Source organism: Salvelinus alpinus, chromosome 1 (genome assembly GCF_045679555.1).
Source record: "Salvelinus alpinus chromosome 1, SLU_Salpinus.1, whole genome shotgun sequence".
NCBI lineage: Eukaryota > Metazoa > Chordata > Actinopteri > Salmoniformes > Salmonidae > Salvelinus > Salvelinus alpinus.
Window position 1 is genome coordinate 96,882,758 of NC_092086.1, and position 72,089 is coordinate 96,954,846.

Sequence of the window (72,089 nt, forward strand, 5' to 3'; positions counted from 1 at the left end):
TATACAATGCTGCTATTGCAAATAACTCTGTAACTGTACAGGTACCCAAAATGTGTTTTGAAGAATGTTTTATTTTTGAAGGATTTAACTGGAGTAAAACCATTGACTTTGTAATTATAATGGTTGTCCCATGCTATATTATTATAACACTTTATTTCAAAATATTTGTGGCCGCCAGATCACAGGCCAGAAAGATATTTTCAAAAGAGGCTGCCACCAAGTCTGGTGTTAAAATTGTACAGGCAAATACGTCTGAGAGAAAAGCAGCAAAAACTCTATCTATTGTAGTTTTCACCTATCTCACTTGTTGGATTTCTATTTTTTTTCTACATTTTTTTTTTCTACAATCATTAACTTACTTACTCTTGCTGCCATTTCTTAATTCCTTAATTAATCCAATCATTTATGCTTTCTTTTATCCATGGTTCAAAGCGATAGCTAAACATATTTTAACTCTAATGTTAAGGCGTTTATAGTTCCTACATTTTTATTCAAAAGTTTGACAAACATAAATTTGATATTGTTATTTTCAAACTATACTGTTGTTGTAATTGTTTATTTCATAATACACTTACATGACTTATCTCAGTAAGCTGTTGTTATCATAGATACATTTGGTGTTGATTCAGAATGTGGTGTTGATACAGCATGATTTGGCTGTATTGGATTGTAATGACTTGTTAATTGCCGAAGGCATAAGCTTGTTATAAAGACATTTTTGTCATTTTGGGTTGTACATTCCAAAGACCAAAGTCTGTGTTTGTTCCATGTTATTTAATGATAAATAGTATGTAAGTATTCTAAAAGTAAAGTACATTTTGAGGACGTCATGAATCAGTCCAGATGTTATTTAACACCACCCTCTAGTGGCTCCATGGCGACACAATGTCTTTAACAAGTGTAGTAAAGTTTAAATGTACAATACTGCTTGATATCATATACTGTCCAGGTCTATATCAATGGTGTATTTTGTAAGAATTTGATGTTAAAATGTAACAATGTGAAAAAATGACAAATAATAATGCTCCAAAAGAGAGATTTGCACAATCACAGGACTTTTTGCAAAGTCGTTAGACTTACAACATAGATGTTTGTTGTGGTAAGGGTCTGGGTGCATGTACGTTGAGTAATTGATTGATTAAATCTTATGTTACACAAAGATATAACAAAAATCTAAACTAACCAAATCATTGAATTTGTGCACCCGTTACTGAAATGGTTGTTCCAGTTTAAATGGCTTAGGTAGTTTCCTCCCACTGTTATTAACCCTGGCAGTCATTATAAATGCAGGTTGTGAGTGAATGAAACATTTAAACTGTTGGATAGCCTAAGGCTGGCTAGAATCCAATACGAATTACACATCACTTTGTAAATCAGCATAATCTGATTTAGTTAGTCTTGCAAAATTCTGGTACATTTCCAAGGTCTTACAGAAATCCTCATTGGACGATTTTTTCGGGAAAGTTGGGGGAATTTTTCAACCCTACTTGCAGGCCTGATGTGGCCTGTAAACTATGAATTCCAGGCCATTGTATAAGGCCTTATGATATATGTAAGGGTTCAATTATAATGATAATATTCCCCTAGGCACTCTGAAGGAATTCAACAACCATGTCTCTGTCACTAACAAATACAGTCATGGGTGGTAACTCTACAATTCAATCGAAAAGTCAAGGCACACTGTGAAATTATTTGGAGAAGTGGCTTAGTGTTGGTGTTGAATTGAATTTAAGTATACCTTACTCAAAGAAAATGCATTTGTATTACTCATATGGTACTACTGCTCACTTCAGCTATTTAAGAATATTAACTTATTATTATAATTTTTTTAAATAATCAGTTTCCTCAAAATGTTTGAGTAGCCATAACTTATCCGGTTTTACTGTGCAGTCAAAAACTATGAGGTTGGAATAATACTGTGAAATTGTGATAATGCCCTTTTAGTTTAAGAGTTGTTTGAAAATAATGAAAAAAAGACAGCTTGTTTTGGTGGAATGGAGCTCTGGCCTGCCTGGTGACAACACCAGTCAATAAATTAGTTAATAGACCAATAAAATAGAGAGTTCCAAACCTCTCTGCCAATAACAGTTTGTTTTCAGTTTCCCCCTCCCCACTCAGACAACACACAGACAGTCCTAGCTAAATTTGTGCTTGAGAAATTGCTTTTTTGTTTATTTTAATGTAAAACAATCACAGTAAGGCACTTATTTTGAGGTGTTATAAAACAGCTATGAATGTGCTTATACCACAGGATGAGTTGAAAGGATCACAAAACTTTACCAATCTAAGGATCTCCAAGAAACATGGGCGAATGGGAGCACAGATGTATTTAGGATTTTTTTAGACAATTAACTGGTCTGAGTTGTACAAATTGGATCATGTCCAGATATAAAATTAACAACAATATGCATGTATGCTGATGACGTTCTGTTATTCCTTAAAGACCCAGGCTCAAGCGTACCTAGATTGATGGATGTTCTACAAACATTTGGAACATATTCAGGGTATGTGCTTAACGTACACAAGACCCAAGCCCTAGTATATAATTATACCCCACAGGAAGAGCTGAAGAGTAGGTATAACTTCACCTGGACCTCTTCATCCATTAAATATCTTGGAGTATACCTACCAAAAGATACACCCAAACTTTAATGCATGAATTACGATCACATCAACAAGAAAATATATGATGACCTAGACAGGTGGAACTCACTTCCCTTAGATCTTAGTAGTAGAATTGAAACAATCAAAATGAACATCCTGCCGAGGTTACTGTATTTGTTCCAATCACTGCCCATAGAAATCCCACCTAAACAGTTTAGGGAATGGGATAAACGGATATCAAGGTTTATCTGGAACAGTAAGAGACCAAGAACTAGATATACAACATTACAATTACCAAAAAACTGTGGGGGTATGGCCTTACCAAACCTAAAAGATTATTATGTGTCAGCCCAATGAGACCTCTGGTGTGTTGGTGCAATTCAGAATATGAATCCAAATGTAAAGACATCGAGACTACTTTGACAGAGATACCCATACAGTCAGTTTTGGGAAATAAGGACATGGTAAAAGAAATATACAATAGACAAAATCAGTGGATTAATTTCTCTCTGAAGACATGGTTTAGGGTAGTTAAGCAAAATAATTTAGACAGAGAGATCAAACTGCTGAGTTGGCCCGCATACGACCCCAGCTTCATCCCTGCAACTCAGGACAGCAGATTTAAACAATGGACGCAGAAAGGCATCACATCATTCAGTACAATTATAAGGAATGGGAACCTAGATAACTTCCAGGACCTAAGTAAAAAACATGGCTTGGATAAACAAGATTTTTACAGATACCTACAAGTCCGACACAATTTCTTAAGGGAGATAAAAGTGACTGACCCTCGAGCACCTCCAAAATTAATCCAAGTATGCACTAACGCATACAACTTGGGGAGTAACAAAAAAACGATTTCAAATCTCTACTTGGGTATTCAATCCTCAAAGAAACATTCTACAAACTATATTAAAAAGAAATGGGAGGAGGAACTTAACATTGAAATAACTGATGAAACATGGTTGAACATATTAGAGACTCAACAAAGCTCCACCAACTCAAGATCATGGAGAGAATTCTGCTGGAAGAATGTTATACGTTACTTCATAACACCTAAACTGAAATCAAAACAGACTGGCTCACCACACCCTTGTTGGAGAGAATGCGGTCTATTGAGGGCGGACCACTCTCATATCTTTTGGTCCTGCCCCGCAACCGAAACTTACTGGGGAGAAATAAGATCTAACATTGGAAAAATAATGGGATTTGACATAGAACAAACATTCATTTCTTTGTACTTGGGTGAAATACCTGATAACTTACACAATAGAGAAAAGTACCTCTTGAAGGTTCTACTGGCAGCCAGTAAAAAGGCTATCACTAGGAAATGGCTACAAAAAGACCCTCCCACAGTGACACAATGGATAGACATTGTAGAAGAAATACACCACATGGAGCGTATGACATTTGCTTTAAGAACTCAACAGGAGAGAGGTCAGGAATACTGGGAGAAATGGGTTTCATACTTGGAAAAGGTCTAATTCAAAGATGCTAATGTAACTAATATGATGATATGATGATGAGGTATGAAGTGCACTGTAACTGCCAGATCTTTTTTGTTCTTATATTTTACTTTATTTGTACTTTCTTTGTGTTCCTACAATAAAAACAAAGTATAAAAAAAATAATAATAAAAAATTAACAACAAAAAAACACAAAAATGTTCAAACAAAATGGAAGAAAGTATAATTTTACAACAAAACTAAGGTTTCTGGGGCACAACAGGATTAGGTACAGCTGTGAAAAAGCAATGTGTGCAGACTACGGTAACAGCGTGCTATATTATTATTATGATGTTTTTTTGATTGGTAGTTGGTCAGGTAACTAAGTAGTTGATGTTGCAATTGCAACATGTAGCTCTCCAGGAACAGGTTTGGAGAGCCTTGCTTTATACAGTCCAAACAATGTGTTTTGATGACAGTATACTTGACAATACTGCCACTAGCTAGCTAGCCATTCACACCTTTAGTGACGTAACATGGAGGATATGAACCCGGTTTGAGGGCAGACACTGGTTTTGAAGTTTGCAGGCAGGGCTATCTCATCACGTGATAATGACCGACTCATGTCCGCTATATTTACCCCCCCTTTGACCTCCTCCCCCATGAGAGAGTGCCCAACGTGGGGTGCCATTGTAATAGGTGGGATATGAACCGGGTCTCCCATGTGAGCAACCAACATCTTTAGACCCTAAGACCAAGAGGAAATTCCCCCTTGGACTGAGGGCAGACACTGGTTTTGAAGTTCGCAGGCGAGGCTACCTCATCACGTGATCATGAACGGCTCATGTCTGCTACATAGGCATGACATGAGCTCACTGTGCACACATCACTGTGCACCCATGGCATAGCCAGCTAGCTACAGGAGGAATTCAGAATTATAAAACTTACTTTGCAGCACATCATTCACTGGCTGGTGTGTACATACCACAGCAAGCCTGTGCGCAGATGACACGACAGCTTCTGGATGACAAAATTACAGAGGAGGAAAGGAAATACCTGAATTCTGCATTCATCATTTCTAGGGGTTTTCAACCACACAAGTCTGAGCTACGATCTGCCCAGATTAAAAAAACGGGCAAAATGCCCCACAAGAGAATGGGAAAATCTGGACCATTGTTACAGCATCATTAAAGGGGCATACCACGCCCCTCTTGGGAACTATGAGTATGTGATGATCCAACTCATTCCCTCATACAGACAGGAACGAAAAACCTGCAAGCCTGTCAAACATACAGTGAAGAAATGGACCAGTGAGGCCTTTGGGGAGTTAAACCTCTTGAGCTGGCAAAAATGAATAGGCTGTTTAAACAAAACAAAAAGTCTGACATATGTTTGACATATGGCTGGATTCAGTTTGCTGCTTCCAATCCGATGGATGTAAGCGGTAGTATACCAGCTTGTTTCATAAGCTTGACTTCCGTGTAATGCAGAGTGAACTGTACCATTGAATGCGTCTCGAGCGAGGGAATCCCGCTACACGTCTTAAAAGGTCAAATGCAAGAACATTTTCAATAAAGATGTGTGTGTTTGTCTTAGATGGACACAAGTTGTACCAAAATAAGTGCCTGGCTCTTGGGAGCTGTCCGTGTCCGACAGCGGGGGTAAACACTACAGTGAAAGTCATGAAACTAGTGCCTTGTTTTTTATTTTACAATTGCTCTACATAACTTCATAATAAGACAAATAACCCTGAACCCTCTGTTTGAAACAATAGTTTTACTTTATTTTTAACTTTTATTTTTTAAAACCTCTAACGAGTCACCCTCCCGGATCCTCCTCATCAAAAAAGCTGACTAGCATAGCCTAGCCTAACGGGACAGGGATATCATATAATATAATTTCATGAAATCACAAGTCCAATACAGCAAATGAAAGATAAACATCTTGTGAATCCAGCCATCATTTCTGATTTTTAAAATGTTTTACAGCGAAAACACAATATATATTTACATTAGCTCACCACAATAGCCAAACACACAACGCCATGTTTTCACCATGTTTCCACCGCAAAGGTAGCTTTCACAAAACCCACAAATAGAGATAAAATTAATCACTAACCTTGAACAACTTCATCAGATGACAGTCTTATAACATCATGTTATACAATACATGTATGTTTTGTTCAAAAATGTGCATATTTGAGGTATAAATCGTAGTTTTACATTGCAGCCACCATCACAAATAGCACCAAAACAGCCAGAATAATTACAGAGAGCAACGTGAAATACATAAATACTCATCATAAAACATTTATGAAAAATACATGGTGTACAGCAAATGAAAGATTAACATCTTGTGAATCCAGCCAATATTTCCGATTTTTTAAGTGTTTTACAGCGAAAACACAATATATATTTATATTAGCTCACCACAATAGCCAAACACACAATGCCATTTATTCACCGCCAACATAGCTTTCACAAAACCCAGAAATAGAGATAAAATTAATCACTAACCTTGGGACAACTTCATCAGATGACAGTCTTATAACATCATGTTATACAATACATTTATGTTTTTTTTCGAAAATGTGCATATTTAGAGCTACAAATCCTGGTTTTACATTGTGAATAAGTAGCCATGATGCACCAAATTGTCCGGAGCAATTTTGGACAGTCACGTAATCTAACCAAAAAACTCATCATAAACTTTACTGAAAAATACATGTTGTGCAGCAAATGAAAGATACACTGGTTCTTAATGCAACCGCTGTGTTAGATTAAAAAAAATAACTTTAGTACAACATACAGCATGCAATATTGTGAGACAGCGCTCACCTATTCTCCGCCTTGTTGGATCCAACATATTCCACAAAAATACGAAATAACATCATAAATATTCTCTTACTTTTGATGATCTTCCATCAGAATCTTGTGCAAGGAGTCCTAGTTCCAGAATAAATCGTTGTTTTGTTTTAGAATGTCCATTTCTTCTGTCGAATTAGCAACTTTGGCTAGCCATGTGGAGCGCACATGTCCAAGAACTGTTAGCGCATGGAACGAAAAATTCCAAAAGTCCCAATAAACGTCGAATAAACTGGTCAAACTCGGTTGAAAATCCAACTTTATGATGTTTTTCTCATATGTATCCAATAAAATCAGAGCCGGAGCATTTCGTCGTGGATACCTAACGCATTTCAGTAGACAATGTGAGGTTCCCTGGTGCGCAGTTGAATCCTGCCAAAAGAGCGGACCTGTCACTCCAAAAGCTCTCATTCGGTCTCACATCAAGCTAGACACCCCATTCAACATTCTACTGCCTGTTGACATCTAGTGGAAGGCGTATGAAGTGCATACAGATCCATAAATATAAGCCAGTTGAATAGGCAGGCCCTGACACAGAGCCCCATTTTCAGAATTTTCACTTCCTGTTTGGAAGTTTGCTGCCAAATGAGTTCTGTTTTACTCACAGATATAATTCAAACAGTTTTAGAAACTTCAGAGTGTTTTCTATCCAATAGTAATAATAATATGCATATTGTATGATCTAGAACAGAGTACGAGGCCATTTAATTTGGGCATGATTTTTTCCCAAAGTGAAAACTGTATCCCCTATTAAGTTAATGGATTCAAAGGGTGAACAGCCAGATGAAAAAACAATAACAGATGAGTGTGATGTATTTGAGCCTCTGCTGTGACAATTCAGTAAGTATCACACAAATATGGACCAGTCCACTATATTCTACAGTTCTCCACCTTTACGTGGATATAAAGGTTTACTAGCCTAATCTTCATGGCCCTCATTATACTGTCTTTTAGCAGGGCATAGCAATTACAGTTTAGTTGAAAATTCCTACAAGGATGTCAGCCACAAGGTTTTAGAGGACTGCCTGGACTCCAACGATTAGGGCATTTTCAAAGAAGACAATAACAATATACATGACTACACAGACAGGGAAACATCTTACATCAGTGTCTGCGAGGAAAACTGCATTCCAACCAGCACTTTTGTCACATTCAACAATCATAAATCCTGGTTCAATGCAGAGGTGAGAGGCCCTCACTCTGCCAAGTAAGGGGCACATAGGAGCGGGAACAATGACCAATACATGGTGGCAAAACACCTACTGAACAAACAGAATGGAAGCCAAACGACAATATAAGGAGCTGCTAGAAAAACAATTCTCCACCAACAACTACTCATCTGTACGGAAGGGACTTCAGAAGATCACAAATTACAAACAAGACCCCCCATGCATCTGACGACCCAATTCAATAATATATTTAAAAAAAACATTTATTTTTTTTACAGTGGTGTAAAGTACTTAAGTAAAAATACTTTAAAGTACTACTAAAGTAGTTTTTTTGGGGTATCTGTATTTTACTATTTATTCATTACATTCCTAAAGAAAAGTATGTACTTTTTACTCCATACATTTTCCCTGACACTCAAAGGTACTTGTTACATTTTGACAGGAAAATGGTCCAATTCAAACACTTATCAAGAGAACATCCCTTGTCATCTCTACTGCCTCTGATCTGGCGGACTCACTAAACAAAAATGCTTCGGTTGTAAATTATGTCTGAGTGTTGGTGTGTGCCCCTGGCTATCCGACAATAACAAAAAACAAGAAAATGGTGCCGTTTGGTTTTCGGTAATATAGGGAATTTGAAAATATTTACACTTTTACTTCAGTATATTTGTGCAATTGCATTTACTTTTGATACTTAAGTATATTTAAAACCAAATATATAATTGATTTGACTCAAGTAGTATTTTACCGGGTGACTTTCAATTTTAGGTGAGTCCTTTTTATCAAGGTATTTTTACTTTTACCCAAGTATGGCAATTGAGTACTTTTTCCAACACTGTTTATTTATTTAACCCTTATTTAACAAGACAAGTCAGTTAAGAGCAAATTCTTATTTACAATGACGGCCTAACCCGGCCAAAGACTAACACGGACGATGCTGGGCCAGTGACGCCTCTAGCACTGAGACGCAGTGCCCAAATATACACTACCATTCAGAAGTTTGGGGTCACTTAGAAATGTCCTTGTTTTTGAAAGAAAATCACATTCTTTGTCCATTAAAATAAGATCAAATTGATCAGAAATACAGTGTAGACATTGTTAATGTTGTAAATGACTATTGTAGCTGGAAATGGCTGATTTTTAATGGAATATCTACATAGGTGTACAGAGGCCAATTATCAGCAACCATCTCTCCTGTGTTCCAATGGCAAGTTGTGTTACCTAATCAAATTTTATCATTTTAAAAGGCTAATTGATCATTAGAAAACCCTTTTGCAATGATGTTAGCACAGCTGAAAACTGTTGTCCTGATTAAAGAAGCAATAAAACTGGCCTTCTTTAGACCAGTTGAGTATCTGGAGCATCAGCCATTTGTAATTACAAATTACAAACTTCAGAAGCTTTTTCAAACCTCAAATACAAGTTTTACATTTCCTAACACTGTATGCTTTGGTGGTGTTTGTGTGTGCAGAGATACTCTGAGGAGGGGGAGGGTATGTTTGTCACTCAGGGATAAATAGAGAGGCAGAGCTCAGAGTTTGTCAGAAGGCTGACCTGACAGTCACACACAGGACTAAGCAAGAGCAGGACCTCAGCATTTTTATCCTTTATTACAAATGGAGGACCACGAAGATGCTCAATACTGTTTTCCAGGACATAACTCTTCTTGCAGAAAGGTTTTGCTATCAACATCGATTTACATAACACTGTACATATTCTTCTTATCGATTGCAGCGGTTACAGTCTTTTTGAACGTACTGGTGGTCATCTCTATCTCTCACTTCAAGCAGCTCCACACTCCAACCAACCTGCTCATCCTCTCTCTGGCTCTGGCAGATGTCCTGGTGGGACTGATTGTGATACCAGTAGGGACCGTAGCAATAATGGAATCATGCTGGTTTTTGGGGAAATATTTCTGTGTGTTTTATGCTTACATCAGTTATTTAATTCTATCCATATCTCTCGGCAATTTGGTATTGATATCCATTGACCGCTATGTTGCTGTGTGTGATCCCTTATTTTACCACTCTAAAATAACAATAACAAGAATTACATGTTGTATAGCCATTATATGGTTTTGTTGTATCATATACAATGCTGCTTTTATAAAAATGACTGTAAATGTAGAAGTACCCAGAACGTGTTTTGAAGAATGTTTTATTGTTGAAGTACGTGACTTGGGTAGCATCATTGATTTTGTAATTACAATGATTGTCCCGTGCTCTATTATTATAACACTTTATTTGAAAATATTTTTGGTCGCCAGATCACAGGCCAGAAAGGTATTTTCAAAAGAGGCTGCCACCCAGTCTGGTGTTAAAACTGTACAGGTGAATAAGAATGAGAGAAAAGCAGCAAAAACTCTATCTATTGTAGTTTTCACCTATCTCACTTGTTGGATTCCAATTTTTTTTATCCAGTTTTTTTCTCACCAATCATCAGTTTACTTAAGCTTTCTGCCATTTCTTAATTCCTTAACTAATCCAATAATTTATGCTTTCTTTTATCCATGGTTCAAAGTGACAGCTAAACATATTTTAACTCTAAAATTAAGGCATTCATAATTCTGTTTTTATTCCTAAATTTGACAAACAGATTTGATATTGTTATTTGAAACTATACTGTTGTTGAAATTGCATATTTCATGTAACAATACACTGACATGACTTTTCTCCAGTTTTTGTTGTCATCATAGACACGTTTGGTGTTGATTCAGATTGTGTTGTTGATACAGAATGATTTGACAGGATTGGACAGGAATGAGTTGTTAATTGGGGAAGGCATAAACTTGTTATAAAGACATAGTAATTTTGGGTTGTACATTCCAAAGACTAAAGTCTGTGGTGGTTCCATGTTATTTAATGATACATAGTATGTCAGTACTGTAAAAGTTATGTACATTTTCAGGACTTCATTAATCATTCTAAATGTTGTTTAACACCACCATCTAGTGGCTCATTGGATACACAATGTCTTCAACAAGTGTAGTGAAGTTGAAATGCAAAGATAACTGCCTAAGGAAATATTAATGACATATTAATAGGCATCTTAATAGGCCGTTTGGACACCACTAACCAGAACAACTTCAATTCACCTTGGCACTCTTGTAGAATCTGGAACTCTATACCTCATTTACTGGAGTGTTTCCATTATTTTGTCAGTTACCTGTACAATACTGCATGATATAAGATAACGTCCAGGTCTAACTCAATGGTGTCTTGTGTAAGAATGTGATGGTAAAATGTAACTACATGCAAATATGACATAAATAATAATGCCCCAAAATAAAGATTTACACAATGACAGGATTTTGTGCAAGGTATGTTAAATGTCACAGTACAGTAGTTAGACTTGCATTATAAATGTTCCTAGTGCCAAGGGTTTGGGAGCTACTGTTGAAGCTGTTGAGGAGGGCTAACTTGATTAAATGGGTTATAGTGAATTATTCAAAATATATATATATTTTTTGGTGTGAAATGTTATTTTATAAGGTAATCACTGAAATGCTTTTCATATAATTGATTGATATAACTGAACTGAACTGGAAATCACATTTCTTAGACTTTTTTTTGTAATAGGATGATTGGTTCAGAGTACAGTGTGCTTGTTCTGATGTCTGACAAATAGTATTTGTCCCCATGATATAACTGAATCAAAGTCTCCCTTAACTTGAAGAAGTATGTTTCATAATTCAGTTCAGTTAGACATTTTTACAAATCTATTCAATGTTCCTACAAACTAGCCAACTGACATGTGCCTTGAAGTAATATCTCCTGAGGCTTTGGATCATGTTCTAAACTGTGCACTAACATCACCCAGAACAGCTAATGGTCCAGCACAGTAACCTTCTTTCCCACGTAAAATAGCCTTTGAGTGACTAATACACCACCCAAAACACTTTTCCCAGATTAAAATGTTCAGAATTTGAGAAAATGTACATTTTCTCTCATCTCTTGCACTTGTTGGATTCCAATTTTTTTTATCCAGTTTTTTTCTCACCAATCATCAGTTTACTTAAGCTTTCTGCCATTTCTTAATTCCTTAACTAATCCAATAATTTATGCTTTCTTTTATCCATGGTTCAAAGTGACAGCTAAACATATTTTAACTCTAAAATTAAGGCATTCATAATTCTGTTTTTATTCCTAAATTTGACAAACAGATTTGATATTGTTATTTGAAACTATACTGTTGTTGTAATTGCATATTTCATGTAACAATACACTGACATGACTTTTCTCCAGTTTTTGTTGTCATCATAGACACGTTTGGTGTTGATTCAGATTGTGTTGTTGATACAGAATGATTTGACAGGATTGGACAGGAATGAGTTGTTAATTGGGGAAGGCATAAACTTGTTATAAAGACATAGTAATTTTGGGTTGTACATTCCAAAGACTAAAGTCTGTGGTGGTTCCATGTTATTTAATGATACATAGTATGTCAGTACTGTAAAAGTTATGTACATTTTCAGGACTTCATGAATCATTCTAAATGTTGTTTAACACCACCATCTAGTGGCTCATTGGATACACAATGTCTTCAACAAGTGTAGTGAAGTTGAAATGCAAAGATAACTGCCTAAGGAAATATTAATGACATATTAATAGGCATCTTAATAGGCCGTTTGGACACCACTAACCAGAACAACTTCAATTCACCTTGGCACTCTTGTAGAATCTGGAACTCTATACCTCATTTACTGGAGTGTTTCCATTATTTTGTCAGTTACCTGTACAATACTGCATGATATAAGATAACGTCCAGGTCTAACTCAATGGTGTCTTGTGTAAGAATGTGATGGTAAAATGTAACTACATGCAAATATGACATAAATAATAATGCCCCAAAATAAAGATTTACACAATGACAGGATTTTGTGCAAGGTATGTTAAATGTCACAGTACAGTAGTTAGACTTGCATTATAAATGTTCCTAGTGCCAAGGGTTTGGGAGCTACTGTTGAAGCTGTTGAGGAGGGCTAACTTGATTAAATGGGTTATAGTGAATTATTCAAAATATATATATATTTTTTGGTGTGAAATGTTATTTTATATGGTAATCACTGAAATGCTTTTCATATAATTGATTGATATAACTGAACTGAACTGGAAATCACATTTCTTACTCTTTTTTTTGTAATGGGGTGATTGGTTCAGAGTACAGTGTGCTTGTTCTGATGTCTGACAAATAGTATTTGTCCCCATGATATAACTGAATCAAAGTCTCCCTTAACTTGAAGAAGTATGTTTCATAAATCAGTTCAGTTAGACATTTTTACAAATCTATTCAATGTTCCTACAAATTGGCCAACTGACATGTGCCTTGAAGTAATATCTCCTGAGGCTTTGGATTATGTTCCAAACTGTGCACTAACATCACCCAGAACAGTTAATGGTCCTGCACAGTAACCTTATTTCCCACGTAAAATAGCCTTTGAGTGACACCCAAAACACTTTTCCCAGATTAGAATGTTCAGAATTTGAGAAAATGTAAATTTTCTCTCATCTCTTAACTATCATTAATGCTGAATGACAGGCTAGATGGGCTCAGCAACATCCAATCCTGTCATAAATCTATTGACCTCTATGTTGCTGTTGTTGATCCGTTATTGTACTACTCTAAAATAACAATAAGAAGAAGAATTTGTTGTATATCCATTACCTGGTGTTGTTGTATCATATACAATGCTGTTATGATAAATGGCTCCCTAAATAAGCAAACGTTATGCTGTAGGTGTTATGAAGAACGTTTTATGGTTATAGGATTGTGCAGTGTTTAATTTGTAAATTGGGAGGTGCCGGAACAAAAGGTGAGCCCGACAGGGGGGTGACCTGGGGGGCTCTGAAGTACCAGAACGAATGAAAACAAATCATCTTTATAATAAAACATTGCATGCATTACCATCGATTTTGAGTACTGGCATACAGCAGTAGAGTCGAGGGCTTGGATAAATTGCACAAATGGGGGATCAGTTTTGTAGCCTAGGGGTCTGTGGAAAATGTCACGTTTTATAAACACATTTCAAATTCTACATCATTTTAGAATACTTTTTAACACCTCACAAATGATCTAAATGACAGGCTACTTTGACAATGACAAACTGAGAATCTGAGATCAATAAAAATGACCTTGTCTTGAATCCATCAATTGCCTAGGCCTAGGTGTGTGGAGACACACATAATGTACAATATGAGGAGGAAATTATAGTCCTAAAAAGCTTTTGAGATTCACTGACTCATGCGCAAACTCATTCACCAGCGATGGGCAATGCGCTCATGCCAAAAGCTTATCTCTCTCTTGTTTTACTTTGTAAAACAATGCTTTTCGCTCAATAGCCTGATTTGGAAGTTAATAACTTTGTAGCCTACAGACAGATTAGTATTCTCTTTTCAAGAGGATCCAGTTGCTTTCCAATATTGCAAAAGGCCTGTTTTGGCTGCATGCTGTTCACTGACAGATTTGCCGCGCGTTCCCGACAGCTAGTATAATAAATAAAAAAAGCTCTTGAGCCTCTGTGGCTAAATTAAAGACCACTTGCCGGTGTAGTATTGGGAATGATTGAAATTATTTCTGAACAGGAAGCAGAAATTATACAGTACAACTGTCAAATGTAGCCTATTTCAATTCATCAAGGAATTCTGTAAAGATTCTGTAAGGAAATACGTGATGAAGTGCAACACTAGAGAGATGAGAGTTGCAGTTTCATGTCTATCAGAGCAAAGAGGGAGAGAGATGATATAAAGTGAATCTCATTCCAGTTACAGTGCATTCGGAAAGTATTCGGACCGCTTGACTTTTTCAACATTTTGCTATGTCACAGCCTTATCCTAAAAATGTACTAAATTATTTTTTCCTCATCAATCTACACACAATACCCCATAATAGCAAAGCAAAAATAGGTTTTTTAAAACTTTTGTAAAAAAAAAAAAAAATTACATAAGCATTCAGACCCTTGATTCAGTACTTTGTTGAAGCACCTTTGGCAGCGATTACAGCCTCGAGTCAGCATGGGTATGAAGCTACAAGCTTGGTGGGATTTTCACATTCTTCTTGCAGATCCTCTCAAGCTCTGTCAGGTTGGATGGGGAGTGTCGCTGCACAGCTATTTTCAGGTCTCTCCAGAGATGTTCGATCGGGTTCCAGTCCGGGCTCTGGCTGGGCCACTCAAGGACATTCAGAGACTAGTCCCGAAGCCACTCCTTTGTTGTTTTGTCTGTGTGCTTAGGGTCGTTCTCCTGTTGGAGGGTGAACCTTCGCCCCCGTCTGAGGTCCTGAGTGCTTTGGAGCAGGTTTTCATCAAGGATCTCTCTGTACTTTGCTCCGTTTACCTTTCCCTCGATCCTGACTAGTCTCCCAGTCCCTGACACTGAAAAACATCCCCACAGCATGATGCTACCACCACCATGCTTCACCAAAGGGATGGTGCCAGGTTTCCTCCAGGCGTGACGCTTGGCATTCAGGCCAATGAGTTCAATCTTGGTTTCATCAGATCAGATCATTTTGTTTTTCATGGTCTGAGAGTCCTTTAGGTGCCTTTTGGCAATCTCCAAGCGGGCTGCCAAGTGCCGTTTACTGAGGAGCTGCTTCCGTCTGGCCACTCTACCATAAAGGTTTGATTGGTGGAGTGCTGCAGAGATGGTTGTCCTTCTGGAAGGTTCTCCCATCTCCACAGAGGAACTCTAGAGCTCTGTCAGAGTGACCATCGGGTTCTTGGTCACCTCCCTGACCAAGGCCCTTCTCCCTCGATTGCTCAGTTTTGCCAGGCAGCCAGCTCTAGGAAGAGTATTGGTGTTTCCAAACTTATTCCATTTAAGAATGATGGAGGCCACTGTGTTCTTGGGGACCTTCAATGCTGCAGAAATGTTTTGGTACCCTTCCCCAGATCTGTGCCTCGACACAATGCTGTCTCGGCACACTAGGACAATTCCTTCGAACTCATGGCTTGGTTTTTGCTCTGACATGCACTGTCAACTGTTGAACTTTATATAGACAGGTGTGTGCCTTTCCAAATCATATCCAATCAATTGAATTTACCACAGGTGGACTCCAATCAAGTTGTAGAAACATCTGAAGGATGATCAATGGAAACAGGATGCACCTGAGCTAAAATTCAAGCAAACCTTATTTAAAAATAAGAAATGTAATTCTTTGGAAAATTTCTAAAAACCTGCTTTTGCTTTGTCATTATTGGGTATTGTGTGTAGAATGATGAGGAAAAACATTTATTTAATCCATTTTAGAATAAGGCTGTAACGTAACAAAATGTAAAAAAATTCAAGGGGTCTGAATACACTGTATGTGAGAGATATAGACCCGCTACTCTCTCACACCACAATAATGGCAACGTGTTAGTCTATATAGGCTACAATGTTGCGCAAACCATGAACCTGATCCTGCCCAACACAAATCAAATCAAATCGTTGAACTATGATTGCTTTATTTGTTGTAGAATTTTTCCATTGTAAACAGTGACAATTATTTTTCATGCCTGTGAGGTACCGGATCCTGGTAAATGGGTTTATGAACGAAACGGTCCAAAACTGAGAGGTGCCAACTCCTGTCCAGACATGTAAGGTATTTAAGTACTGGAAAAGTAAAGTACATTTTGAGGACTTCATGAATCATTTCATATATTGTTTAACGTCACCCCTTTTGTGGCCCAATGGGGACACAACGCTTTTAACAAATGTAGAAAAACTTCTCAATTATATCAGATAACCTCTAGGTCTAACTCAATGGTGTAGTGCAAGAAGTTGAGTGTAAAGTGTAAGAATATGAAATTATGGGAAACACTTTATAATAACGTTTAGTTATAAACCATTTATAAGGTATTTACAGACATTTCGTTAACATTTATGACTCATGAGTCCCACATTCGTAAATGTTACTAAAATTATATATATATCTATTATGTATTTATGATTCATAAAATTACCTGGAATATATAAATGGAAGAATAAGCACACAACACAGAGATAATACTGTAAAATTGAGGTTGGAATAGTACTGTTACGGCTGTCCTCGCTGACAGAAGGTGTGGACCAAAACGCAGAGTGGTTAGTGTTCATACTTTTAATGAAAGTCAACAAAACACTTCAAAATACAAAAACAACCAACGTGACAAAACCGAAACCGTCCTGTGTGGCAACAAAACCTCCATAGGAACAAACACCCACAAAACACAAGTGAAACCCTGGCTGCCTAAGTATGTTTCTCAATCAGGGACAACGATTGACAGCTGTCTCTGATTGAGAATCATACCAGGCCGAACACAAAATCCCAACATAGAAAATCAACCATAGACAACCCACCCAACTCACGCCCTGACCAACTAAAATAAATACAAAACAAAGGAAAACAGGTCAGGAACGTGACAAGTACTGTGAAATTGTGAAAATTATGAAAATGCAATATTTTAGTGTAAGAACTGTCTGAAATACCACCTGAAATTTAAACCTGTTTTGGTAGGATAGATGATAGATGGTAAATAGACCAATAACAGGTCGTTTTCAGGTTTCCACTCCCCACTCAGATCACTCCCAGATGGTCCTAGGTAAATTTCTTGCTTGAGAAATTTGTCTTTGCTAAGAAGCTATTTTTGGAGGGGACAATTTTAATTGAAAATAATCACTGTAAGGTTTTATTTTTATTTATTTAACTAGGCAAGTCAGTTAAGAAAAAAGTCTTATTTACAATGACAGCCTAGGAACAGTGGGTTAACTACCTTGTTCAGGGGCAGAACGATAGATTTTTACATTGTCAGCTTGGGGATTCAATCTAGCAAACTTTCGGTTACTGGCCCAACGCTCTAACCACTAGGCTAGAGCGTTGGGCCGATAACCACTAGGCTAATAAGGTACTTAATTGTTATCCAGAAATGATTTGATATTGCGATAAAACTCACCTTTAAGTAAAACTCACCCAATTCACCTTTAAGTAAAGTGACATGAATTTGAGGTGTTATAAAAAAGTTTAAAGCACAGGATGAGTTGAGAGTATCACAAAACTTTACAATTCATAGGATCTCAAAGACACATGGGCAAATGAGAGTTGTACAAAGTGTACCACATCCAGATAGAAAGACACATTATAATAACAACAACTTGCCAGAAAACAACAATTTAAATGAAATGGAAGCAAATAGAAGGTTACAGGTAAGTCAAGTTTGCTGCGGCATAACAGGATTTGTGACAGCTCTGAATAAAAGGAAGATTTGCAAGCTACAGTAAAAATTACAGCTAGTTATATTATTACATATTTGTTAATGGGTAGTTGTTCAGGTACTTTAACTAAGTAGTTGATGTTGCAAATTGCTACATGTAGCTCTCCAGGAACAGGGTTGGAGAGCCCTGCTCTACACAGTCCAAAAAATGTGTTTTTTGAAAGTATACTTAACAGTATTTCCAATTGCTACCTAGCCATTCACACCTGTAGTGGCACGACATAAGCCCCACATTTTTTATTTTATTATTATAATTTTTTTCACTTTTATTTAACCAGGTAAGCTAGTTGAGAACAAATTCTCATTTACAACTGCGACCTGGCCAAGATAAAGCAAAGCAGTGTGACACAAACAACAACGCAGAGTTACACATGGAATAAACACGAGTACAGTCAATAACACAATAGAAAAAAAAGAAAGTCTGTATACTGTACAGTAAGTGCAAATGGCTTGAGGAGGTAAGGCAATAAATAGGCCAGATTAGCGAAGTAATTACAATTTAGCAAATGAACACTGGAGTGATAGATGAGCAGATGGTGATGTGCAAGTAGAAATACTGGTGTGCAAAAGAGCAAAAAAGTAAATAAAAACAATGGCGGCGTGAGTGATAGAGGCTTTTGTTGCGAAATAGGAAGCCGATTCTAGATTTAATTTTGAATTGGAGATGTTTAATATGAGTCTGGAAGGAGAGATTACAGTCTAGACAGACACCTAGGTGCGGGCAATGAAAGGTTGAAAAGCATAAATTTGGTTTTACTAGTGTTTAAGAGCAGTTGGAGGCCACGGAAGGAGTGTGTTATGGCATTGCATATCGTTTGGAGGTTAGGTAACACAGTGTCCAAAGAAGGGCCAGATGTATACAGAATGGCGTCGTCTGCGTAGAGGTGGATCAGGGAATCACCCGCAGCAAGAGCGACATTATTGATGTATACAGAGAAAAGAGTTGGCCCGAGAATTGAACCCTGTGGTACACCCATAGAGACTGCCACAGGTCCGGACAACAGGCCCTCTGATTTGACACACTGAACTCTGTCTGAGACGTAGTTGGTGAACCAGGCGAGGCAGTCATTTGAGATACCAAGGCTGTCGATAAGAATACGGTGATTGACAGAGTCGAAAGTCTTGGCCAGGTCGATGAAGATGGCTGCACAGGACTGTCTTTTATCGATGGCGGTTATTATATAATTTAGTACCTTGAGCTTTGCTGAGGTGCACCCGTGACCAGCTCGAAAACTGGATTGCACAGCGGAGAAGGTACAGTGAGTTTTCGAAATGGTCAGTGATCTGTTTATTAACTTAGCATTGGAAGACTTTAGAAAGGCAGGGCAGGATGGATATAGGTCTGTAACAGTTTGGGTCTAGAGTGTCACCCCCTTTAAAGAGGGGGATGACTGTGGCAGCTTTCCAATCTTTAGGGATCTCGGAAGATATGAAAGAGAGGTTGAACAGACTGGTAATAGGGGATGCAACAATGGCGGCGGATAATTTTAGAAAGAGAGGGTCCAGATTGTCTAGCTCAGCTGATTTGTACGGGTCCAAGTTTTGCAGCTCTCTCAGAACATCTGCTATCTGGATTTGGGTGAAGGAAAAGCTGGGGAGGCTTGGGCAAGTAGCTGTGGGGGGTGTGGAGCTGTTGGCCGGGGTTGGGGTAGCCAGGAGGAAAGCATGGCCAGCCATAGAGAAATGCTTATTGAAATTCTCGATTATCGTGGATTTATTGGTGGCGACAGTGTTTCCTAGCCTCAGCGCAGTGGCCAGCTGGGAGGAGGTGCTATTATTCTCCATGGACTTTACAATGTCCCAAAACTTTTTGGAGTTAGAGCTACAGGATGCAAATTTATGTTTGAAAAAGCTAGCCTTTGCTTTCCTGACTGACTGCGTGTATTGGTTCCTGACTTTGCTGAAAAGTTGCATATCACGGGGACTATTCTATGCTAGTGCAGTCCGTCACAGGATGTTTTGTTTCCTCCCAAGGATGAACCAGACTTGTGGAGGTCTACACATTTTTTTCTGAGGTCTTGGCTGATTTCTTTTGATTTTCCCATGATGTCAAACAAAGAGGCACTGAGTTTGAAGGTAGGCCTTGAAATACATCCAGAGGTACACCTCCAATTGACTCAAATTATGTCAATTAGCCTATCACAAGCTTCTAAAGCCATGACAAATTTTCCAAGCTGTTTAAAGGCACGGTCAACTTAGTGTATGTACACTTCTGACCAACTGGAATTGTGATACAGTAAATTATAAGTGATATAATCTGTCTGTAAACAATTGTTGGAAAAATGACTTGTGTCATGCCCAAAGTAGATGTCCTAACCACCTTGCTAAGACTATAGTTTGTTAAAACCTTTTCTCAATACAGGGGGTGCTGTTTCCACTTTGGAAAATATCATCTCCAAATTAAACTGCCTCATACTCAATTCTTGCTCGTACAATATGCATATTATTATTACTATTGGATAGAAAACAATCTCTAGTTTCTAAAACCGTTTGAATTATGTCTGTGGGTGAACCAGAACTCTTTCTACAGCGAAAATCATGACAGGACATGCGAAGGTCAGAAAAATTGTCTCTGTTCTCAGATCAGTTTAAAACTCTGTGTGAGCCCTATGGATCGAAATGAACTGCACCCGCCTTCCCCTGGATGTCAGTAACCAATGAGAAGTGGAATGGAGTCTCTACGTATTTCTCAGAGTTTATAAAAGGCAATGGAGTGACATGTACGTTCTTTTGGACGCTCGCCAAGGCGCAAGAGAGGACATCAGAATGGCATGTTGAATAGCTCTTGTTATCGGCCTAAGATATATCCGTCTGTGATTTAATTGGATATAGGTGTTAGAAACATCATAACGAAGTTATTTGAAACCGATTTATATCAGTTTATGCGAGTATATTGCTATTTTCTGAATTTTCGTAGTATTGCGATTGAGGATTTGGACATGTGTGTGCCACGTAGCTATTGTTAGCTGCTAGTTCCGAAGTTGAAGTGGACGTTTTACAACAAAGCAACGATTCTTTTGGACAAAAGGACACCTTGCCCAAGATTCTGATGGAAGCTCGTCCAAAAGTAAGAGCTATTTATGATTTTATTCCGTATTTATGTGGAAAAATGTAAACGCATTTGTCGGCCATTGTTGCGGCACTAGTCTGGCTGCAACGCACACTGTATGTCTAGTAACGTTAATTTTAAAAATCGAACTCAGCGGTTGCATTAATAACTAATGCATCTTTCATTAGCTGTCCAACCTGTATTTTTTTAGTCAATCTAATCGATAAATAATCGTAAACTTAGGTGCCCTTCCAAGATGGCGCCGGCCAGAATGCATGCCATGTTTTGACTGATTACATAGCATAACCACGATTTGTGATGCTAAATATGCACATTTTCGAACAAACTCTATATGCATTGTGTAATATGATGTTACAGGACTGTCATCTGAAGAATTCTGAGAAGGTTAGTGAAAAAATTAATATATTTTGGTGGTGATAACGTTATCGCGCTTTTTGCCTTGAATCAATGCTGGGGTGATGTTAGCTCATGTGGTATGCTAATATAACGATATATTGTGTTTTCGCTGTAAAACACTTAGAAAATCTGAAATATTGTCTGGATTCACAAGATCTGTGTATTTCAATTGCTGTACGCTGTGTATTTTTAAGAAATGTTTTATGATGATTAATTAGGTAATACACGTTGCTCTCTGTAGTTATTCTAGTCGCTTTGGTGAGTTTTGTGATAGTGGCTGCAATGGTAAACTATGATTTATACCTGAAAAATGCACATTTTTCTAAAAAAACATATGCTATACCATAAATATGTTATCACACTGTCATCTTATGAAGTTGTTTCTTGGTTAGTGGCTATATATATCTTTATTTAGTCGAATTAGTGATAGCTACTGATGGAGTAAAAAACTGGTGGAGTAAAAAAAGTGGTGTCTTTTGCTAACGTGGTTAGCTAATAGATTTACATATTGTGTCTTCCCTGTAAAACATTTAAAAAATCAGAAATGATGGCTGGATTCACAAGATCTGTATCTTTCATCTGGTGTCTTGGACTTGTGATTTAATGATATTTAGATGCTAGTATTTACTTGTGACGCTATGCTAGGCTATGCTAGTCAGCTTTTTTACTGTGGGGGGTGCTCCCGGATCCGGGATTGGGAGGAACTAGAAGTTAACAAGAAATTTGTGGAGTGGTTGAAAAGCGAGTTTTAATGACTCCAACCTAAGTGTATGTAAACTTCTGACTTCAACTGTATATCGATAACAGTCACCTATTAATCAATTACCTCATATCAGTCTCATTCTGAATGTTGCATACTTCTTGAATCTGCACAAACCCAAGTCTTACTGATCGTTCCATACCACACAAATTGATTTTGATTATTTATTTACGAACACACTAAATGATAACACGGGGTACAGACACACATGGTATAGGTTATTGGTTTGAAACTTAATACGATGACAACAGATCCCTAGCGGACTAAGACAATATGACACTTGTTACACAAGATGGAGAGTTCAAGAGAGAGATGGAAAGCGAGAGAGAAAGAGAAGTAACACTTGGATACTTTTGGGAACTACTTTCACAGTAACCCTAATACCTTGCCCCAAACTGCCACTCTTTTGGGTAAGAAGTAATACATGTATTTACGTGTTGAAGGTCTTCTTCTGGTATCTCTGTTGGACCCAGGCCTTCGTGAAAAGGGTGAGATTCACCTCCTGTCTAATTTACAACCGAGTATTAAGGTGTCAAAACCGGCCCACCCCCCCTTCCCCTCTTCTGTGGGTAAGAGGGTCTGGCTGTTGTCAGCTATTTACCAAGCTGATATGGGCCTTTGATCCTCAGCAAGGAGAGTCATGACACTAGTCTCTCCAAGCACTTCATGATGACAGAAATGAGTGCTACGGGGCGATAGTCATTTAGTTCAATTACCTTTGCTTTCTTGGGTACAGGAACAATGGTGGCCATCTTGAAGCATATTGGGACAGCAGACTGTAGGGAGAGATTAAATATGTCTGTAAACACACCAGCCAACTGGTCTGCACATGCTCTGATGACGCGGCTAGGGATGCCGTCTGGGCCGGCAGCCTTGCGAGGGTTAACATGCTTAAATGTCTTACTCACGTCGGCCACGGAGAAGGAGATCCCACAGTCCTTGGTAGCGGGCCGCATCGGTGGCATTGTGTTATCCTCAAAGTGGGCGAAGACGGTGTTTAGCTTGTCTGGAAGCAAGACGTCAGCGACGTGGCTAGTTTTCCTTTTGTAGACTGTGATTGTATGTAGACCCTGCCACATACGTCTCGTGATTGAACCATTGAATTGCGACTCCACTTTGTCTCTGTACTGATGTTTTGCCTGTTTGATTGCCTTGCGGAGGGAATATCTACACTGTTTGTATTCTGCCATACTCCCAGTCACCTTGCCATGGTTAAATGCGGTGGTTCGCACTTTCAGTTTTGTGCGAATTCTGCCATCTATCCACGGTTTTTGGTTAGGGTAGGTTTTAATAGTCACAATGGGTACAACATCTCCTATATCTTCACCATTCTAAATAAGGCTACACAGCACATAATCCACTAGAGTTTGGGCTGTTCTTGCATACAATTTCATTATTGTTGTAATGTGTATGTTACTGGTATTGTTTTTATATGTTGTTTACATTTTGCCAAGTAGATAGTTATTTCTCCAGCACAGTCTAGCTGCTTCTGTTGAGGTAATAGAAACAGGAACATTTTGTTTTGTAGGGGGGACGACTGTAGCTCTTCTTTTGCAATAAAATGCCTATGTTTTGTAATCATAAATGTATGGTTTATAATCTGTGACTTTTATTATGGCATCGCCATAAAGATCTTGTTGGGCCATTTTTTTGGAGAATAATGTTCCCAGAATCACCTGCACGTGAGGAGGGATTCACGTGAGAGATGACGGATGGAGTTGGAACGTGTTGTGCCACTAAAGTTTCTGCCGCTGCTACTTGGACGGATTAAACTATTGAACACTTACTTGTTGCCCGACTATTTATCATAGAAACAATGGGTCCTTCGGAGAAGTGTCACGTTCCTGACCTTATTTCCTTTGTTTAGTCTTTGTTTAGTTGGCCAGGACGTGAGCTGGGTGGGTGTAGTCTATGTTATGTGTTTCGTTGTTTAGGTTTGTCTAATTGGCCTGATATGGTTCTCAATCAGAGGCAGGTGTTTTACGTTGTCTCTGATTGGGAACCATATTAAGGCAGCCTGTTTGCACTGTTGGTTTGTGGGTGATTGTTTCTGTCTTTGTGTTCTGCATCAGATAGGACTGTTTTCGGTTTTCACATTTATTGTTTTGTAGCTTGTAGTGTTCACGTTATTATTCTTTATTAAACATGTTGAACACTAGCCGTGCTGCGTTTTGGTCCTCTCCTTCATCCCAGGAAGAAAGCCGTTACAAGAAGGTGATAGATAAATAAGTTGCTGTTACAGTATCAAGGTTGTATAGTGCCATAACACCTCTTCTTTTCAGTTCACATCTTAGGAAGGTCTAATCAGAGGCCTGATTTGAATTTTAAATGCAATGCAACATTCCTGAAACAAGCAGTTGGCATATAAGATGTGTCTATATTGATAGTGGATTGTAATTTAGCTGTGTTGAGCCTGGTTCATCATTTAGTTGTATTGATTATGTATGGTAATATATCTGTGTTGACCCTGGATAATAATTTAGCCGTGATGATCCTGGATCATTTTTTAGCTGTGTTGATAAACAATGATCCATGAAATTAAAATAACTTATTATTAAATAAAGTAACTATAGAGAGGCATGTATGATTGAGACTTGAGTGTGGTAAGGGTAGGGTTGCAAAAATCTGTTAACTTTCACAAAATTCCCTGGTTTTCCAGAAAACCTGGTAGGAGAATTCCAGAAATCAGGAGGGAATAAGCAGGATCTTCCACAATTATCCAAACAGGATTGCTGGAAAACCTGGAATATTCGTGAAAGACCTGATTTTGTAAACCTCTATAATGGGGAGGTTAAGCAGAGTTGAGTCAGACTCACACTCTCGTGATGGTGATGAGGTATCCCTGCATGTGGTTTCAAAATCAGTGGCACCTTCGGTCCAAGAGGAAATTTACTCTAGGCCTAATGGCTAAGATGTTAATTTTCCATGCAGGAGACCAAAGTTCAGATCCCAGCTGTGACAGAGGCATGATTCAGTGGTGGGATTCTTGACCTGTGCAGACTTTTTTTTAGGGGTAAGGGTTGTACTAAGCCAGACTGAGAGTGTCCTAATGAAAGTTGTACTCTTGTGCATGGACACAAATTACACTACAAAGGTGCACTGGGGTTCATTGTCAGGTTAACTCTGACTGTTTATGCCTTGGAGTGTAGCATTTGTGTTAGTCTCCAACACCTTTAATTGGAATAATTCCTGTGGGTTTTGGACCTCATTATGCCAGAGCCTTCCATACAGATTATACCATTATCCTCTGGTGTGAGAAACTTAAAGTCAAGCGAACATCATTAAGGAGTTGTTCAGTTACCCATTAGAGATGCTATGGTCATAGTGACATCAGTCACAGAGCAAAGGTTGTTGGTGTAATATGCTCTTTGGGATTCATGAGGTCTACAGAGGTGAAATTGTGTGTGTGTTTGTGCGTGCGTGCTTGACACGTTTAATTGGTTGAGTGCTATATGTTATTATTACAGAGTCTTGCAGGACCCTCTGGAATCTGAGAGAACAACAACAAACCAGAAAATGATGATTGGGTCAGAATATCGCAGGATGATGTCTGTCAAATATTATTTGTTCCTATGATGTAACTGTCTCCCTCAACTTGAGTAATTATTTCATAATTTAGTTCAAATGGACAATTTTACAAGTCTATGGAATGTTCTTATGGAATGCCATAAGAGCACACACCATAACGTTATACCATCTTATCAACTTCCTGACTTTCAATTTCCCTTTGCACATATTCCATGACATATTGACATGTTCATGATGACTCCTGTAGTCTCACAGGGCCATCTTTCCAAATCTTGTTTGGTTAAGTCTATTATTGAAAGTCTGGAGAACTTCAGTGTGGTATTTTATGGGAGGGCTGGCTGTTATCATTCACTGTTAATTTTGTATCCTATGACCGCTAGCTTGTTGCCCCCTGTTTTCTGGAACTCAGGTGTCTGAGCTGATTATCAAGGTGGATAGAGGGCCATCTTGGCCCAAAGCATGTTTTGGCATCGGCAGCACCATTCAGGACGTTCACCATCTTTAAGTAGTCAACTGGGTGGGACTTGATAAGGGTTAAAGAAGACTCATAGAAGTCCATTCAGGTCAGCTGGAAGAGTCAGCCAATGAATTATACTCCTGAGCAAACATTTCTAGAGACAGCAGGAGCAGGAGAGGTACTCTCAATGATCAGCTATGAAAAGCCAACTGACATTTACTCCTGAGGTGCTGACTTGTTGCACCCTCGACAACTACTGTGATTATTATTATTTGACCCTGCTGGTCATTTATGAACATTTGAACATCTTGGCCATGTTCTGTTATAATCTCCACCCGGCACAGCCAGAAGAGGACTGGCCACACCTCATAGCCTGGTTCCTCTCTAGGTTTCTTCCTAGGTTTTGGCCTTTCTAGGGAGTTTTTCCTAGCCACCGTGCTTCTACACCTGCATTGCTTGCTGTTTGGGGTTTTAGGCTGGGTTTCTGTACAGCACTGATATATCAGCTGATGTAAGAAGGGCTATATAAATACATTTGATTTGATTTGATTTCATAACTGCAGGTGGAACTAAATCACCAACCTTGGCATTAAGGCATGAACAGATCTGTAAGATTAAAAATATGCTCAACGCATAACAAAATAATAACTATTACATTATTCGTTGATTATTACATTATAAAGTGGTTAAAAAAAGTATCAATGGTGTAATAGCTTAATCTTCTTACGGCTGGTGCCCTGCCAGTGAAAGTGCAGGGCGCCAAATTCAAACAGAAATCTCATAATTAAAATTCCTCAAACATACAAGTATTTTACACCATTTTAAAGATAAACTTGTTGTTAATCCCACATCAGTGTCTGATTTCAAAAAGGCTTTACGACGAAAGCACACCATCTGATTAGGTTAGGTCAGTACCTAGTCACAGAAAAACACAGCCATTTTTCCAACCAAAGAGAGGAGTCACAAAAAGCAGAAATAGAGATAAAATTAATCACTAACCTGTGATGATCTTCATCAGATGACACTCATAGGACTTCATGTTACACAATACATGTATGTTTTGTTCGATAAAGTTCATATTTCTATCCAAAAATCTTAGTTTACATTGGCATGTTATGTTCAGTAATGTTTTGCCTCCAAAACGTCCTGTGATTTTGCAGAGAGCCACATCAATTTACAGAAATAATCATAATAAACATTGCTAAAAGACACAAGTGTTTCACATGGAACTTTAGATAAACTTCTCCTTAATGCAACCGCTGTGTCAGATTTAAAAAAAACTTCATGGAAAAAGCACACCATGCAATAATCTGAGTACGGCGCTCAGACACAAAAACAAGCCATACAGGTACCCGCCATGTTGTGGAGTCAACAGAAGTCAGAAATAGAATTATAAATATTCACTTACCTTTGATGATCTTCATAAGATTGCACGCCCAGGAATCCCAGTTCCACAAAAAAAAATTGTTTTGTTCGATAAAGTCCATCATTTATGTCCAAAAACCTCCTCTGTGTTTGTGCGTTTAGTTCCAAAGTCCAAATTTATGACGCGCAGGTCAGACGAAAAGTCTAAAAATTCCATTACAGTTCGTAGAAACATGTCAAACGATGTATAGAATCAATCTTTAGGATGTTTTTAACATAAATCTTCAATAATGTTTCAACCGGAGAACTCCTTTGTCTGTAGAAATGCAATGGAACGCAGCTAACTCTCACGGGGGCGCGCCTGAGTGAGCTCGTGGCACTCTGCCAGACCCCTGACTCAATCAGCTCTTATTCCCTCATCCTTCACAGTAGAAGCATCAAACAAGTTTCTGAAGACTGTTAACATCTAGTGGAAGCCTTAGGAAGTGCAATATGACCCCATAGACACTGTATATTGGATAGGCAAACCTACAAACCTCAGATTTCTGACTTCCTGGTTGGATTTTTTCTCAAGTTTTTGCCTGCAATATGAGTTCTGTTATACTCACAGACATCATTCAAACAGTTTTAGAAACTTCAGCGTGTTTTCTATCCAAATCTAATAATAATATGCATATCTTAGCTTCTGGGCCTGAGTAGCAGGCAGTTTGCTCTGGGCACCTTATTCATCCAAGCTACTCAATACTGCCCCCAGCCATAAGAAGTTTTAAACCAATAATGTACTAACAACCTATAATCACTCTTTCTTTAATGGCATGAATTGAGGAACATTTAATTTGCATCCATTGCAACAACACAATTGCACTTCCATTCTGACCTTGCAAACATCCAGTGTCATAGAAAATAAAGAAAAACACATTCCTCAATTTGATGGCACATCTTGCAGACATGTGACTACTTTGCCTTACAGGGTGGAGATGGAACCAGACTCATGTCAACCCCCCCCCCCCCCCCTGCAGCCTGTGGCAATACAGCACGTAGCACTGCCCTTACCGCCTGACGTATCCCCACCAACACCACCCGTATGACCGTCAGAGAGGGTAAATGATTATCTAACAATGGAAATACATGTCCTCAAATATGGAAGGTAAGACCATTCTAGCCAATGAGAGGGAATATACAGTATGTGTATGAACAAAAGGGACAACTCCAAAATTGAATATTCGATGTGGTTTATTGTCATCAACTGCCTGAATTCTATGGAGAAGGTATGCAATAGCCCGTCTTGAATTTCAACAGGGACAACTCCAATATAAAGTATTTTTTCTCAAAGTGCATCACACTTACAGTACCAGTCAAAAGTTTGGACATACCTACTCATTCCAGGGTTTTCCTAAGACGAGCTTGCCTCTACTTCCTATACATATACAGTACCAGTCAACGTTTGGAGACACATACTCATTCAAGGGTTTTTCTTAGTTTTTACTGTATTATTGTAGAATAATAAACTAAACTATGAAATAACACATATGGAAACATGTAGTAACCAAAAAAGTGTTTAAATAGATTTTAGATTTTTAAAAGTAGCCACAGTTCAATGAATTCTGCACACAATGTGCTTATTTTAATAATAAAAAAATGTACCCCCTTTTTCTCCCCAATTTCGATTTTGTCTCATCGCTGCAACTCCCCAACAGGCTCGGGAGGTGCATGTCAAGTCATGCATCCTCCTAACCCGCGCTTCTTAACACCCGCCCGCTTAACCCAGAAGCCAGCCGCCACAAGGATGTGGTGTTGGAGGAAACACTGTTCAACTGACGACCGAGGTCAGCCTGCAGGCGCCCAGCCCGCCACAAGGAGTCGCTAGAGCTCAATGAGCCAAATGAAGCCCCCCCCTGGCCAAACCCTCCACTAACCCGGATGACATTGGGCCAATTGTGCGCTGCCCTATGGGACTCCCGATCACGGCCGGTTGTGATACAGCTCGGGATCGAACTCAGGTCTGTAGTGACGCCTCTAGCACTGCGACGCAGTGCCCTAGACCGCTGTACCACTCGTTAGGACCCTTTCCATTTTATTTTTGACCAGGAACAATATTTGATTTGATGTGTATGACATTTTTGGTGAAATATTCATAACATGATAATACGTGGTCAGAATTCTGCACCTTTTTATAGTTGACTTTCCAATTTTTAGAGATACCTCTAGCTTAAACAGACAGATTTTGATAGGGATTTTTTTATTACCCTAATTAGGTTTCCACGCGGAAGAGGACATCGACGTCAGAGGTTGTCCTACTAGAAACCTGGTTACATGGGTTAGTGGCAGGCCAGTTAGTCAAGAACTTCGTCATAACCGTAACATGTCATTTGCAGATGCGACCCAAGAGAGCCTTGGAGAGGCTCTGTGTGGGGAGGCCCAGTGTGCTGGGGCTGTATAGCATCCCCCCCAGAGAGGGGCAACCCCCATGCCCACTGACATGGAGCAATGGAAGAAGGAACTACAAGCATAATTGATGACTGAGATGCAAGGTGAGATGAAAGCCTCTATAATGCACGGAATCTCAAGTAACACTGTTCAGTGTATCTTTCTTTCAGAAGTGGACCCAAAACTTTGGGTTACTTGCGCAGTCCCGGTTCTATGGAATATGAGTGAGATGTTACACTTATCGGAGAATCACAAGCTCTAAGTATCCAATCACACAGTGTCAGTTGGAGACCAACAGGTCGAGTGGCGAATGAGATGATCCCCTCTCCTCCAAAAAGGGATCCATTCACCCGCCAACTGGTCATTCTCGAGCATGCCTCTCTTCCTTGCGCTCTTGTGAGCAGGGAAAAGCGGTGACAAAGCGGTGACACATCTGTCGTGGAAATTCAGTACTGAGAGAGACTTGGTCATTTCTTCAAACAATCATCTTATTTAATTTGGATTAATTATTGCAGTCATGAAACCAGTCAGCCCAACAGTCTTGACTGTTGAGATAAGCAGCCTTTACAGACAATGCACAGTTTTATATAGCTGATACCAAGATTGCTTAGTCAGTTATTTCTAACATTCCCATAAGCCACCTTGGTTATCTACACAGGATGGTGTTTTACTTAGTTTCCCAGATGCCGCGAAGCTATATAAAAACTGTGCATAGTCTGTAAAGGCTAGGCTGCTCATATCAACAGTCAAGACTGTTGGGCTGACTGGTTTCATTACTGCAATAATTAGTACTGAATCTTGAGGCAACAATGAGGCATTGTTCTAAACTATTCCAGGTTCTCTCTATCGCGGGTCACACACACACCACATCTTGTCTATGGAATGCCCTGCTTTTAGGTTTTTATCACCAAGTCATTGGCAGCTCAAGCTATCTCTAGCAGACTAACTGCAGGAAGCTGGAGTGGAAACCATCTCTTTACAGAAACACATAATTAAACAGAACAGAAATGTCCAATTTGTTAAATATGAATTGCTAACTATTAATATTAAACAAACCAGGTAATATGTAGTTTTTTTTATCAAACATCTCACTCATATTCTCATAGAACCGGGGTGCAAAGTTGCAAAGTTGTATTTCTAATATTTGCTTTGATGTGTCACTTATGGGACACCGTAATGTAGACATGCTCTCCGAAGCCAGGGTAGTTCCAACAGTATCACCCCTCAGAGGCAAAAAAACAAAGGTACAGTGACATCCAGTCAGTGAAAGACCACGTAAACGTATGAGGGGTGGTTCAATGTGCCATAACGCAAATCTCCCATAACGATATGCTTAGAACAGTGCCCAAGAGGTAGCCATAACTCTGGTGGAACCAGCCCTTCCGGGCTGTAATTCTTGCTATAATTTTTTCCAATAGAATAGGTAATGACGTAAGGGGCCTCCACTTGCAGGGAGGTGTCCAAAAGCACAGAGTTAGTTTCCGCTCTTGCGCAAAACTCTCGCTTTCATCAAAGCAAATGGGCCAGACACATGCTGGACATAAACAGTAGACACGCTCTACTTCCGTCAACGGGACGAGCGGTGGGTGTAACCACAAGCTCCAAGGCGTAACAATATAGAGTACCAGGCAAAAGTTTGGACACACCTCCTCATTCCAGAGTTTTTCTTTATTTGTACTATTTTCTACATTGTAGAATAATAGTGAAAACATCAAAACTATGAAATAACACATATGGAATCATGTAGTAACCAAAAAAGTGTTAAATCAAAATATATTAAAAATTTGAGATTCTTCAAAGTAGCCACCCTTTGCCTTGATGACAGCATTGCACACTCTTGGCATTCTCTCAACCAGCTTCAGCTGGAATGCTCTTCCAACAGTCTTGAAGGAGTTCGCACATATGTTGATCACTTGGTGGCTGCTTTTCCTTCACTCTGCGGTCCAACTAATCCCAATCCATCTCAATTGGGTTGAGGTCAGGTGATTGTGGCCAGGTCATCTGATGCAGCACTCCATCACTCTCCTTCTTGGTAAAATAGCCCTTACACAGCCTGGAGGTGTGTTGGGTCATTGTCCTGTTGAAGAAAAAATGATAGTCCCAAGCGCAAACCAGATGGGATGGCATATTGCTGCAGAATGTACCTTGAACACCATCACACTTCCTCCTCCATGCTTCCCGGTGGGAACCACACATGTGGGGATCATCCGTTCTCCTACTATGCGTCTCACAAAGACATGATGGTTGGAACCAAAAATCTCAAATTTGGACTCATCAGACCACAGGACAGATTTCCACTGAAAAGTTGATGTTGAGATGTGTCTGTTACTTGAACTCTGTCCATTGCTCGTGTTTCTTGGCCCAAGCAAGTCTCTTCTTATTATATTTGTCCTTTAGCAGTACTTTCTTTGCAGCAATTCGACCATGAAGGCCTGATTCATGCAGTCTCTTCTGAAAAATTGATGTTGAGATGTGTCTGTTACTTGAACTCTGTGAAGCATTTATTTGGGCTGCAATTTCTGAGGCTGGTAACTTTAATGAACTTATTCTCTGCAGCAGAGGTAACTCTGGGTATTCCTTTCCTGTGGCGGTCCTAATGAGAGCCAGTTCCATCATAGCGCTTGATGTATTTTTGCGACTGCACTTGAAGAAACGTTAAAAGTTCTTGACGTTTTCTGGATTGACTGACCTTCATGTCTTAAATTAATGATGGGACTGTCATTTCTCTTTGCTTATTTGAGCTGTTCTTGCCATAATTTGTGCATACAGTATATTCTGAAAGTATTCAAACTACATAGACATCCATAACAGGCTGTGATGCAGTATGCTGTCGTTGGTGCTCCTGTAGAAAACTGAGGGCCCTCTGGGACATGCCAGATTTCTTCAGAATCCTGAGGTTGAAGAATTGCTATTGTGTCTTCTTCAGCAAGTGCACTACAGGCGATACAGACGATGGTACGCTCAGCCAAATGCACAATTGGGTGCACACTGCCTTCCATCCAAGACACCTACAACACCATGTGTCGCATGAAGCCCAAGACGATCACCAGGGACTCCGTACCCGAGCCATGGCCTGTTCTCCCTGTTTCCATCAATCAGACACTGGCAGTATAGGAGTACCATGCAAAAACTGTAAGACTGGCAAAAATCTTCTAAACACAGACCATCAGGCTGCTGAATAGCCACTATAGTCAGCTACCTTCTCCCCCTGTCTCCCCCCTCTGCTCCCCAGTCTTCCTCCCCCACCCCCTCTGCTGCTTCTCCATGGACATTTACCATGCCCCCACCCCAGTCTTCCTCCACCCCCTCTGCTGTTCCCCCCGCCATCAACAGACATTTTACCCTGCCCCCATCCCAGTGGACATGTATCATCGCTACAGTTGTTAATAAGTACTGTTAATACATATCAAATGTTTTTTTTTATTATTATATTTTATTATTTACATTGTTTTACTTAACTTTGTCCTGCATTTTTGGAGCTCGGACCTCAATAATTTCACTGTACCCTGTACATGTGACTATTAAACTCTTTAATCTAAACTAATCAGTAAGGCTGAAGGACAGGCTGTGTGGACACAGCAACATCCAATCCTGTCATGCATCACATCATGGATTCACAAATGATTTGCTAATCAGAACGTTTGAGCATTGGTGTGCTCACGTGTTTATGTTTTCGTGGTGTGTGTGCAGAGAGACTCTGAGGAGGGGAGTGTCTTTCAGTCACTCTGGGATAAATAGAGAGACAGAGCTCAGAGTTTGTCAGAAAGCTGACCTGACAGTGTCACACACAGGACCAAGCAGGAACAGGAACATTTTTACCCTTCGTTACAGATGGAGGAACACGAAGATGCTCAATACTGTTTTCCAGACCAAAACTCTTCTTGCAGAAAGGTTTTGCTATCGACATCTATTTACATAACACTGTACATCTTCATCTCATTGATTTCAGCGGTTACAGTATTTTTGAACGTACTGGTGATCATCTCCGTCTCTCACTTCAAGAAGCTCCACACTCCAACCAACCTGCTCATCCTCTCTTTGGCTGTGGCAGATCTCCTGGTGGGACTGATTGTGATACCAGTAGTGGCTGTAACAGTAATGGAATCATGTTGGTTTTATGGGAAATATTTCTGTGTGATTTCTCTCTATATCAATTATTTATGTCTCTCTTTATCTCTGGGCAATTTGATCTTGATATCTATTGACCGCTATGTTGCTGTGTGTGATCCCTTGATGTATCACTCAAAAATAACAATAACAAGAATAATTGGTTGTATATCAATTACCTGGTGTTGTTGTATCATATACAATGCTGTTATTTTAAATAACTATGTTAATATAAATGTACCCAGACAGTGTTTGGAAGAATGTTTTGTTGTTGAAGGATTTAACTGGAGGAGCATCATTGACCTTCTATTTACAAGTGTTATCCCGTGCTCTATTATTATAACACTTTATTTGAAAATATTTGTGGTCGCCAGATCACAGGCCAGAAAGGTATTTTCAAAAGAGGCTGCCACCAAATCTGGTGTTAAAACTGTACAGGTGAATAAGACTGAGAGAAAAGCAGCAAAAACTCTATCTATTGTAGTTTTCACCTATCTCACTTGTTGGATTCCAATATTTTTTATCCAGTTTTTTTCTCAGCAATCATCAGTTTACTTAAGCTCTCTGCCATTTCTTAATTCCTTAACTAATCCAATCATTTATGCTTTATTTTATCCATGGTTCAAAGTGACAGCTAAACATATTTTAACTCTGAAGTTAAGGCTGTCATAGTTCCTGCATTTTTATTCAAAAGTTTGTCAAATATAGATGACTTATTTCATGTAACAATACACTGACATAGAATTTCATTCTGAGATAGGTTCAGTTAACAGTTGTCATTATAGATAAATGTGGTATTGATTCAGAATGTGATGTTGATACAGTTTGATTGTGAAGGATTGGAATGACTGATTGATTGCAGAATGCATAAGCTTGTTATTAATTGATTGTAGTTCCATGTTATGTAATGATAAATAGTATCTAAGTACTGTAAAAGTAAAGTGCAATGAGGTCTTCATGAATCCTTTTATATGTTGTTTAGCAAGTGTAGTTAAATTACTCCATAATATCAGATTATGTCCAGGTCTAACTTAATGGTGTATAGTGTAAGAAGTTGAGGGTTAATGTAAGAATATGCAATTATGGGTAACACCTCTTAAGGATTAGTCCCTTTTTTCCCAGTTTTCACCTAATATGACATACCCAAATCTAACTGCCTGTAGCTCATGCCCTGAAGCAAGGATATGTATATTATTGGTACCATTTGAAAGGAAACACTTTGAAGTTTATGGAAATGTGAAAGGAATGTAGTAGAATATACCGCAATAGATCGGGTAAAAGATAATAAAGAAAAAACAATAGTTATTTTGTATTTCTTTTGTACCATCATTTTTGAAATGCAAGAGAAAGGCCATGATGTATTATTCCAGCCCAGGTGCAATTTATACTGCGAGATATCATATAATGTCCAGGTCTAACGCAATGGTGTAGTGTGTAAGAATTTGATGATGAAAGGTAACACTATGCAGTTATGACATAAATAATATTGCCCCTAAAGAAAGATTCACACAATCATAGCATTTTGTGCAAGGTATGGTTACTGTCACAATACAGTAGTTAGTCTTGCATTATAGATGTTCATAGTGCCAAGGGTTTGGGAGCTTCCGTTGAAGCTGTTGAGGAAGGCAAACTTTATGAAATGTCTTATTCCAAAACAGTTGTGATTTTTGTGTGAAATGTTATTTTATAAGGTAATCATGTGAAGTGCTTTTTAGATCGTTGATTGATATAAATTAACTTAGTTGGAAATCACATTGCTTTGTCACTTTTTTTAATCATAGACAACAACAACAAATAAAAAATGAAGAAAACATCAAAGGGGTGATTGGGTCAGAGGACACTGTGGTTGTTCTGATGTGTGACAATAGTATTTGTCACCACGATGTAAGTAAGCAAAGTGTGTTTCATAATTCAGTTCAGATGGACATTTTTACAAGTCCATACAATGTTCCTGTGGAATGCCACATACAGTAAATGTTGATTGCATGTGCTATAAGCACATACACCATAAAAGTATGCCATCTTGTCAACTTCCCTACAGTCAATTTCCCTACAAACTGGCCAACTGACGTGCTGTGCAGTCCTGTCTCCTGTGTCTGTGAGTCATGGTCCAAACTGAGCACCGATATCAAATCAAATCAAATTGTATATGTCTATTGCACCGAATACAACAGGTTTTGACCTTACAGTGAAATGCTTACTTACAAGCCCTAAACCAACAATGCACATTAAAGAAAAATAAGTGTTAAGAAAGTATTTACTAAAATAAACTGAAGTAAAAAAAATAAGAAAATAGAAAAATAACAAATAATTAAAGAGCAATAATAAAATAACAGTAGCGAGGCTATATACAGGGGGTACCGGTACAGAGTCAATGTGCGGGAGCACAGGTTAGTTGAGGTAATTGAGGTAATATGTACATGTAGGTAGAGGTAAAGTGACTATGCATAGATAATAAACAAAGAGTAGAGGAAGTGTAAAAATGGAGGTGGGGGAGACAATGCAAATAGTCTGGGTAGCCATTTGATTAGCTGTTCAGGAGACTTATGGCTTGGGTTAAGAAGCTGTTAAGAAGCCTTTTGGACCTAAACTTGGCACTCCGGTACCGCTTGCTGTGCGGTAGCAGAGACAGCAATCTATGACTGGGTTTCTGGAGTCTTTGGCAATTTTTAGGGCCTTCCTCTGACACCTCCTAATATAGAGGTCCTGGGTGGCAGGAAGCTTGGCCCCAGTGATATCCTGGGCTGTACGCACTAACCTCTGTAGTGCCTTGTGGTCGGAGGCCAAGCAGTTGCGATACCAGGAGGTGATGCAACCAGTCAGGATGCTCTTGATGGTGCAGCAGTAGAACTTCTTGAGGATCTGAGGATCCATGCCAAACCTTTTCAGTCTCCTGAGGGTGAATAAGCGTTGTCGTGCCCTCTTCACCTCTGTCTTGGTGTTTTTGGACCATGATAGTTTGTTGGTGATGTGGACACCAAGGAACTTGAAGCGCTCAACCTGCTCCACTACAGCCCCGTCGATGAGAATGGGGGCATGCTCTGTCCTCCTATTCCTGGAGTCCACAATAATCTCCTTTGTCTTGATCACATTGAGGGAGAGGTTGTTATCCTGGCACCACACTGCCAGGTCTCTGACCTCCTCCCTGTAGGCTGTCTTATTGTTGTTAGTGATGAGGCCTACTACTGTTGTGTTGTCTGAAAACTTGATGTTTGAGTTGGAGGTGTACGTGGCCACGCAGTCGTGGGTGAACAGGGAGTACAGGAGTAGGCTGAGCACATGCCCTTGTGGGGCCCCAGTGTTGAGGATCAGCGAAGTGAAAGATGTTGTTTCCTAACTTCACCACCTGGGGTCGGCCCGTCAGGAAGTTCAGGAACCAGTTGCACAGGGCAGGGTTCAGACACAGGGAATCAAACTTAATGATGAGCTTGTAGGATACTATGGTGTTGAATGCTGAGCTATAGTCAATGAACAGCATTCTTACATAGGTATACCTCTTGTCCAGATGGGATAGGGCAGTGTGCAGTGCGATGGCGATTGCATCGGTCTGTGGATCTATTGGGGCGGTAAGCAAATTTAAGTGGGTCTAAGATGACAGGTAAGGTAGAGGTGATATGATCCTTTACTAGTCTGTCAAAGCGCTTCATGATATCTGAAGTGAGTGCTACGGGGCGATAGTAATTTAGTTCAGTTACCTTTGCTCTCTTGGGTACAGGAACAATGATGGAAATCTTGAAGCATGTGGGGACAAAAGACTGGGATAGGAAGAGATTGAATATGTCTGTAAACACACCACCCAGATGGTCTGCGTATGCTCTGAGGACGCGGCTAGGGATGCTGTCTGGGCCGGCAGCCTTGCAAGGGTTAACCCGCTTAAATCGGCCACGGAGAAGGAGAGCCCACAGTCCTTGGTAGCCTGCCGCGTCGGTGGCACTGTGTTATCTTCAAAGCGGGCGAAGAAGGTGTTTAGCTTGTCCGTAAGCAAGACGTTCGTGTCAGCGACTTGGCTGGTCTTCCTTTTGTAGTCCGTGATTGTCTGTAGTGCCTACCACATTTGTCTCGTGTCTGAGCCGTTGAATTGCGACTTCACTTCGTCTATATACTGACGTTTTGCCTGTTTGATTTCCTTGTTGAGGGAATAACTATACTGTTGTATTCTGCCATATTCCCAGTCAACATGCCATGATTAAATGCAGTGGTTCGCACTTTCAGTTTTGCTCGAATGCTTCCATCTATCCACGGTTTCTGGTTATGGTAGGTTTTTATCAATGGCTCTGTAAATGGCTCTGTTAATAAATGGCTCTGTAAATAATCAAAAAGGTACCGCGTAGTTGTTATGAAGAATCTTTTATAGGATTGTGGGTCAATGGTGACCTTGTAATTACAATTGTTCTCCCGTGCTCTATTATTATAACACTTTATTTGAAAATATTTGTGATGGCCATATCACAGGCCAGAAAAGTATTTTCAAAAGACACTGTCACCGATATTTTTAAAACTGTACACGCAAATAATACTGAGAGAAAAGCAACAACGACTCTAGCTATTGTTTTTTTCACCTATCTAAATTGTTATTTTCCATTTTGTTTGTGTTCTTTAGCCAAATTTTGAATAATCATATTTCTTAAGCTTTCTGCCAGTTGTTATTTCCTTTAGCAAAACAATTACTTCTGCTTTCTTTTATCCATGATTCAGTGACAGCTAAACATATTTTAACTCTGAAGTTCATAGTTCCTACATTTTTATTCCTAGATTTGACAAACACGGGTTTGTCATTGTTATGTTAAACTACAGTATGTTGTTGATGTAATTGCTTCTTTCATGTAACAATACACTGACATTACCTCAGTTAACTGTTGTCATTGTAGATACATGTTGTGTTGATTCAGAATGGGGTGTTGATACAGAACAATTTGGCAGGCAAGGTCACCAAAGATATTTTTTATAATTTATTTTCTAAATTACACATTCAACTTGAGTTGAGTCACACAGACTACTTTATTTTTAATTATCAAAGCCTCTGATAATTCTGTGAGAAAAAGTTGTGTAATGAACAGTATTCAAATAGTACATTTTGAGGACAAAGTTGAATCTAACTCAATGATGTGTTAGTATTTGATGGCTATCTGTAGAGTATGAAATGATGACAGAGATATTCATGCCCCAAAAGAGATATATAAACAATCACAGGATTGATCTGGTTATTGTCACAAAAGTTGTATTATAGATGTTCCTTGTGCCAAAGTTGGATAGAATATCTTGCTGATATCTAGATGGTGAAAAAGGCCATCCAGTTATTACCTAAAGAGGTTTGGGGGCTGTAGTTGAAGCTTTTGAGGAGGGCTAACTTGATTGAAATGTTATTTTATAATGGAATCACCTAAAGGGCTTTTTCGATCAAACTAAATTTGGTTAAACAGCACTGAACAGGAATCACATTTCTTGGCCACTTAAGGAGTGAAAGGACTGGGATATTGATGTTCATTAAAGTCATTGTCAAGGGCCAGCTGATAGTTGTGCCAGTTTGCCAGGCAGGACTGGTTAAGATAATTGACAGTACAGCACTCTATTAGGCGCTGACCTGAAACCTGGTCCTCTCTCCAGGCCTGTGCTGATGTCCTGACTCTGTCTCACGCTTGGCTGTAACCCAGGGAGAGTGACATTTCAGTGAGGGCCTCAGGCACCCGGGTCAGCGAGAGGACCCCTCACACCAGGAGTGATGACAGAACAAACAGAGAGGGAAATGTCAGGGAGAATTGCACAGCACCACGAAGAGCCCCACTGCCTTGTGGGATACATACTCTCTGGGACTCTCCTGTCAGTCCACCCAGACAGCTTCAATGGATCCACAGATATGCTGTACTGTGCTGTCCCTGTGCTATGTTGTAGTGTGGTTGAGTACCAATGATGAAACACATGAGTCAAGGCAGTGGCTTCAAAGTATCACTAAATGTTGTTTTATATTTTAGGATCATGTTGAGAAACGTGTAAAGTAAGTGCTTTCTGTCATTCATGGTTAATGGTGTTTCTCCATTTCTGCATAGGAAGTGTCATTTGCCTCGTTTACACCAGGTGCTAACATACGTCCTTTGTCCTGATCTTATCCACATTCTGATTGTGCCCACATTGTAGCGGTTGCATCTACCCATTGCATCTACCCATGTCCCCTGTGTCCAAATTGTGACCATATTTCTTGGTGCCTCCCTGTATGCAAAACAGATATTCTTTCAAAATAATATGAATTGATTGATTTTAAGGCAATTATTGATACCATAGGTCAACGGTGCTACCTGTCCATGATTTTAGAGACCGATATAATTATGATTTAAATGGTTTGACCGTCCAGATCCGTTTACACTTGATTTTTATCCAGATACAATGGGTCCCTGACTACCTCCAGAGGTGGTCAGGAAGATCTGATCATAATCATATTGCAATGCGTCTTTTAAACATCTAGACCTGTAATCATCTTAACCTGTCTAAAAATGTGGGCACAATCAGAATGTGGACAAGATCAAGACAAAGGACGTATGTCAGAACCAGGTTTAAATGGGGCTATTAACTCACACAGTGGCGTATAGTTGGTCCACCCAGATAGTACATAACTGGTTTCTACTCCAACCAGCAGCTGAAAACACCAACCCCACATGACCTTTTCCCTCATCTCGCTCATCCCCCAAAGCAGTTGGATTCTGACATTTTCAGAGCCACCTAGTCAAGAAGCATGTGCAGCACTTTATTTAATTGGCAGGCTTTGTGATATTTAAGTAAGACATTTGAATGCCTGGATCTTTGACATGGAGACACACACACACACATACATGAGCGCACACACACACATTTTGAATAATAAGGTCCTTAAAACATTTTGTTGAACATCATCTCATTGGTATATCAATAGACTCCTGCATCAGATCATTACTGTGAATGCAGTGCACAATAGATGAGTAGCTAGTAATATATTTGTAAACAGGCTCTCCAATCTTCTTCTTTTAGGGTAAGCGATGGGAGCTGGCAAGCTTTTCTGGCCACTAGATGGCAGTCCAAGATAGGCCAGTGCTCGAGTGTCTGGCTAGCTGCCAGCTTCCCTGCTCTAATTTTATGGGAATAAGACCATGGACAAGACTTTGCTTATCAAGCTCATTATACAGAACAAAGCACAGTTAAACACATTCAGCTGTTGTGATGTACTGACAGAGGGGGTGAATTTATCCAGTTGGGCTAACGTCAAAACAAAAGCAATCAGCAAGCAGCGTCCACAAGAAACAACATGAAAAACAATGATGTTTTTGCATCCAAGTTCCCAACCAAAACATAACACGGTCCTTTATCCACTGACTGTGGAATGGATTGGATTTTTACCAACTGAGGTACTCAAAGTGCTTTACATAGTAAGGGAGAAACTCAACTCATCCATAACCATTGAGACTCTGACGACACAGGCCATGATGAGGTTATGAGGCGTTCACTCTGACATCAGTAGAACACTCAATATATCCATTGATGAGTGTCGAGCTGGCAGTGGAGAAGTCAGAATCAGCTGTAGCCTTCGGGCATCAATGTGAGGTAGAAAGAGCATTGGTAAAGGAGCTCTGATGAATACAGCTCAACAGATGTAGTGGTGGTGGAGGGGTTATCTCAGAGATAACACCATATACAGTAGTATGCTCTGAATGTACCATTACACTCTATCAAATGAGTGTAATGATACATTGTCAGAGTTTTGTCTTTCCTGGAGGGTCAGAGTAATACCACAGGGAAAAACTCTGACATGAGTTTGAAATGTATGGGATTTCCACAGGCTCAGCCCTCGGACACTAGGTGACAGATTTACTAAGCATTTGCACCAGGTACAATATTTGTACTTGTTTCTTAATCTCCAGAGGGATTAAACATAGTAGGTGAAAAAGCTGAGTAAAAAGGAATAATGATACATTATAGAAAATATATGAGGCTGTTATATATGATTTATTTGCCAATGGGATAACTCAAAACATATTTGAAGAACCGCAGGCCCTATGCCTTGAATTTGTGCTAAAATATCAGAAATTGGTTGTATCATACTAATGTTGAGGAAACACTTTTTTGAATTGAGGAATGTCCACAAAAATGAAGAGATAATTTCAAATGACTCATGATGAAGCAGAGAAGCTGAGATTCATTGGTTATAGTTATTCAAATTAATCATTAGGGTTGAGTTACTAGAATACAGCTAATGTATGTACCCAATGGGCACAAACTGGTTTAATCAACGTTGTTTCAAACGGAATTTTCAACGTACTGTGACATGGAATCTATGTGGAAAATACATTGGATTTGAAAAAGTAATCAACAGTTTTTTGTGTGTGAAATTTCAACCACAGGATTATGTCATCATGGTAGCCAAACATAGACAAACCTTGTATAAAATATGTTGAATTTGTACCTTTAAAACAATGTCAGATTTTCAACGTTATATAAAGTTGAATGATTGTTGAGAGATTCACTGTTGCTATTGAAGTCAGTCCAAACGGTAGGTTTAACAGAGCAAATTAAATGTGGCCATACTTTATCAGTCATCAATGATGCTATTTAGGCCTCAACACAATTCAATATAACTAAATACCATTACATTTTAAATCAACCAGAGCTTGAAACCCTAGGCCTATTCCATCAACAGCAATTGTTTGAAGTCAACCCAGAATTCAACTAAAAATAGACAATATAATAGTACTAGGGTTTCAAGCTCTGGTTGATTTCAACTATAATGTTATTTAGTGATATTGATATCAACATTTGAAGGAGATGCATCTTCTGCTTTGATATTTCCATCTGTGCCACTGATTTAGTCTGGCATTAATTCCAGCTTGTCTACAAATAAAAAAATTTATGTTGGATTCACGTCTTCATCTGAAACAAAAATCTAAGTTAACTTCTTTGGTGTAGGGGGCAGCATTTTCACTTTTGGATGATTTTCGTGCCCATAGTGAACTGCCTCCTACTCTGTCCCACATGCTAATATATGCATATTATTATTACTATTGGATAGAAAACACTCAGAAGTTTCTAAAACTGTTTGAATGATGTCTGTGAGTATAACAGAACGCATATGGCAGGCAAAAACCTGAGAAAAAATCCAAACAGGAAGTGAAAATTCTGAGAGTGGTTGTTGTTAAAGTCATCGCCTATTCAATTCCCTGTAATATATGGATCTGTTTGCACTTCATACGCCTTCCACTAGATGTCAACAGTCAGTAGAACGTGGAATGAAGCTTATGCTGTGTTGTGGGACCGGATGGGAGGGGAATGAGTCAGTGGTCTGGCAGATTGCCAGTTCTTGGTCACGCGCTTTCCTCATTATATCGTCATGCGTTCAATTACTTATAGAGACTGAAAATAATTATCCGGTTGGAACCTGGATATGGATATAAACTTGGAACTTGGATATAAATGATAACAACATCCTGAAGATTGATTCTCTACTAGGTTTGACCAGTTTATTCGACCTGGAATATAACTTTTTGAAGTTTTCGTCCGACGTTTGCCTGCATCTGCTCGAGCGTTTGGACACGTGTACTACACATGCTAGCAAAATTAGCTAATTGGACATAAGTAATGGACATTATTGAACAAAACAACGATTTATTGTGGAACTAGGATTCCTGGCACTGCATTCTAATGAAGATAATCAAAGGTAAGGGAATATTTATGATGTAATTTCGTATTTCTGTTGACTCCAACATGGCGGAGAAATGTTGTTACATCTGAGCGCCGTCTCAGATTATTGCATGGTGTGCTTTTTACGTAAAGTTTTTTTTAAATCTGACACAGCGGTTGCATTAGGAACAAGTGTATTTTTAATTATATGTAAAACATGTATCTTTCTTTGAAGTTTATGATGAATATTTCTGTTATTTGACGTGGCTCTCTGTAATTACTCCGGATATTTTGGAGGCATTTCTGAACATGGCGCCAATGTAAACCGAGATTTGTGGATATAAATATGCACATTATCGAACAAAACATAAATGTATTGTGTAACATGATGTCATATGAGTGTCATCTGATGAAGATGTTCAAAGGTTAGTGATTCATTTTATCTCAATTTCTCGTTTTTGTTACTACTATCTTTTGCTGGGAAAATGGCTGTGTTTTTCTGTGGCTATGTACTGAGCTAACATAATTGTTTGGTGTGCTTTCCCCGTAAATCCTTTTTGAAATCAGACATGTCGGCTGGATTCACAACATGTGTAGCTTTAATTTGGTGTCTTTCATGTGTGATTTCATGAAAGATTGATTTTTATTGTAATATATTTGAATTTGGCGCGCTACATTCTTTCTGGATTTTGGCCAAGTGGGACGCTACCGTCCCACCTATCCTAGAGAAGTTAAAGAGTAGGACTAAATCAAATCAAAATGCATTTAACCTCTCTAGGGTATGTGGGACGTTAGCGTCCCACCTCATCAACAGCCAGTGATACTGCAGGGCACCAAATTCAAAACAACAGAAATCCCATAATTTAAATTCCTAAAACATACAAGTGTTTTACAACATTTTAAAGCTACACTTGTTGTAAATCCAGCCAAAGTGTCCGATTTCAAAAAGGTTTTACGACGAAAGCACACCAAACGATTATGTAAGGTATGAGCCAAGTCACAGAAAAAGACAGTCATTTTTCCAGCTAAAGAGAGCATTAACAAAAAGCAGAAATAGAGATAAAATTAATCACTAACCTTTGAGAATCTTCATCAGATGACACTCATAGGACTTCATGTTACACAATACATGTATTTTATGTTCGGTTAAGTTCAAATTTATATCCAAAAATCAGAGTTTAGGCAAGACGCTACTGTATCACTTGGCAAAAAGCCAGAGAAAATGCATAGCGCCAAATTAAAATGAATGACTATGAAAATTACTATAAAATCAAACTTTCATTAAATCACACATGAAATATATCAAATTAAAGCTACACTGGTTGTGAATCCAGCCAACATGTCAGAATTCAAATAGGCTTTTCAGCGAAAGCATACAATGCTGTTATCTGAGCATAGCACCATTGTAAACAAAAGAGAGAAAACATTTCAACCCTGCAGGAGCGACACAAAACGCAGAATAAAAGCTTCTGTTGTTGGCACTCCAATATGTCCCATAGACATCACAAATGTTCCTTTTATCACAAATGGTCCATTTATTTGGTGCGTTTGATCCAGAAAAACACCGGTTCCAACTTGCTCAAACATGACGACAAAATATATCAAAGGTTACCTGTAAACTTTGCCAAAAAATGTCAAACAGTTATATGTAATATAACTTTAGGTATTTTTTTACGTTAATAATCGATAAAATTGAAGACGTGATGATATGTGTTCAATACAGGATTAAAACGATATGTAGCATGCCTTCTGTTTGATTGAAACGCATGTCTAGGACACCAGGAGTGCCTCGACTTCAAGATTGTGGTATTTCTTCATTACACAAAGGAATAACCTCAACCTATTTCTCACGACTGTTGACATCCAGTGGAAGCCGTAGAAACTGCAAGCAAGTTGCTTAGAAATCTGGTTTCCCAATGAAATCTCATTGAAAAGACAGTGACCTCAACCAAAAAAAAATCTGAATGGTTTGTCCTCGGGGTTTCGCCTGCTAAATAAGTTCTGTTATACTCACAGACATGATTCAAACAGTTTTAGAAACTTCAGAGTGTTTTCTATCCAAATCCACTAATAGTATGCATATCTTATCTCCTGGCGATGAGTAACTGGCAGTTGAATTTGGGTATGTTTTTCATCCAAACGTGAAAATGCTGCCCCCTACCTTAGAGAAGTTAAAGTTTGATTTGATTTAGACTTTATGTCACTTTTTTTTTTGTAGAACATATAACTTAATTTGTAGACAAACTGGAATTAAAACCAGACTAAGTCAGTGGCACAGATGGAATAATCCTAGCAGAAGATAACTAAATCAGCGCAGAAGATAAATCTCCTTGAAATGTTGATACGTGGTTGTGTTGACAACTAAACCCAATTCAATATCACTTTTGAAAAACAGTAGATAGCCTAAAGTTCCATTATCTCACAAACTAATGTAACATTCAACCTTAAAATGAGTAACACATCCATGGCCAATGTATAGTTGTAGTAACTATACATGTATTCTTATGTCATCATATAAAGTGTGCATGTTCAAGATAGTATGCATAGGTCATCGCAGGTCTGTGTAGATCTTCACATCTGCTTTAATAATGTGCAGAATCTCAAACTGCATGTACTTTTAATGTAATGTCAACTGCAATCCAGGTCATTTGGTTCTGCTATTAGATAAAGCACAGTGATATCACATGAATCTGTTGTATAAATAAATAACACATCTGACATTGTATTCCCATTTGAACTTTGCTGGGCTTTTAAAACTTCTTTGGGGTAGGAGGCAGTATTTTCACGTCCGGATGAAAAGCATGCCCAGAGTAAACGGCCTGCTACAAAGCCATAAAAGCTAGAATATGCATATGATTAGTAGATTTGGAAAGAAAACACTCTGAAGTTTCTAAAACTGTTTGAATGATGTCTGTGAGTATAACAGAACTCACCAGGCAGGCAAAAACCTGAAAAGAAAATCCAACCAGGAAGTGGGAAATCTGAGGGTCGATTTTCAACTCAGCTCCTATTGAAGATACAGTGTGATATTGGTAATGTTGCACTTCCCACGGCTTACACTAGATGTCAACAGTCGTTAGAACCTTGTCTGATGCATCTACTGTGAGGTGGGGCCGAAGGAGAGAGGAATGAGTCAGGTCTGCCATGAGGTGACCATGCTCTGACCATGCGCATTCACGTGAGAGCGAGCTCTGTTCCATCACACTTCTGAAGACACAGGAATACTCCGGTTGGAACATTATTGAGGAATTATGTTAAAAACATCCTAAAGATTGATACAAGACTTAGTTTGTCATGTTTTTACGGACTGTAATGTAACATTTTTAACTTTTTGTCCATACTTTCCGCTGGACCTGCCCGCGTGTCGTGAGTTTGGAAAGTGTACTGAACGCTAGAACAACAAGGAGGAATCTGGACATAAATGATGGACATTATCGAATAAAACAAACATTTATTGTGGAACTGGGATTCCTGGGAGTGCATTCTGATGAAGATCATCAAAGGTAAGTGAATGTTTATAATGTTACTTCTGTTGACTGCATAATATTGCGGCTATATTTGTGTCTTGATTGGGCTCTGAGCGCCGACTCAGATTATTGCATGGTTTGCTTTTTTCGTAAAGCTTTTTTGAAATCTGACACAGCGGTTGCATTAAGGAGAAGTGCATCTAAAATTCCATGCATAACAGTTGTATCTTTTAGCAATGTTTATTATAAGTATTCCTGTAAATTGATGTGGCTCTCTATGAGTGTCATCTGATGAAGATCATCAAAGGTTAGTGATTAATTTTATCTATATTTCTGCTTTTTGTGAATCCTCTCTTTGGCTGGAAAAATGGCTGTGTTATTCTGTGAATAGGCACTCACCTAACATAATCGTTTGGTTTGCTTTCGTCGTAAATCCTTTTTGAAATCGGACACTGTGGCTGGATTTACAACAAGTGTATCTTTAAAATGGTGTAAAATACATGTATGTTTGAGGAATTTTAATTATAGGATTTCTGTTGTTTTGAATTTGCCACCCTGCAGTTTCACTGGCTGTTGAAGAGGTGGGACGCTACCGTCTCACGTACCCTAGAGGTTAAATGGTTGAAAGCTCATTAATATCACATTTAGGTGACTAGCTAAACAACAAATAAGACATAGATTTTCCATTGGAATTTGGTTTTTCCTTTTAGATGGTTGAAAGCATAGGGGTAACACATATTTTTGAGTGGGTGGATATAATGTAGGTTGTAATCTCATTGATCAACTTCTCAACCAAATATTACCCCATTATCCACGTTGAAATGACGTAGTGGGCTCTGTGGGTAGGTATGTGAATGAATGCCTTGTAGGAGGAAAGATTCTGAAATAAATTATACAGTACAGAGTTGGCACCACAGGTTCAAAAATGTTGTGGCAAAAGTTGAACATGTCTTTCCTGGGGCCTGGAGTTGTTCCTGATCTCATGACAAAGTCTGGGTCCTATTCGTAGACTATGACAAAATATTATTATAATAGATAGCTTCCCTTTTCATCTGTGCTATGACTATAGGGCTGTTTTTTAGTATATCAGAGAGGAGAATATAGTGAAATAAGGCTGTAGGGCAGAGATACAGTTGAGAAAACAACTCTGTATGGTGGAGATATCAGGAGGGAAATGCCACCACCATAGGGCCTGGAGAAAGTGTGGGATCCGTTCTAGAGAGCTTGTCAGTTCTGTGTGCGTGCAAGGTTTGATTCCTCATAACAATGTGGTGTTTTGTCCCTCCTTCACCCCTCTTTATGCCCACATCAGGCAATTTGTAGCAGTTAACATTTTTTGTCCATGATACCACTTACCTCTCTCATGGGGAATCCATCAATCTCTCATTCTTGATGAATTAAGAGAAAACAAATAATCAACAAATTACACAGAGTAGCATTAATGCTCACAAAGGCTTCCCTTTCAGCGCTTTCCTTACCCAAGGAGATTTATATAATTATCGCCCTCCAGGTTCCCTTGGAGAGTTCATCAATGAGCTTGACGCCCTGATAAGTTCCTTTCCTGAGGATGGCTCACCTCTCACAGTTCTGGGTGACTTTAACCTCCCCACGTCTACCTTTGACTCATTCCTCTCTGCCTCCTTCTTTCCACTCCTCTCCTCTTTTGACCTCACCCTCTCACCTTCCCCCCCTACTCACAAGGCAGGCAATACGCTTGACCTCATCTTTACTAGATGCTGTTCTTCCACTAATCTCATTGCAACTCCCCTCCAAGTCTCCGACCACTACCTTGTATCCTTTTCCCTTTCGCTCTCATCCAACACTTCCCACACTGCCCCTACTCGGATGGTATCGCGCCGTCCCAACCTTCGCTCTCTCTCCCCCGCTACTCTCTCCTCTTCCATCCTATCATCTCTTCCCTCTGCTCAAACCTTCTCCAACCTATCTCCTGATTCTGCCTCCTCAACCCTCCTCTCCTCCCTTTCTGCATCCTTTGACTCTCTATGTCCCCTATCCTCCAGGCCGGCTCGGTCCTCCCCTCCTGCTCCGTGGCTCGACGACTCATTGCGAGCTCACAGAACAGGGCTCCGGGCAGCCGAGCGGAAATGGAGGAAAACTCGCCTCCCTGCGGACCTGGCATCCTTTCACTCCCTCCTCTCTACATTCTCCTCTTCTGTCTCTGCTGCTAAAGCCAATTTCTACCACTCTAAATTCCAAGCATCTGCCTCTAACCCTAGGAAGCTCTTTGCCACCTTCTCCTCCCTCCTGAATCCTCCTCCCCCTCCTCCCCCCTCCTCCCTCTCTGCTGATGACTTCGTCAACCATTTTGAAAAGAAGGTCGACGACATCCGATCCTCGTTTGCTAAGTCAAACGACACCGCTGGTTCTGCTCACACTGCCCTACCCTGTGCTTTGTCCTCTTTCTCCCCTCTCTCTCCAGATGAAATCTCGCGTCTTGTGACGGCCGGCCGCCCAACAACCTGCCCGCTTGACCCTATCCCCTCCTCTCTTCTCCAGACCATTTCCGGAGACCTTCTCCCTTACCTCACCTCGCTCATCAACTCATCCTTGACCGCTGGCTACGTCCCTTCCGTCTTCAAGAGAGCGAGAGTTGCACCCCTTCTGAAAAAACCTACACTCGATCCCTCCGATGTCAACAACTACAGACCAGTATCCCTTCTTTCTTTTCTCTCCAAAACTCTTGAACGTGCCGTCCTTGGCCAGCTCTCCTGCTATCTCTCTCAGAATGACCTTCTTGATCCAAATCAGTCAGGTTTCAAGACTAGTCATTCAACTGAGACTGCTCTTCTCTGTGTCACGGAGGCGCTCCGCACTGCTAAAGCTAACTCTCTCTCCTCTGCTCTCATCCTTCTAGACCTATCGGCTGCCTTTGATACTGTGAACCATCAGATCCTCCTCTCCACCCTCTCCGAGCTGGGCATCTCCGGCGCGGCCCACGCTTGGATTGCGTCCTACCTGACAGGTCGCTCCTACCAGGTGGCGTGGCGAGAATCTGTCTCCGCACCACGTGCTCTCACCACTGGTGTCCCCCAGGGCTCTGTTCTAGGCCCTCTCCTATTCTCGCTATACACCAAGTCACTTGGCTCTGTCATATCCTCACATGGTCTCTCCTATCATTGCTATGCAGACGACACACAATTAATCTTCTCCTTTCCCCCCTCTGATAACCAGGTGGTGAATCGCATCTCTGCATGTCTGGCAGACATATCAGTGTGGATGACGGATCACCACCTCAAGCTGAACCTCGGCAAGACGGAGCTGCTCTTCCTCCCGGGGAAGGACTGCCCGTTCCATGATCTCGCCATCACGGTTGACAACTCCATTGTGTCCTCCTCCCAGAGTGCTAAGAACCTTGGCGTGATCCTGGACAACACCCTGTCGTTCTCAACTAACATCAAGGCGGTGACCCGTTCCTGTAGGTTCATGCTCTACAACATTCGCAGAGTACGACCCTGCCTCACGCAGGAAGCGGCGCAGGTCCTAATCCAGGCACTTGTCATCTCCCGTCTGGATTACTGCAACTCGCTGTTGGCTGGGCTCCCTGCCTGTGCCATTAAACCCCTACAACTCATCCAGAACGCCGCAGCCCTTCTGGTGTTCAACTTTCCCAAGTTCTCTCACGTCACCCCGCTCCTCCGCTCTCTCCACTGGCTTCCAGTTGAAGCTCGCATCCGCTACAAGACCATGGTGCTTGCCTACGGAGCTGTGAGGGGAACGGCACCTCCGTACCTTCAGGCTCTGATCAGGCCCTACACCCAAACAAGGGCACTGCGTTCATCCACCTCTGGCCTGCTCGCCTCCCTACCTCTGAGGAAGTACAGTTCCCGCTCAGCCCAGTCAAAACTGTTCGCTGCTCTGGCACCCCAATGGTGGAACAAACTCCCTCACGACGCCAGGTCAGCGGAGTCAATCACCACCTTCCGGAGACACCTGAAACCCCACCTCTTTAAGGAATACCTAGGATAGGATAAAGTAATCCTTCTAATCCCCCCCCCTTAAAAGAGTTAGATGCACTATTGTAAAGTGGTTGTTCCACTGGATATCATAAGGTGAATGCACCAATTTGTAAGTCGCTCTGGATAAGAGCGTCTGCTAAATGACTTAAATGTAAATGTAAATAATAAAATGTGTTGGCCCTCCTAACAAACAGGATAATTATGGCCTACGGTCTATCTGGAAAGAAACACGTTATTATCACTCAAAGGTTTCTGCTGGAGGAATTAGGATAAATAAATGTTTCATGAAGTACACGATTTTACAGTTGAATCCCTATCCAAAATCAACACATTATGTTCAACCCTTTACACGTTTTCATTTAAAAAAAATTCACTGTAAGAAATTATCACACTAACACACACTTAATTTGTTTTAAATACTTTTTTGTTTCCTGTACTTTACAATGATGAGAAATATCATTGAATGTAATGAAAAATAAACACATTCAAATGTTTTGCTTCCACTGACCAATCAAGTTCGCACACACATGATATGCCTGCATTCAGCAGAGCTGTAAACAGGCTGAGAAGTCTGAACACCCAGTGAGCAGAAGGCCACCAGTGCCTCAGCCTACACAGACAGGTCTATTCTCAACACAGAATCATTCAGTCTGGGCTATCAGATCTCTGAGGTGTACAGTAGGTGGTTCAATCAGGCCTTTAGAGAGCAGAGGGATTGAAACCTTTCTGTCTGGTCTTCAGCTCTCCCTCCAACAGATGAACCTGCCAGCAGCATTGTTCAGTAGAGCAGATGGTGTCTAAAAGGACAGGCCCAGTCTCCATCAGACTGCTCTGCCTCTTTGTTACGCCAGCCAGTGACTGCAGCCACTGGAACCATATTCCCACACTTTGTAAGTACAGAGGCAGTGGCAGCACCATATGCCTTTTCCTAATGGCCTGAGCATCTGCTTTCCCTGCCCTGTGTTTGGATAGCGTCACAAAGACCTTTTACCTGGTGCATCCCTTTCCACATGCTGAAACCCATGGGTTTTTCTCTGACATATGCCCCATTGTTTTCATATCAGCGTCTTCACTTCATAGGTCAAAGACATAAGTGAAGTGCAACGGTTCAAATTCAAATAATTTCAGCCCTCTAATCCCTACCGTTTGAACAGAATTTTAACAAAGCAATTTTCTCCAAGTCTGATATTATGTGGCATAAACATAGCTGCGGGAAGTAGGGGTGCTGAGGGTGCTTCAGCGACCCTGATAAATAATAATAAATACATAAAGCATACATTTTAAATCAAAATTTGTGAACTAGGCCTTTATTACTCCTCTATGAGCGTCAACTTTTCTGACAGCACCCCCAACCCAATACATCTTCTCACGGCCATGGATATAATGTGAAGGTGGATGAAGATAGTTTGAACCATCTAGGTGTACACCAACCAGGTGGGAAAAGACAGCTATGTAATTTTAAAGGTCATTATTATTGTTTGGAGAATGCAGGACTGCCAGATGAGGCAAGAGTAAATACTCTGAGGAGAGGAGACAACCTTGTGTTGGGGTTGAAGTGCAGGAAGCATACCAAAAGCACTTCCAAAGGGCATTTGGTCCTTCACATTCTGCTAGAGGCTTTGCAGATATATTGTGTTAGGCCCTTACTTTGAAATTAAATGAATATTGCATGCTCTGTTTCAAATGTCATCTTCTGTGAATGCCAAGTTTACATTTTATATTCCGTATTTAGCCAGGGGAATGCATAAGGACCTTTCAATCAAAAAAGGCACCTTCTTCTAGACTTTGTATTAATTATGAAAATGCATTCAGGGCAAGGCCATCCAGATGTCTAGTAGCAATTGGAATTTAAAAGCTTTTTTTGCTTTTTATTTTTAACTTCATACTTGTGCAAATCCCCAATGCATTTCAGGGGATTGCTTCCACACTCCAATTAGCATTTGGAGCAATTACAGTGAAGAGGAAGCCCACGGTAATTTACCAAGCAAGAAATTTAACTGAAGGAGGGTCAGGGTGTTTGGTTGTGTAACAAAGGGGTTGAATAGAAACGTGGCCAAACAGTGGCTTTCCGGAATAAGGAACACAGGTTAGGGGGAGGACAAGTAGCTATGTTTGCAATATCTTTATTGTTGCCCTATCCTGTGCTTTTAAAAATATTTTAGCAGGTGCTGCTAAATGGTGGCTGGTATGGTGACGTGTGTGTATAATGAGTAGTTTATATTACTTCCAGGGGAGAACGACTGCCCCCTCTCATTGAAGCCATGAAGTTCAAGGCCGACCTTGGTACTGCAGGCGGTTGTTTCCAGAAAGCAAGTTCCCCCATTATAGTGACTGGGAAATGCCAATCTTCGTCGTGAGTATTAGGGTAAATAAAAACACATTTTGAAGACAATCATGGTACCAATAATTGCTTCTATTACACCAGATGTACAGGTACAGTATATACTGTAGCAGTTTAATAGGATTATATAGTTAAATGGCTATTTGGTGACATTATAATCATTGTTGTTCCGCTAGCCAATGATTGGCTTTGTTAATTGTATGTTGTCAGAGTGGACCCTGTCTAGATCTGTTGACTGTGGGTTGGGTAGAGGTCGCCAATCGCTTAGCCTCCTTGTAGTCTGCAATTACAGGCAACGCATGCGCCACTGAGAAGTGAGAATGTAACGCCACCTCAATGTTTAATGAGCAATTATCTCGACTAATGCCCACACTGTGTCTCAGCTGTCAGCAATCTCTCAGACTTTAAATGTGAGTATGGTGTAAACTTCATAATTGCCCTCTTAATGTGGAGCCATGAATAATTTTAAATTTACATTACATTTTAGTCATTTAGCATACACTCTTATCCAGTGACGTGCAATTACTACATTCATCTTAAGATAGCTAGGTGAGACAACACATCACAATTATATAAAGTACATTTTTCCTCAACAAAGTTTTTATCAGAAAAGTCAGTGCTAGTAGGAAAAGACAAGTGCCTTTTGGGGGGGATGTTGTAGAGCGTGAACCTGCAGGAGCGAGTCACTGCTTTGATGTTGGTAGAGAACGACAGGGTGTTGTCCAGGGTCACGCCAAGGTTCTTTGCACTCTGGGAGGGGGACACTGTGGAGTTGTCAACTGTGATGGAGAGGTCTTGGAGCAGGCATTTCATCAATGTATTTACATTTCAAAAACAAGAGTAAGCAATGTCATATGATTTACTTGCTTAACAACAATTTTAGCATTTTTGTTGTTAATTAGGATAGTTCAGAACAAGGACATAAATCCCCATACTTATCATCAGCATAATTTCATCATCATCATCATGCTGTTCCAGTCAACAAAATTATAATGAATGCTAACATAGTATGTATTAATGCCATTTAGTAGAAGTTTTTATCCAAACTGACTTACAATGAATGTGTGCATAAATGTACCATACACGTGTGCCCAGGAATCAAACCCACAATCCTGGCATTGCAAATGCAATGCCCTACCAGCTGAGCTAAAGAGGAGCAATCCTTAGATGGACATGGAACTCACTACATAATTAATCAAATAATCATTGGAAGATGTAGCATTTGGGGTCTTCTGTGTGCAGGGTTGGGTAGGTTACTTTCTAAATGTAATCCGTTACAGTCTTTATTTAACCAGATAAGCTAGTTGAGAACAAGTTCTCATTTACAACTGCGACCTGGCCAAGACAAAGCAAAGCAGTGCGACACAAACAACAACACAGAGTTACACATGGAATAAACAAGCGTACAGTCAATAACACAATAGAAAAAAAGAAAGTCTATATACAGTGTGTGCAAATGGCATGAGGAGGTAAGGCAATAAATAGGCCATAGTAGCGAAGTAATTACAATTTAGCAAATTAACACTGGAGTGATAGATGAGCAGATGATGATGTGCAAGTAGAAATACTGGTGTGCAAAAGAGCAGAAAAGTACATAAAAACAATATTGGAATGAGGTAGGTAGATTGTGTGGGCTATTTACAGATGGGCTATATACAGCTGCAGCGATCGGTCAGCTGCTCTGACAGCTGATGTTTAAAGTTTGTGAGGGAAATATAAGTCTCCAGCTTCAGCGATTTTTGCAATTCGTTCCAGTCATTGGCAGCAGAGAACTGGAAGTAAAGGCGGCCAAAAGAGGTGTTGGCTTTGGGGATGACCAGTGAGATATACCTGCTGGAGCGCGTGCTACGGGTGGGTGTTGTTATCGTGACCAGTGAGCTGAGATAAGGCGGAGCTTTACCTAGCATTGACTTATAGATGACCTGGAGCCAGTGGGTCTGGCGACGAATATGTAGCGATGGCCAGCCGACTAGAGCATGCAGGTCGCAGTGGTGGGTGGTATAGGGGCTTGGTGACAAAACGGGTGGCACTGTGATGGACTGCATCCAATTTGCTGAGTAGAGTATTGGAAGCTATTTTGTAAATGACATTGACGAAGTCGAGGATCAGTAGGGTAGTCAGTTTTACGAGGGTATGTTTGGCGGCGTGAGTGAAGGAGGCTTTGTTGCGAATTAGGAAGCCGATTCTAGATTTAATTTTGGATTGGAGAGGTTTAATATGAGTCTGGAAGGAGAGTTTTACAGTCTAGCCAGACACCTAGGTATTTGTAGTTGTCCACATATTCTAAGTTAGAACCGTCCAGAGTAGTGATGCTAGTCGGGCGGGCGGGTGCGGGCAGCGAATGGTTGAAAAGCATGCATTTGGTTTTACTAGAGAAGAGAAGTTGGAGGCCACGGAAGGAGTGTTTTATGACATTGAAGCTCGTTTGGAGGTTAGTTAACACAGTGTCCAAAGAAGGGCCAGATGTAAACAGAATGGTGTAGTCTGCGTAGAGGTGGATCAGGGAATGACCCGCAGCAAGAGCGACATCATTGATATATACAGAGAAAAGAGTCGGCCCAAGAATTGAACCCTGTGGTACCCCAATAGAGACTGCCAGAGGTCCGGACAACAGGCCCTCCGATTTGACACACTGAACTTTATCGGAGAAGTAGTTGGTGAACCAGGCGAGGCAGTCATTTGAGAAACCAAGGCTGTTGAGTCTGCCGATAAGAACACTGTGATTGACAGAGTCGAAAGCCTTGGCCAGGTCGATGAAGACGGCTGCACAGTACTGTCTTTTATTGATGGCGGTTATTATATAGTTTAGTAGAGTTACTAGTTACCTGTCCAAAATTGTAATAAGTAAAGTAACTTTTCAGTAACGTAATCTGATAACATTAATTTACTTTTAGATTACTTTCCCCTTAACTTCTTAGTGCTAGGGGTCAGATTATATATATGTTTTTAAATAACGTGCCCAACGTAAACTGACATTTTCTCTGGCCCAGATCGTAGAATATGCATATAATTTACAGATTAGGATAGAAAACACTCCAAAGTTTCCAAAACTGTCAAAATATTGTCTGTGAGAAAAATAATACTTATTCTGCAAGCGAAAACCTGAAAAAAAAATAAGTGATATATATATTTTTTTATCTGTGTTTCCTGGCCCGTCTAACCTACATTTAAAGGGGTATCAACCAGATTCATTTTCCAATGGCTTCCTCAGGCTGTGACCAGGCTTTAGACATAGTTTCAGGCTGTTATTTTGAAAAATGAGCGAGATGAATTTTTCCTCTGAATTTTTCCTGCACGCGAGAGAGGGGCACCCCATTTTTCTTTTGTCTCTTAATGAATAGGTTATGCTCCGATTGAAATATTATCGATTATGTTTGTTAAAGACAACCTGAGGATTGATTATAAAAAACATTTGAAATGTTTCTATGACCATTTCGGATACTTTTTGGGATTTGTCGAACGGAACATGGCTTTTGTTTTCTCAAAATAATGCGCAACCCAAATGGCGTTTTTTTGTGATAAAAGTAATATTTATCGAACAAAAAGAAGATTTGTTGTGTAACTGGGAGTCTCGTGAGTGGAAACACCCGAAGATTATCAAAGGTAAGCGATTAATTTTATTGCTTTTCTTACTTTCGTGACCAAGCTAACCAAGCTAATATAAGGCTAAGCTGTTATAGCATTTAAAGCTACACTCACAAAAGCTTTGGATTTCTTTCACTGTAAAATATATTTTCAAAATCTGACACGATAGTGTAACGATAGTCTATGTCGTCCTCCTCATCGGACGAGGAGAGGCGAGAAGGATCGGATCAATATGCAGAGTGGTTAGTTTCCATGGTAATTTAATAGACACGAAAACAATATGCGAATACAAAATAACAAATGAAACTACCGTGACAGTCCCGTGTGGCGAAACACTAACAAGGAACAAACACCCACCAACCACACGTGAAACCCCGGCTGCCTAAGTATGATTCTCAATCAGGGACAACGATTGACAGCTGCCTCTGATTGAGAATCATACCGAACACAAAAAACCCAACATAGAAAACACACATAGACAACCCACCCCAACTCACGCCCTGACCATACTAAATACATACAAAATAAGGGAAAATAAGGTCAGGAACATGACAGATAGGTGGATTACAACAAGCTAAGCTGTGTTTTGGTATATTTCACTTGTGATTGCATATATATTTTTTTAAATATTTTTTAATCTGATACGTTTGGGAATTTTCTTCTGCCTTTCAGCACCGGAACGAGGCTTTTGTTTTCTCAACATAATGAGCAACCCAAATAGCGTTTTTTTGTGATAAAAGTAATATTTATTGAACAAAAAGAACATTTGTTGTGTAACTGGGAGTCTCGTGAGTGGAAACATCCGAAGATTATCAAAGGTAAGCGATTAATTTTATTGCTTTTCTGACTTTCGTGACCATGCTAATTTGGGGCTAGCTGTTGTAGCATTGATTGCTACACTCACAAAAGCTTGGATTTCTTTCGCTGTAAAGTATATTTTCAAAATCTGACACGATAGGTGGATTAACAACAAGCTAAGCTGTGTTTTGGTATATTTCACTTGTGATTGCATGATTATAAATATTTTTAGTAATATTTATGCATTTGGCGCCCTGCAATTCTAGCGGTTGTTTAGGAAAGTGATCCCGTAAAAGGGATCCGTAGCGCAGAGAAGTTAAACGACATTTTGAACAGAAATACAATGGATCGTTGGATCAGTCAAAAACGTTGTACATGCACTGCTGCAAACTAGTGGCTAAAATCTAAATTGCACCTGGGTTGGAATAATACATTATGGCCTTTCTCTTGCATTTCAAAGATGATGGTACAAAAAAAATGCAAAAAATAACTATTATCTTTTACCTGATCTAATGTGTTATATTCCCCTACATTCATTTCACATTTCCACAAACTTCAAGTGCTTCCTATCAAATTGTATCAAGAATATGCATATCCTTGCTTCAGTGCCTGAGCTACAGGCAGTTATGTTTGGGTATGTAATTTTAAACTTATTGAATTCAACCATTAATGGATTCGAATTCACATTTAGATTTGTGTACAGCCATCCAGAGCAACCACAATCCGTAAGGCACAAATAACTAAATGAGAGAGCAGCAGTGTGATTCACATCAATGAGCTATGTAGAGATTAATAATAAGTGTTATGCCGTAGACTACACCACTGCTGTCATCCTTACCTCCAAGCGTTTATTCAAGTTGGATAATCTTTGGGTGCCGACAGCAGTAGCACCATTGGAAGACATAGCTTGGAATGTAGCCTACAAAAGCCTATTCCTGCTCTTTTCCCACGATCCATTAAACACATTTGGTGTGTCATCATAGTGGTATCTGACTTGTGGTCAGACTCGTTCAGGTGGAACAAACTTACGCCTTTTTTCAATGCTGATTTGAATGTCATTGAGAAAACAGTGTCAGACTTTTTTTCGCAAACATCCTTTCTGAATTTAAAAGTAATCCTCTAAGTAATCATCTAGTTTTTCAAAAGTATCTATAATCTGATTACAATATTTGTGGTGGTAACGTAACGGAAAACAGTTAACGTTTTTTGTAATCCCTTATATGTAACAGATTACAGTTATTCTCCAACCGTTACTCCCCAACCCTGTCTGTGCTTCCAATGGGCTTACAGTATGATGGCTCAGAGGGCCTTGAAATTCGAAAAATCAATATCAATTGAGACAAAAATAGAATGAAGTGTCTGTTTTATAGTATGACAGGATAACGTGGACTGTGTGCCAGCTCTTAGGTTAAGCAAAAGGTTAAAACCATTTCATCCATGAGGGAAATGTTCTCCCCATGAATGTATTTGTACACTGGCTGTTATGCCATTTTTTGGAGTCCCCACAGTACAGATCGCTCAGCTGGCTGCTGCCCTCCCCCCTCCACTCCCACCTCCTTCGAACTGGATGGAGCTGCCTGGACTGGTGAGCATATAGCGGTGGTCTCTGAGCACTTTGCCATCCACCTGGCGAGGGACACCCTCAGAAAAACGGCTACATGGAAATGCAATTAAAACCGTATTTCCCTGAATAGAGAGAGCGGGGTGTTTTTGGGACAGTGGCTGCGAGAGAGAGAGAGACATGCTGTTCATGCTGTTCGATGGCCTGGGGAATGGAACCTAAGGGGGATAGAGAGAGGAGGGGGGTGCACCTCTCACACCTTACTCAACACTTAGCAAATCAACACCGCTCGTCTTCACCTAACCACGTTCAACTCACACATAGCATTCAGACCACACATCTGCAGTACATAAAATGCATTTCCGCTGAAATAATCATAGACTGTCAAAACAAAATGGATGGGGCCCTCGGTGACGTCACCCCATCGATTCGTATGTGAAATCTCAGTGGCGCATTTGAAGATCAGATAGTGTTGTTTAAAACTTCTTATGGCTGAAGGGGCAGTATTGAGTAGCTTGGATGAAAGGTGCCCATATCAAACGGCCTGCTCCTCAGTCATAGTTCCTAATATTTGCATATTATTATTAGTATTGGATAGAAAACACTCTAAAGTTTCTAAAACTGTTTGAATTATGTCTGTGAGATTAACAGACCTCATATTGGCAGGCAAAATCCTGAGTTGAAATCAAAACAGGAAGTCAGAAATCTGAGCCTGTATGTATTCACCAGAGTCCCTTAAGAAATCCACTTGAGTTATGAATGATGTTGCACTGCCTAGGGGTTCCACTAGATGTCAACCATCAATAGACATTTCAATGAGACTTCTATGATGTTGTGGGAGAGAATGATAGCAGAATCAGTCAGGTGTCCATCAATCAGCTATTTTCTGATCATGCTTTTTTTTCATGGAAGTCACCTACGTTCCATTGCTCACGCAGACAAGAACGAATACTCCGGTTGGAACTTTATTGAAGCTATATGTTAAAAACATCCTAATGATTGATTCAGTACTTAGTTTGAAATGTTTCTTCGACCGGTAATATCACATTTTGAAGTTTTTGTCCGATATAAAGCTGACCAGAATTAGCGTTTGGACATGTTTACCAAACGCGCTAACAATTGGACATAAATAATGGATTTTTTCGAACAAAACAAACATTTATTGTGGACCTGGGATTCCTGGTGTGCTTTCTGATGTAGATAATCAAAGGTAATGGAATATTTATCATGTATTTTTGTGTTTATGTTGACGTCATCTTTGCAGCTGTGGTATGCTACTTTTGAGCGCCGTCTCAGATTATAGCGTGCATTTCTTTTTCCGTAAAGTTTTTTTGAAATCTGACACAGCGGTTGCATTAAGGAGAGGTATATCTATAATTCAATGTGTGTAACTTGTATTATCATCTATATTTATGATGAGTATTTCTGTTGAAACGATGGGCTATGCAAAGTCACTTGATGTTTTTGCATTTAGTGAATCTAGTCGCCTCAATGTAAACTCAGATTATTTTATATAAATATGAATTTAATCAAACAAAACATGCATGTATTGTGTAACATGAAGTCCTATGAGTGTCATCTGATGAAAATAATCGAAGGTTAGTGATTAATTTTATCTCTATTCTGGTTTTTGTGAAGCTATATTTAGCTGGGAAAAATGGCTATGCTTATTGTGGTTTTGTGGTGACCTAACATAATCGTTTGTAGTGCTTTCGCTGAAAAGCCTATTTGAAATCGGACACTTTGGTGGGATTAACAACAAGATTACCTTTAAAATGATATAAGATACATGAATGTCTGAGGAATTTTAATTATGAAATTTCTGGTTTTTGAATTTGGCGCCCTGCACTTCGACTGGCTGTTGTCATATCGGTCCCGTTACCGGGACTTCAGCCATAAGAAGTTTATCCTTATAACTCCTTCTGTGTGCAATTTTCAAATAATCGGTTCAAGGACACAAAGTATAATGCTTCAATGATGCTAAAAACATCCAAGGTGTCAAAACAATCACAGCAGCTAGGGGAGGTGTTATAAGGTTGTTACGAACGTTGAGAAATAATAGATACTGAAATAAACTCCTAATAGCCTAATGATTGTGGCAGTAGTGAGATGGCAGTCGATATTTGTTGTTAGCCTCCTACCTGAGCCTTTTCTTTTACTTCTTTGCACATGCCTATGCTAGGCTAGCACAAATTTCAGCTAACCAATAAAGTCATTACAAGGTAGCTTTCTATGCCTTTATTGGACATTGGCAAGACTCAATCATCTCCTAGTCATCTAGTCATAGATCTCCGCATGTGCGGTTCCCATCGTGCTTTGCTGGTGACTTTGTCTGTGATTTGTTTAGAATTCAAGGCACACTTCCCACCGGTGCCTTGCTGGTGACTTTGTCTGTAATTTATTTAGAATTCAAGGCACACTTAACTAGTATGGCTACCACAGCATTCTGCAGCGATACGCCATCCCATCTGGTTTGCGCTTGGGACTTTTATTTGTTTTTCAACAGGACAATGGCCCAACACACCTCCAGGATTTGTAAGGGCTATGTGACCAAGAAGGAGAGTGATGGAGTGCTGCATCAGATGATCTTAGATTTTAGATTTTTCAAAGTATAAAATAGTAAAAATAAAGAGTGAGTAGCTGTGTCCACACACACACACACACACACACACACACACACACACACACACACACACACACACACACACACACACACTTACACACACTTACACACACAGACATACTTACATACACAACACAGAACAGGAAAGTCAGGGTTTCATATGTGTATTTGAGATCTGTAGATATGTATTGGCTTCCCAAAACTAACACCCAGGCTTTAGCTCAGCGGGCTAACACAGTGTTATTGGTTAAACCCAGTGGGTGGACACCAGCCTACCATAGCACTCGGTGTATGGCCCATTTCTGAGAATGCAGCCAAATTCTAGAACCCTGATCCGAGGCAAGGTGGAACTGGTTTCTACTAGAACCTTCTCTGTGTTGATGTCATGATGGAGAACATCTCGGGAGTGGACCTCTCTCATCGCCTCAACTAGCTACCTCAGAATGACCTAGAGAGAGTGGAGGGGAAGTGGGATGAGAGAGGAGGGGAGGGGAGAGAGAGTGAGAGAGAGAGATCATGATGTGAAGTGAAATAGAATGGTAAATGCAGCAATCATGCTGGTTCCGCCAGGCTAGGTTATGAAGGTGAATTGCATGTTTGGCTTCAACTGGAAATCTCTTGAACAACTGCAGCAGGCAATCCTCATAAACAACGTACTTACATTTACATTTTACATTTAAGTCATTTAGCAGACGCTCTTATCCAGAGCGACTTACAAATTGGTGCATTCACCTTATGATATCCAGTGGAACAACCACTTTACAATAGTGCATCTAACTCTTTTAAGGGGGAGGGGGGGTTAGGAGGATTACTTTATCCTATCCTAGGTATTCCTTAAAGAGGTGGGGTTTCAGGTGTCTCCGGAAGGTGGTGATTGACTCCGCTGACCTGGCGTCGTGAGGGAGTTTGTTCCACCATTGGGGTGCCAGAGCAGCGAACAGTTTTGACTGGGCTGAGCGGGAACTGTACTTCCTCAGAGGTAGGGAGGCGAGCAGGCCAGAGGTGGATGAACGCAGTGCCCTTGTTTGGGTGTAGGGCCTGATCAGAGCCTGAAGGTACGGAGGTGCCGTTCCCCTCACAGCTCCGTAGGCAAGCACCATGGTCTTGTAGCGGATGCGAGCTTCAACTGGAAGCCAGTGGAGAGAGCGGAGGAGCGGGGTGACGTGAGAGAACTTGGGAAGGTTGAACACCAGACGGGCTGCGGCGTTCTGGATGAGTTGTAGGGGTTTAATGGCACAGGCAGGGAGCCCAGCCAACAGCGAGTTGCAGTAATCCAGACGGGAGATGACAAGTGCCTGGATTAGGACCTGCGCCGCTTCCTGTGTGAGGCAGGGTCGTACTCTGCGAATGTTGTAGAGCATGAACCTACAGGAACGGGTCACCGCCTTGATGTGAGTTGAGAACGACAGGGTGTTGTCCAGGATCACGCCAAGGTTCTTAGCGCTCTGGGAGGAGGACACAATGGAGTTGTCAACCGTGATGGCGAGATCATGGAATGGGCAGTCCTTCCCCGGGAGGAAGAGCAGCTCCGTCTTGCCGAGGTTCAGCTTGAGGTGGTGATCCGTCATCCACACTGATATGTCTGCCAGACATGCAGAGATGCGATTCGCCACCTGGTTATCAGAGGGGGGAAAGGAGAAGATTAATTGTGTGTCGTCTGCGTAGCAATGATAGGAGAGGCCATGTGAGGATATGACAGAGCCAAGTGACTTGGTGTATAGCGAGAATAGGAGAGGGCCTAGAACAGAGCCCTGGGGTACACCAGTGGTGTCCCCTCCTCATCTTATGAGGTAGTGTTGCGTGGAAGGGCCTGTGACAGGGTGATACAATAGACAGCCAAGTGGTAAATTGAATTATGTTATAAAGAAAGGACAACGTTTTTTGATAATGCACTTAACAACCAAAATGACGCAGACAAGAACGAATGATTCCAAAAGGGTTGTGCAGCTGTCCCCATATGTGGACCCTTTTTAGTTCCAGGTAGAACTCTTTGGGGTTCAATGTAGAACCCTATTTGAAAAGGGTTTGCACAGAGCCACATCAAATCACAGAAATACTCATAATAATTATTGATAAAAGATACAAGTGTTATTCACAGATTTAGATATGCTTCTCCTTAATGCAACCGCTGGGTCAGATTTCAAAAAAACTTTACAGAAAAAGCAAACCATGCAATAATCTGAGTACGGCGCTCAGAGACCAACACAACCCAAGAAGATATCTGCCATGTTGGAGTCAACATAAGTCAGAAATAGCATTACAAATATTCACTTACCTTTGATGATCTTCGTCAGAATGCACTCCCAGGAATCCCAGTTCCACAATAAATGTTTGATTTGTTCCATAAAGTTCATCATGTCCAAATACCTCCTTTTGTTAGCGCGACGCGCGTGCAAGTCCAGCGGAAAGTACGGACGAAATGTCTAAAAAGTTATATTACAGGTCGTAGAAACATGTCAAACGAAGTATAGAATCAATCTTTAGGATGTTTTTAACATAAATCTTCAATGATGTTCCAACCGGAGAATTCCTTTGTCTTCAGAAAAGCAAATGGAACAGAGCTCGCTCTCACGTGAACAAGCGTCACGAGCTCAAAGCATTCTGCCAGACCTCTGACTCATTCCCCTTCATTTGGCCCCACTTCACAGTAGAAGCATCAGACAAGGTTCTAAACACTATTGACATCTAGTAGAAGCCTTAGGAAGTGCAACATGACCCATATTCCACTCTATCTTCAATAGGGAATGAGTTGAAAAACGACCAACCGCAGATTTCCCACTTCCTGGTTGGATTCTTTCTCAGGTTTTTGCCTGCCATTTGAGTTCTGTTATACTCACATACATCATTCAAACAGTTTTAGAAACTTCAGAGTGTTTTCCATCCAAATCTACTAATACTATGCATATATTAGCAACTGGGACTGAGTAGCAGGCCGTTTACTCTGGGCACGCTTTTCATCCAAACGTGAAAATGCTGCCCCCTATCCATAAGAAGTTAACAGCCACCATAGCTTTACATTTACATTTAAGTCATTTAGCTGACGCTCTTATCCAGAGCGACTTACAAATTGGAAAGTTCATACATATTCATCCTGGTCCCCCCGTGGGGAATGAACCCACAACCCTAGCTGCATCCATTATTTAGTTTTGCCCTATAAAATTCAGAAAACACTTGTATGATCGACGAACTAATGTTAGCTAGCCCGTAGCTAGCCTGCCTCGCTAGCATTATCAAATGATAACATAAAATACAGTGACTTCAGAAAGTATTCATACCCCTTGACTTATTCCACATTTTGTTGTGTTACAGCCTGAAAATTCATTCAATATTTTTTCCCACACATATACACACACAATACCCCATAATGATAAAGTGAAAACATGTTTTTGGAAATATTTAATTTACCTAAGTATTAACACCTCTGAGTCAATACACGTTTGAATCACCATTAGCAGCGATTACAGCTGTGAGTCTTTCTGGGAAAGTCTCTAAGAGCTTTGCACACCTGGATTGTACAATATTTGCTCAGTATTCTTTTAAAAACTTCTAGCTCTTTCGAGTTGATTGTTGTACTGTACATTGCTAGACAGCGATTTTCAAGATGATTTAAGTCAAAACTGTAACTAAGCCACTCAGGAACATTCAATGTCATCTTGGTAAGCAACTCCAGTGTATATCTGGCCTTGAGTTTTAGGTTATTGTCCCGATGAAATGTAACGGTCGTGGTTGCATGAAGGAGGATCGGACCAAAGCGCAGCGTGGTAAGTGTTCATGATATTTATGAAATCAACAAACACTCGAACAAAATAAACAAAGTGAGAAACGAAACCGGAACAGTCCTGTCAGGTGCAAAACACTAAACAGAAAACAACTACCCACAAAACACAGGTGGGAAAATGTTACCTAAGTATGGTTCCCAATCAGAGATAGACAGCTGACAACGATAGACAGCTGTCCCTGATTGAGGACCATACCCGGCCAAAGCAAAGAAATACAACACATAGGAAAATGAACATAGAATGCCCACCCAAATCACACCCTGACCAAACCAAAATAGAGACATAAAAAGCTCTCTAAGGTCAGGGTGTGACATGAAAGATTGAATTTGTCTCCCAATGTTTGTTGGAATGCATACTGAACCAGATTTTACTTAGCTCTATTCTATTTATTTCAGTCGCAAAAACTCGTTAGTTCTTCGCATTGCCAAGCATAGCCATAACATGATGGTGCCATCACCATGCTTGAAAATATGAAGAGGGGTACTCAGTGATGTGTTGTGTTGGATTTGCCCCAAACATAATGCTTTGTATTCAAGACATGAAGTTAATTTCTTTGCCACATTTTTTGCAGATTTACTTTAGTGCCATATTGCAAACAGGATGCATGTTTTAGAATGTTTTTTATTTTGTACAGGCTTCTTTCTTTTCACTCTGTCATTTCTGTTTGTATTGTGGAGTAACTACAATGTTGTTGATCCATCATCAGTTTTTTCCTATCACAACTGTTATAAAGTCACCATTGGCCTCATTGTGAAATCCCTGAGTGGTTTCCTACCTGTCCGTCAAGTGAGTTAGATGGACACCTGTATCTCTGTAGTGACTGGGTGTATTGATACACCATCCAAAGTATAATTAATATTATACTTTATTATACTTTATTAATATTATACAACATGCTCAAATGGATATTCAATGTCTGCTTTTTTACCCATCTACCAATAAATGCCCTTCTTTGCTAGGCATTGGAAAATCTTCCTGGTCCTTGGGGTTGAATCTGTGTTTGAAATTCACTCTTCGACTGAGGGACCTTACAGATAATTGTATGTGTGGGTACAGAGATGAGGTAGTCATTTAAAAATCATGTTAAAAACTATTATTCCACACAATGTGTCACGCCCTGACCTTAGTTATCTTTGTTTTCTTTATTATTTTGGTTAGGTCAGGGTGTGACAAGGGTGGTATGTGTGTTTTTGTCTAGTCTAGGGTTTTTGTATGTCTAGGTTGTGTGTGTAGTCTAGGCATACGTAGGTCTATGGTGGCCTGGATTGGTTCCCAATCAGAGGCAGCTGTTTATTGTTGTCTCTGATTGGGGATCCTATTTAGGTTGCCATTTTCCAGTTTGGTTTGTGGGTGATTGTCTATGTTGATGTTGCATGTCTGCACTCGTTATTATTAGCGTCTCGTTTGTTATTTTGTATAGTTTGTAATAGTTTGTTTCGGTGTTCTTTCGTTGTCATTAAATAAGATGTATTCACATCACGCTGCGCTTTGGTCTCCTCACTATGACGATCGTGACACAATGAGTCCATGAATCTCATTATATGACTTGATTAGCATATTTTTATTCCGGAACTTATTTGGGCTTGACATTACCTTTTCTTGATTTATTTTACCTGTATTTAACAAGGCAAGTCATTTAAGAACAAATTATTTTACAATGACAGTCTACCCCAGCCAAATCCTCCCCTAACCTAGAAGACGCTGGGCCAATTGTGCGCCGCCCTATGGGACTCCCGTTCACGGCCAGTTGTGATACAGCCCGGGATCGAGACAGCATTGAGATGCAGTGCCTTAGACCGCTGTGTTACACATGGTTGAGTACTTGTTTACTCAAAACATTTGAACTTTTCATGTTTTATTAATTTGCAGACATTTCTAAAAACATAATTCCACTTTGAAATGATGGGGTATTGTGTGTAGGCCAGTGACACAAAATTTCAAATTCAGACTGTAACACAGCAAAATGTGGAAAAAGTCAAAGGATGTGGATACTTTCTGAAGACACCATAACCAGCAGTATCTAGATAATACACAATTCACTTGTATGAGCTAGGACCTAACTAAGTTTCAAAGATCTAGCTAGCTAGTCATGCTAACGTTAGCTAAAATATTAGCTAGCCTGCCTCGCTTTATCATAAGATACTGTAGCTACCTACATTACCGGCTATAATGTTATCTAACGTTGTTAGCTAGCTAAGTTATGTCAGAGATGTCATTATACTCCAGTATCTCTGGTTATACTCACCAGGCATGGTCAATCCGTATAGGGCTTTTCAGTCTGCCATCCTTTGAACGCGTTCGGGCGATTAAACAACAGAGCCCCATTCAATGAAGAGAAATCTAAGTGGGCCCAATTTAATGAAGAGAAGCGAAGTGAGCAGAGGGGCGATTTGCACGTGGAGCTTGTCAAAAGGGAGCATAATTTGTTGACATAATTGTAATTCAAACCCAACCTTAATTTACTTGTGACAAACCGAGGTTCCAAACTTTATTTTAGATTGGACTTATGTTATGACTGAAATTATCTTACACTTTGTAGCAGGGGCGTAGCCAGAATACATTTTTGGGATAGGCCTATAAGAATTTGGATAGGGATTTTTTCTACTTATTTATTTAGCGACGTGCACTGTATTATTTCGTAATACAATTGTTTTATACTAGTGTACAGTACTTGGTGTCACAAACTTCAAAATGAGCAGACCAAGGCGCAGTGTGCATTGAGTTCCACATCCTTTTAATAGAAAGTGAAACTAGAATTAAAACCACAAAACTTACAAAGAACGTGAAGACGTAGTGCCCAAACACACTAACACAAACAATATCCCAGAAAGCAGGTGGGCGATAAGGCTTCCTAAATATGATCCCCAATTAGAGGCAACGATTACCAGCTGCCTCTAATTAGGAACCATACAAAACAACCAACATAGAAATACACATTCTAGAACACCCCCCTAGTCACATCCTGACCTAAACCACTATAGAGAATTCAAGGGCTCTCTATGGTCAGGGCGTGACACTTGGAGCAACCTCGTTACAAATACAAATAATTACATATTAAAATAAGACAGTAAATTTAGACTAGTTGCCAACTTGCAACAACATAAAACTCATCTTCAGACACATTTTAATCTCAATGGGCAAATAAGCCTATATTTGATGTTACAATTTATACCACGGCGGGCAGTAGTACTATAAAAATGGTACTTTACCTTGAGAAGACATATCATAAGGCGTGACCTACATCACAAGGCGCAGACGGCAAGGCTTTGAGTTGAATATGGTGATGATTTCATCATAATCCAATGTATCTGTCAGTTCACACTCAAAACACAGCAAAATGAAGTGGTTCAGCCTGGCGCTTGTCAATGATGTGTGAAGACAATTTTTTATCCTAGCTGTTGTTGAGAAAAGTCTCTCCACACTGCATGATGACATTGTAAGTGTGACAATGATCCTTAACAGAGAGTTTCTATTAGGGAAAATATAATCAGGGCAGCTGTCACGTACACTCATTACGGAGGAAAAGTCACTCTTTCCCATGTTCGTTTTACGACTCAACTGCTGAGTAAGAACAGTGAATTCAGCATTGTCAATTGATATCGCATAATGAGCGCATGTGGTCTTCAGCTGCTCTTTAAGGCCGCAGGTTTGGGATTCTATGGAAAAGGAGGCTGCCACTTGCATGATCCAATATATGTCTTCTTGAAATCTTGAGTTCAACTCAGTAATCTGTCTGTTTAGAATATTGTTCCAAAGTTGCCTCAGGTCACTGTCACTCTTGATGCTGGATGTTTTCCCTAATGAAGTTGTGACTACACTGTCTGCCAATTTTACAGGCAGTTTTTGCTGCCGTGATGCGCTCACATCCCAATTACTAATATCATGCTTAATCATCATCTCTCTAGTTTGAGAACTGTATTAAAGTCTCCCCCTGAGTTATCTCTGAATGTAGAAAAGCTGCTTTTGAGGATTTCAATTAAACCAATACAGTCTGTCATAGATAATGTAGAGCTTTGTAATCCCTTCGTAGCAAAATCACTAGTGTCAAACAATTTACTAAACGTGTCACGTCCTGACCGTAGAGATCCTTTTTATGTCTCTATTTTGGTTGGTCGGGGCGTGAATTTGGGTGGCCATTCTATGTCTGGTGTTCTATGTTGTCCTTGTGTTGTATTTCTGTGTGTTTGGCCTGGTATGGTTCTCAATCAGAGGCAGCTGTCTATCATTGTCTCTGATTGAGAATCATACTTAGGTAGCCTGTTCCCACCTGTGTTTGTGGGTGGTTGTTTTCTGTTTAGTGTTTGTTTCACCTTTCAGGACTGTTCATTTGTCGTGTTTGTTGTTTTTGTCAAGTGTTTCATATTTTAATTAAATAGTATGAACACTTACCACGCTGCACCTTGGTCCTCTTCTTCTCCTCCAGACGACAAGCGTTACAAAATGTGACAACAGAAATAAAAAATGATTGTTCTGGATTTGTTGAAAGAGGGCATCGGCTTCTAATTTAGTTTGTCCACAAGCCTCTGAAAACTACAAGAACCTCTAAAACGACATCTCGCAGTAACAGCACTTTACACACAGACCCTGATTTTGAACTCCTTCATACATCTGTGGATCTTTCTAGCTCGATACATGGTCTATCGTGATGCAACACTTTCTGTACTTCTAAACTCAGCAAAAAAATAAACATTCCTTTTTCAGGACCCTGTCTTTCGACAATAATTCGTAAAAATCCAAATAACTTCACAGATCTTCATTGTAAAGGGTTTAAAAACTGTTTCCCATGCTTGTTCAATGAACCATAAACAATTAATGAACATGCACCTGTGGAACGGTCGTTAAGACACTAACAGCTTACAGACGGTAGGCAATTAAGGTCACAGTTAAGAAAACTTAGGACACTAAAGAGGCCTTTCTACTGACTCTGAAAAATACAAAAAGAAAGATGCCCAGGGTCCCTACTCATCTGTGTGAATGTGCCTTAGGCATGCTGCAAGGAGGCATGAAGACCGCAGATGTGGCCAGGGCAATAAATTGCAATGTCCGTACTGTGAGACGCATAAGACAGCGCTACAGGGAGACAGGATGGACAGCTGATCATCCTCGCAGTGGCAGACCACGTATAACAACACCTGCACAGGATCAGCAGATCCGAACATCACACCTGCGGGACAGGTACAGGACTGCCCGAGTTACACCAGGAACACACAATCCCTCCATCAGTGCTCAGACTGTCCACAATAGGCTGAGAGAGGCTGGACTGAGGGCTTGTAGGCCTGTTGTAAGGTAAGTACTCACCAGACATCACCGGCAACAACGTCCGCAATGGGCACAAACCCACCGTCGCTGGACCCGACAGGACTGGCAAAAGTGCTCTTTACTGACGAGTCATGGTTTTGTCTCGCCGGGGGTGATGGTCGGATTTGCATTTATCGTTGAAGGAATGAGCTTTACACAAGGCCTGTACTCTTGAGCGGGATCGATTTGGAGGTGGAGGGTCCGTCATGGTCTGGGGTGTTGTGTCACAGCATCATCGGACTGAGCTTGTTGTCATTGCAGGCAATCTCAATGCTGTGCGTTACAGGGAAGACATCCTCCTCCCTCATGTGGTACCCTTCCTGCTCATCCTGACATGACCCTCCAGAATGACAACGCCACCAGCCATACTGCTCGTTCTGTGTGTGATTTCCTGCAAGACAGGAATGTCAGTTTTCTGCCATGGCCAGCGAAGAGCCCGGATCTCAATCCCATTGAGCACGTCTGGGACCCGTTGGATCGGAGGGTGAGGGCTAGGGCCATTCCCCCCCAGAAATGTCCAGGAAATTGCAGGTGCCTTGGTGGAAGAGTGGGGTGACATCTCACAGCAAGAACTGGCAAATCTGGTGCAGTCGATGAGGAGGAGATG

At 40.1% G+C, this 72,089-nt stretch overlaps 3 protein-coding genes across 3 annotated transcripts in view; all 3 read left to right on the forward strand.

Annotated features, from left to right (window-relative positions):
- LOC139566748 (trace amine-associated receptor 13c-like) overlaps positions 1–476 on the forward strand; it is a 958-nt gene extending 482 nt beyond the window's left edge. The window contains exon 1 of the mRNA XM_071388071.1: positions 1–476. This exon is cut by the window's left edge and continues 482 nt beyond it. Coding sequence (XP_071244172.1) covers positions 1–476 — 476 coding nt within the window.
- Positions 477–9,698: 9,222 nt separating this feature from the next.
- LOC139566826 (trace amine-associated receptor 13c-like) lies at positions 9,699–10,646 on the forward strand. The gene has a single exon (XM_071388180.1). It carries the CDS (start codon positions 9,699–9,701, stop codon positions 10,644–10,646), a length of 948 nt encoding a protein of 315 aa, XP_071244281.1.
- A 23,495-nt stretch (positions 10,647–34,141) lies between these two features.
- Positions 34,142–35,231, forward strand: LOC139568346 (trace amine-associated receptor 13c-like). Its single transcript, XM_071390108.1, has one exon. It carries the CDS (start codon positions 34,142–34,144, stop codon positions 35,087–35,089), a length of 948 nt encoding a protein of 315 aa, XP_071246209.1. The 3' UTR covers positions 35,090–35,231.
- Positions 35,232–72,089: the final 36,858 nt, after the last annotated feature.

Excerpts from the sequence above, each read along its gene's own strand:
- LOC139568346 (XM_071390108.1), top strand. The coding sequence starts at position 34,142 with ATGGAGGAACACGAAGATGCTCAATACTGTTTTCCAGACCAAAACTCT.
- LOC139566826 (XM_071388180.1), top strand. The coding sequence starts at position 9,699 with ATGGAGGACCACGAAGATGCTCAATACTGTTTTCCAGGACATAACTCT.